At 41.2% G+C, this 72089-nt stretch overlaps 3 protein-coding genes across 3 annotated transcripts; all 3 read right to left on the bottom strand.

The window, feature by feature from the left end:
* Positions 1–45859: 45859 nt before the first annotated feature.
* Positions 45860–46351, bottom strand: LOC110698394. Its single transcript, XM_021875814.1, has one exon. It carries the CDS (start codon positions 46349–46351, stop codon positions 45860–45862), a length of 492 nt encoding a protein of 163 aa, XP_021731506.1.
* A 7186-nt stretch (positions 46352–53537) lies between these two features.
* On the bottom strand, positions 53538–54996 carry LOC110698393. Its single transcript, XM_021875812.1, has 5 exons — positions 54854–54996; positions 54436–54728; positions 54241–54359; positions 53861–54146; positions 53538–53746 (listed from the first exon to the last, which is right to left on the bottom strand). Exons 1-5 carry the CDS (start codon positions 54994–54996, stop codon positions 53538–53540), a joined length of 1050 nt encoding a protein of 349 aa, XP_021731504.1.
* Positions 54997–55008: 12 nt separating this feature from the next.
* On the bottom strand, positions 55009–55755 carry LOC110698392. Its single transcript, XM_021875811.1, has one exon. The coding sequence runs from the start codon at positions 55753–55755 to the stop codon at positions 55009–55011; it is 747 nt and encodes a 248-aa protein (XP_021731503.1).
* Between the last annotated feature and the right edge of the window lie 16334 nt (positions 55756–72089).

Genomic DNA, 72089 nt, shown 5'->3' with positions numbered 1-72089 from the left:
TCAACGTCACTCGTTCAGGTAACCGTCAGTTCTCTTACTCTTAATTTTCTCTTTATTTTATTCTTTTTTGAAATGGCACCACGGAAGCACACGACACGGCCTAGGTTAGTGATCAGCCGGTCACCGGGGCCGGCTGAATCTAGGACTAGGAGTGCCGCCTGCCCTTTTCCAGACCCATATTTGCCCTTTATACAAAGTCCGACTATCTCTTTGTCTATGCAGAACATGATTGTCAGAACAAAAAGAACTGTTAGGATTTCGAACTCAGACGACTCCTCCCACAGGGTGCCAATTAGTGAAACATCTTACCAGGCGCCAGATGTGGAAGTGAACCAAAGCGGCTTGAAAGCCGGCAGTTCTGAGGGAGGAGTCAAAGTGACCCCTTCCAATTTTACAGTTGACAAGTCTACATTTTCTCTTGCTCCTTTTAAAGGAGAGGAGGCGGGCCCCTCTGGGAGAGGGGAGGAGTCGTCCTCTTCGGACTCGTCAGAGGACGAATCCGGGTCTAGCTCTTCTGGCCATGCTTCTCTGGACACAGAAGAGAAAAACAGTCGCCTACAAGAGGCAAGGCTTTCTCATGCAGTTGAGAAGGGGGACAATTGGGCGGAGCCATCCGCCTCTTACCGAGAGCAAAATACCCCCTACTACTGCACTGTCCCACGGGGCCGGATAACGGCCATGCAAGAGAAAATGGGGAGCTTTATTGCGAACCACACAATGGGCCCTGGCTTTTTAGTGTTCGTGCCGGATCCAGAGGGCACAGTCGTCTGGCCGGCTTGTACTAGCTATGATGGCGCCTGCTTTGGCTGCTACGAGGCGGCAATCAAGGCTAGGCTGCGTTCCCACTTCATCCGGCTGTTCAGTGGATCCTGGATGGGTATGAGTTTGGGTTATGGCAGTTAGCCCCGAACTCCTGGGTCAACGTACTCGGCTTTGTGGTCGAGTGCGAACTGCACGGGGTGGAGCCGAACTTCGAGGCTTTCGCCCACATGAACTACCTCAGCCGGACCCCTAAGGCAGGCGGTACCGGCTGGTATCAATTGACGAGTCACAGGGGCTACCTCATGACAAGAGGTAATGCAAACAAATGGAAGGACTGGCGGAGCACCTTTCTTATCATTGAGAGTTCAGACACAGAGCTGAACAAGCGCTTCAACAGGTGGAACAGGAATCCGCCCCTTCTTGCAGGCGGCCGCAGCATGCCGCCTGTTCCCCCCAAGGCTAAGAAAGAGATCCTAGATAAAGGACTCTTCAAAGTAGAGTCGAGGGTGAACTCTACTTCAGGGGTACGAGAGCAAGTACCCCTGCACTGCGTCCCGAGCTTCAAATGGCTCTACGACGAGTACTTTTTGGTCGCCTGTGGCCTCAGCAGTCGGTGCTCAAGAGGTAGCCGACCTGTCGAATACTCTGTTTTTCCATGCATTTTTGTGATGACTTTTTATTAACTTTGCTATTTGTTTTTGCAGCGGACGCCATGAGCAAAATTACTGCCTCCAAGACTGCGGCGGCCATGTTGCGGGCTTCCATCATGCAACAGTCTTCAACCGACTCCCCCAACAAGGGGGCACCCTTGGTGAGCTTCGAACCCTTCACTCTCTTTTTTGGAGTTGGGTTTATGCATATACTGACCGAGTGTTTTTTTTTTTTTAGACGGGAGCTCCAAGAGCTTCTTCTTCCCAATAGCCGGACTCCAAGACCCGGAGGACGACTGTTGCGAGTTCTGCCAGGAAACATGCGGCGGCTGAGAAGCAGCCGACCACTCCTTCTAAAACTCCAGCTGGGCCACCTAGAAGTATGAAATTGTCCTTGTAAATTTTATACTTGCTCCCTTCTTTACTAGGTCTAATCCGTTTGTCTATGCTTGATGCAGCCAGCCCTCAGGAGCCTGACTTGGTCGAGGTGGCCAAGTCTATGATCAAGGTTGTTCCTCCAGCTGAAAGGGAGGCGGTCAGGGGTGTCGGCACCCTTGACCTAGACGGGATTGCAGGGGTCCTTGCTGAGGTATTCTTAGCATATTTTTGAGTATTTGAATTCCAGGACGCCTGTGTTTTTGTTTGGAAACTGACGCTTGTTCCCTTTTTACTTAGGCCTTGCTCCGAGTGAACGGCCTCCGTAAGCCGCTTGACAGGAAGAACAAAGAGGTAAAGGCCGCAAAAGCTATGGCCGCCTCTGACTGTGATAAGGCAATGTTTCAAATTACCCAAAATGAGGTTCTGACAATTGACATTCTTTATTATCAGGCACAGGCTTCTTCTGCCATCCGGGCTCAGTTAGAGGCGGCCCAGAAGAGAAATAGCGAGCTGGAGTCGACCATCAACAATCTCAAGGCTGAGATGAGACCTCTTCGCCAAAAGATGTCCTCATACGAAACCTTGGAGAAATCCTTGGCGAACGTAAAGGAACGCCTGGTGACCCAGGAGAAGAGTCTTACTCAAGAGCTCTCGGAAAAGGCCGAGCAAGAAAAGAAAGAGCTGGTCCGGGAGATGATGGAAGACTCTGCTCAAATCCAGCGCATGACCTGGGGCCGCCTCTTCCCTAATGCCGATTATTCCTCCTGGGAAAAAACGTACCGCTAGTGTTCTGATAGATATAATCAAGAGATCCTGGCGCCTGCTGAGGACGAGGCGTTGGAGGAGGAGGAACCGGTAGTGGCGCTTGTGCCTCTTGGGGGTAATGCATCGAAGAAAGATGCAGCTGAAGCCGAGTCCAGCAAGAAGAGTGCTGACCAGGCAGCAGCTGCTAATATTGAAGATCTGCCCCCTTCTTCAGATTTATGTCTTCTTTCCACGACCTGCGTGCCGTTTGTTTGTATTTACCCGGCCAGGGGGCCGGGGTTCTGAATATTTGGCTGGTCTTTAATGACCGGCTTCTTTTTATGCCAAAATATTTCGTTTTTGTTTTGTTTCAAATTTGTTTAAGTATTGAATATTCTGATATCCAATTGCACACTATACCGACTGTTTTGCATGGCCGATAGTTGCGGACAGGTACGAGAGATAGTTAGTCACACTACCTATGCCCTCGGCGACTGGTTGTTTGTTTCCATGCTAAGCGATCAGTCGGCCACTTTAAAGAATGGATTTTTTCAACCAAGTAGGAAGGTGGTTTCCTACCTGCCTTGTTTGTTTTTTAAGCTGGAGACTCTAGTCGGTCCAGGCCGTCTGTTCCCCGCCACTTTTAATCTAGTGTAACCAGGCGCTGTATGAACACCTTTTTAGTTCATACCAAATTTTTAAGGAGTGACCAAGTAAACATGATTGTTACCTAGTCGCCAAGTAACTGAGTAGTAGAGGTATCAAGCGGTGGGTACCGGTTGTTCCCCTTTATTCGCCAATGTTTGTTGGCTATTAACTCATAAGATACCAACTGTCTTTATCCCAAGTAGTTCAGTCGGTCGGTTGACACGGATGGTTACTGCGAACACTTGTTTGACCTGATTAGTCAGTTAAGTGAGAGGTATCCTTGTCCGGGAAACGGCTACGTGGTTGTCTTGGTTAGACAGTCATATAGGTGTCGTGTAATGATTTTATAGAACAATGTTCCACCCAAAAGAGAGCTGCTCTCTGCGACGAATTTCATCCGGATGGATGCCGTCGGACGCCTGCTATAACGTTGGGACAGGTCGAATTGAATTATTATATTTTGATCAGTTGGCTTGGCGCCTTGTCTGATCATATGAGCCTTTGATAGTTCTTGGTGAACTGTGTTCTGGGAGGGTAACCGATTGTGTGGAACAAGCGGCGTGCCCCTCTTAAGGTAGAATGAAAATTAAACATGGAGAGTAGCCAACTGTTTGTCAGTAGGCATGCCCCTCTTAGGAAAAAATGAAAATTAAACATGGAGAGTAGCCGACCGTTTGTCAGTAGGCATGCCCCTCTTAGTACAGAATTGAATAAAACATCAAACTTTTATTAAGCAGTCCTCGACTATTTACATCATTCAAAAGAAATATTTCTTAAGATTATCTACATTCCAAGTTCGAGGCAACGGTTGGCCGTCTGGTGTTTCCAGACGGTATATACCGTCCCTGACCTCTTCATAGATTCGGTAGGGTCCTTCCCAGTTGGGAGTTAGTTTGCCAGACTCATTAGCCCTACCAACTTCTTCCATTTTTCTAAGTGCAAAGTCCCCCACTTTGAGTGGACGCCTGTGTACTTTTTTGTTGTATGATCTAGTCATTCTCAGGCGGTAAATTTCATGGCGCAAGACAGCATTGCCCCTCCTTTTAGGGAGTGAGTCTAATGCCAGGCGCATGGCTTCCCAGTTTGCCTCTTCGTCATATAGCATTACTCGAAGAGTCGGCTCGTAGTGTTCTATTGGAAGAACAGCTTCCGCACCATAAGCTAGGAGGAATGGAGTTTCTCCAGTCGCCCCTTTTTCAGTCGTCCTAATGGCCCAGAGAACATGTGGTAATTCATCCGCCCATAGGCCGCCTGCTCGTTCAATCTTTTTCTTGAGACCGTCTGAGATGATTTTATTGAAAGCTTCTACCTGGTCGTTTGCTTGTGGACGGCCGACTGATGCAAAGTAGTGTGCAATTCCTTGGTCACCCAACCAGCTTTTGAGAACAGGCGTCTCAAATTGGGGACCATTATCAAAGACCATAGACATGGGAACCCCGAACCGAGTGATGACATTTTTCCAGATGAATGAAATTACATCCTTCGTCTTGATTCCCTTTACAGCCTCCGCCTCCACCCATTTAGTGAAGTAGTCGACTGCAACAAGTATGTACCTCCTTCCTCCTGTAGCAGGCGTATAGGGACCCAAAATATCCATGCCCCACTTAGCAAACGGTAGTGGGCTATGAATGGTAGTGAGATCAGTAGCCGGACGGTGAATTAGTTTGCCAAACCTTTGGCACTTGTCACATTTTTTCACCATCTCCATTGCATATGCTTCTAAAGTAGGCCAAAAGTAGCCCTGCCGCCTTGCCCGTTGAGCAAGCGTCCTATCGCCTATATGGGAAGCACAGTAACCAGAGTGAAGATCGTCTAGTATCTCTCGCCCCTTTTCTGGAGTAACACACTTTAAGAAGGGTTGAAGGTACCCTTTTTTGTGAAGTTCTCCCTTTATCATTTCAAAACTGGCTGCTCGTTTTTTCAGCGCTGCCGCCTGGTGATGATCATCCGGCAGGAAACCATTTGTCATATATGCCCTGATTGGATCCATCCAGGTTGAGCTTCTGTCTAGGATTCCAATAGGGTCTTCCTCGATGCTTCTCTTCTCCATCACTTCCCAAAAAACAGTTCGAGGAGTATCACAAGAGGCGGATGATGCTAATTTTGAAAATGCATCCGCTGGTTGTTTTTTTATCTCGGCACTTGAGTCAGATGAAAATCTTCAAGGGATCCAACTGCCTGTCGTACTGCCTGTAAATACTTGATCATGGCCGGATGGGTTGCTTCGTATTCACCATTATACTGACTCACTATTAATTGTGAATCAGAACAGGCGTCTATTTTTCGTGCCCCTGCAGCCTTGCACATGCGGATTCCGGCTAGTAAAGCTTCATATTCTGCCTCATTGTTTGAGGCCTGAAAACTGAAGCGTAGAGCATACTCGTACCTGTCGCCCTCTGGCGACTGACATATGACGCCTGCCCCACAACCATTTAAAGTAGAGCTTCCATCCACATATACCTTCCAGACTTGGTCTGGATCTCGAGAATCAGGGGGGCGAGTCATCTCAACAATAAAGTCAGCAAAGGCTTGCCCTTTCACTGCTTTTTTAGGCTCGAAAGTAACTTCGAGGCTCTGAATTTCTATGGCCCATTTGATCATCCGGCCTGACGACTCCATGGTGGTCAGTGGCCACTTGATAGGTTGATCTGTATACACGACGACTGCATGTGACAATAAGTAGGGATTCAAGTTTTTAACAGCCATGAAGAGTGCAAGACCAAATTTCTCCACTAAGGGATACCTCAACTCGGCATTTTTCAATACATGACTTACAATGTAGACCGGGAGCTGACAGCCGTCTCTTTCAGCAAGAAGAACAACGCTTAACGCATGATCAGAGACGGCCAGGTACATGTAGAGTACTTCTTTGGGCAAAGGGCTGACCAGCCTTGGCAAGGAATGCAAGTGAACTTTCAATTTCTAGAAGGCCGCCTCAGCATCCGGCCCCCATTCAAACCTTGCCTTCTTCTTAATAGCCTGGAAGAAGTATAAGCATTTGTCGCCTGATCGACTTAGAAATCTTCCTAAGGCCGCCAGACAACCTGTTAACTTCTGAACCTCTCGGACGGTACGAGGCGACTGCATATCGATGACCGCCTGTACCTTCTCAGGGCTCGCCTCTATTCCTCTCTGATTGATAAGGAATCCGAGAAATTTCCCAGACTCAACTCCAAATACACATTTCTTGGGATTGAGCATGACATGGTGCCGCCTGAGTGTGGCGAATGTTTCTCGAAGGTCCGACAGATGATCTGTCTGAAGGTTAGACTTGACAATCATATCTTCAATGTATGCCTCGACGTTTCTCCCAATCTGATCAAAGAACACAGTGTTTATCATTCGCTGGAAGGTGGCCGGGGCATTCTTAAGACCAAACGGCATAACCGTGTAACAGTATAACCCTTGATCAGTGACGAAGGCCGTCTTCTCCTGATCTTTCTTCCATAAAGGAATTTGATGGAAACCAGAGTAGGCGTCCATAAAGCTCATCAAAGCATGGCCGGCTGTTGATTCGACCAGGTTATCAATTTTAGGCAGAGGGTAACTGTCTTTGGGGCACGCCTTGTTTAAGTCTGTGTAGTCTACACACATTCGCCAGGTGTCATTCGACTTTTTAACAAGCACCACATTTTCAACCCAGTCAGGGAAGTAACATTGCCGAATGAACCCCGCATCAAGTAGTTTTTTGACTTCGGCGGCTGCCGCCTGACTTCTTTCTTCGCCATGGTTCCGCTTTTTCTGCCTTACTGGCTTCTTTTTGACTTCGAATGCAAAGATGTCCTTGTATTCTTTCAATAGTTTGTGTAAATCGTCGCCCAGGATCCGCAAAGCAGTCGTCCCAACTTTGATTGTTCGGTCAGGACGTGAGTCGTCTAAGATCAGATCCGTATGCTCACCAGCCGGCTGAGGGCGGAATTTGTCCGACCGCTCCTCTGCCAATGATTGCTATTTTCTGTCTTTTCTTGCGGCCCCCGTCTGGGCTGCCTTTCTCTTCTTGCCGCCTGCTTCTTGAACAGGCGCACTCTCCTTAACATTTTCAAGGTCTGTTTTTTCCACCACTTGATCCAGCGGTCATAACAGTGGGTTTGATATCCGAGAGATAGCACTCTCGGGCCATCCTCTGATCTCCCCTTAGGGACCCGACTGTTCCATTATCCCTCTCAAACTTGAGCAACATAAAAGATGGGATTATAACAGCCTTGGAATTATTCAGGGTTAGTCGTCCCAGAATCATATTGTAGGCCGAGAGTTCTTCTACCACCAAGAACCGGACTACCATGTGTCGTCCTTCCCCTTTTTCACCCAGGCGGATGGGTAAATCCACTCGTCCCACTGGGTGGACGACTCCTCCTCCAAACCCTACTAAAGGGTAGGATGCCGGATGTATGCAATCAGTCTGATATTTTAACTTTGACAGACATTTGCTACTGATAAGATCTGAGGAGCTTCCAGTATCTATAAGGATTTGGCCAACTCTTTGGTTGGCCACTTTACACTCAATAACGATAGGGTCGTCATGCGGCCCCCTTACCCCTCCTAGATCTTCTTCGGTGATGACAATCTCAGGAAATGAATATTTGGAGGGCCGCTCTTGGTGAACGGAATTTACTTCTAACCGCCTGATATTGTCTTTGTTACCCCTAATAGTGGGACCGCCTCCTGCGAAGCCGCCTGCAATGGTGTAGACGACTGCATCATCTGTATCAGAGCTGTCGGCTTGTTGACTCTTTTTGGCCGACTGCTTTTTCGAGGAAGTGTTCCCCGTGGATTTCATGACATAAGAGTCAAGATCGCCTAGCTCAGCCAAGCGGTCCAGATACCGCATAAGACTGATGCATTCATTGGTGTGATGACCAACATCTTCATGATAATCACAGAATTTTTCTTGGTTCCTGTTGCTTGCAAAACCCTTCATGGGGATCGGCTTCTCAATTGAGATCCGTCCCTTGATTTCCTTTAGGATAACTTGGCTGTCCTTGCTAAACGCATACTTTAGGGAGTATGGTTTGAATTCTTTTTTCTTCTTCTGGGCCGGCTGTTTAGAGGAATCAGCCGCCCAGACCTCTTTCCTTTTCTTCTCATCTTTGTTCGACAACTGTTTCTGTCGCCCTTCTTTTTTGTCGAACCTTTTCCCGTCCGACTGTTTTGTACTGCAAAGATCAGTCGCCTGTATATAGGCTTCCGCTTCAATCAAGGCCTCTTGAAGAGTCGACACCCTCTTTCGGACCAAATCAAATTTGAATGTCGATCCGTCTTTGAGGCCTCTGAAAAAGTCAATATAGGATACCTCATCCGGTAACCCTTGAATCTGTATTCTCATCAGGTTAAACCGCCTGATGTAAGAACGAAGCCCCCTCCTTCTCGCCCTGCTGAATCGTTCCTAAATCAAGGGTCGTCTTCTTCGCAGGGATGTTCATGGCAAAGTTTGAGGTGAATAAGTAAGCAAGCGTCCTGAAGTTATTCACGCAACCAGTCGGCAGGTTGCCGAACCATTGTTGTGCGATTCCTTTGAGAGTCGCTGGGAAACACTTGCACCAAGTGGGATCATCCAACCCTTGAAGGTACATCAGGTTGGTGAATGCCATCAAATGGTCTTCTGGGTTAGTAGTGCCGTCATAGGCGCCTACTAATACATTTTTCACTTTGGCCGGCTGAGCGGCTTCAGCAATTTCCTTGGAGAAGGCCGACGGCTGTTCCCCAAGTCTAAGCAACCGTAGCTGCCAGTCCATAGGTTGGACATTCTTTGCTGCATGCCCACCAAACAGAGGTGGCTGCAAAAAATATTGTTGTTGCGGTACAAATGGTAAGTTTACTACCGCCTGGTCACTGTGAAAGCCGGACTGACGGGAGGTACCGCCTGACTGACTCTCATGATGCGACTGAGTATGTCTCATCGAGGTATTGCGCAGACTGTCTTGGAAGTTTGAAGTAGAGGCCGACTCTGACAATCGGTCACTCTTCTTCTGTTCTAGCAATAATCGAGCATCTGTGTATGTTTTCTTCGACCCGTCCGCCTGAATATGACGAACAGGTTTCCTCTTTCCTGGAGTAGGAAAACGGTATTTTGTGAAATCAAGGGCAAGCGGCTCCCACTTCCTAGATTTAGGATGAGGGGTCGCCTCTTGCCCTTTCACTGGCTTCCTCTCCCTGAAGTGGAGGGTTTCTTAGCCGACTGTTCCTTGGCCAGAGCAGGCTTCTTGTTGAGCAACTCTTGAATCTCTCCCTTGAAGTCCCTCATGAAGGTCATGAGTTCGTTCCTTGTGATGGGAGCAGACCCATCAGTCGGCTGCTGCCGAACAGGCGGTGCGCCTGCTGGCTCACTTCCAGTTTGAAGATGTTCCCGTTCGCTCCTTTCGGTATGACGGGTGCGTCGGGCCCTTAGGGACCCGTCTGAAGCTATGTGAGCTTCAACTTCAAGTTCATTCTCAGTATCATGGTCCGACTGAACTTGAGGGTCGTCTAGGGGATGCCTCTCTTCAAGAGTCGGTACAAACATGGATGCCATCTTAGAAGTACTCTCCCCACCGACGGCGCCAAAATGTTTTGGGGTTTTCTGATGTCCTGGGGGAGAGTTACAATTCCGAGACTGGAACCGGACGCCTGTACCTGCAAAACAAACGGATGCTCCGGATGATTGGAGATCCGCCTCCGACGGTCAAGTTAGTACTTGCTTAAGGAGTAATTAATGAGGAAATTAAAGTGATTGGGTCTCTCTAGGTGAGAGTGTTTAATGTGCGTATTCTCCCTTAATGAGGATTAAGGGAGGTATTTATAACCTCGGGAAACGTGCCAATCCTAGGTTTAGGTTAACCTTGGGCTGATTGGGCTTCCCTCGGAAGTTGGGCCTAGGTGGCCGGCTTCTCCATTAGGCATGGAGTATGCCACGTGTCATGACATAATAGGTCCAGGGTGGACGAATAAGCGTGTGCCACGTGGCAAGCCCTGAGAGGTCCAATTGAGGGACACTTGGCAGGACCTGATTGGCCCATGTGGCGCATTCCGATTGGTGGGAGCAAAATCCCCTAATCAATTACGTTCAGAAGTGTTTCTCGATCTCCGAGTTCGACTGTCAATAAGCAGATGATTTCTAAAATCCATCTGAGAACGACCATGCATTTTCACAGTCTCGCTCTTCGAGCGGCCTTGTAAACAACAAAAGATTTTCCCTATTGTTAGTAGGGGGACAATCCCAGTCTTGTATTGTAAGTTCCTCTTACTAAGAGGACATACTCTCTTGAGTGTGCCCGTTATGATCCCCAATTACGGCAGACGTTTGGAAACATCAAAGAGTCTAGTACTCAAACAAGAAAACTTCACAGTACTCATGGTCGGAGGAAACAAGTTCCGATAGTCATAATAAGAAATGTACTTATGATAAAATTTAAATTTTCTTAAAGTACTCTCATAGGTCTTATCCAGTACAGTTCCAAATTGTGCCTGTGCAAATGATTTATGACCGTCACGTCCTCGTAGCACAAGAAACGGTGTTGTAAATCATACTACACACTAATCTATGGCAGTCATCAATCGTCCATCTGTTAGATGACCTCGATTAGGGACAATTTTTGATTTAATATTCAATGTTCACTTAACAGGTGTTTCTTTATCCAAGACATGGTCTTGATACCTGGTTTTGAATATTTCCGTAAATCGAATGGACTCATTATTTAATTCTAAACCACAATTAAATAGTAATGGAGTGAATGATAATTTTGCACAAAAATTAATTACTCCATTAATGAATGGTTTTAATACAGTGTCTTACATTAAATATCCTATTTAATTAAAACACAATGTACAGGGAATTTCAAAGCCAGTCGCCAACATGCTTAATTCCCATTGCCTCAATGTGCTTGTTGTGTTTCACTTGAGGCAGTGGTTTAGTCAAAGGATCGGCTACACTATCATCCGTGCCAATCTTAAAAATTCAAATTTCACCTTTGGATTTCCATTCCCTTATCATGTGATATCGCCTTTGCACGTGTTTGACCTTCTGGTGCTCTCTCGGCTCCCTTGCCTGAGCGATAGCTTCATTGTTATCACAATAAAGGTTTATCGGTCCCTTGATTGAGGGTATAACACCAAGTTCGTTATTGAACTTGCGAATCCAAACAGCTTCCTTGGCAGCTTCTGAAGCGGCCAAGTACTCGGCTTCAGTTGTAGAGTCTGCAGTGGTGCTCTGCTTGGCACTCTTCCAGCTAAACACTCCTCCATTCAGACAGAATATGTACCCCGACTGTGACTTGAAGTCGTCTCAGTCGGTCTGGAAGCTAGCGTCGGTGTAACCTTCAACAACCAGTTCTTTGTGGCCTCTATACACCAGGAATTTATCCTTGTTCCTTTTCAAGTGCTTAAGGATGTTCTTGGTCGCAGTCCAATGCGCCTCTCCTGTGTCGATTGGTATCGACTCGTTGCACTCAGGGCATACGATACATCTGGCCTTGTACATATCATGGCATACATGATCGATCCGATTATCGAAGCATATGGGATCTGATTCATTCTTTCTCGCTCAACAGGTGTCTGTGGAAACTGTTTCTTGGTGAGAGTTACGCCATGGGACATGGGTAAATGCCCTCTTTTGGCATTCTCCATGTGGAATCGATCCAGTACCTTATCAATGTAAGTACTCTGGCTTAATCCAATCATCCTCTTAGATCTATCCCTGTAGATCTTGATGCCCAATATGTACTGTACCTCACCTAAGTCCTTCATTGAAAAACACTTGCCCAACCAGCCCTTTACGGACTCAAACAATTTTGTGTTGTTTCCAATGAGAAGTATGTCATCGACATACAGGACTAGGATTGCAATATCACTCCCACTGACCTTCTTGTATACACAAGATTCATCTGGATTCTTGATAAAACCAAACTTGCTAATGGCTTCATCAAATCGCAGATTCCAACTTCTACTGGCTTGCTTCAGTCCATAAATGGACTTCTTCAGCTTGCAAACCTTTCCAGCGTTGCATGGATCGACAAAACCTTCAGGCTGTGTCATATACACAGTTTCTTCCAAAATACCATTAAGGAAGGCGGTTTTGACATCCATTTGCCATATTTCATAACCGTAATATGCAGCAATCGCTAGGATGATCCGGACGGATTTTAGCATTGCAACTGGTGAAAAAGTTTCATCATAGTCAATCCCATGGACTTGTCTATAACCTTTTCCCACCAGTCTAGCTTTGTATATTGATACATTTTCATCCTTGTATGTCTTCACTTTGAAGATCCATTTGCAACCAATGGGTGTATAACCCTCGGGCAAATTCACCAAGTCCCAAACTTGATTTTCAGACATGGAGTCCATCTTGGATATCATGGCCTATTGCCATTTTGCAGAGTCGGGGCTCGTCATAGCTTGCTTGTATGCCGCCGGCATATCACCATCCATGACTAGGATGTCCTGATCATCGGTTAAGACGATATCGAGGTATCTGTCTGGTTGAGATCTTTGCCGTTGCGACCTACGAAGGGTAATCGGTTGAGCATTTTCATTATCTGTTTGATTCTGACCAATCTTCTTAGATGCTTCCAAAGTATCTAGATTGTCAGGTTGACATTGTTGCTCGTCCTCTCGAACTTCGTCGAGTTCGATTTTCCTCCCACTTGTCATTTTGGAAAGGTGATCCTTCTCCAAAAAGACACCATCACGAGCAACAAAAACTTTGTTCTCGGATTTATTGTAGAAGTAATACCCTTTGGTTTCTTTTGGATATCCCACAAAGAAACACTTATCCGATTTGGGGTGAAGTTTGTCCGAAATTAATCGCTTGACATATGCTTCGCATCCCCAAATCTTGAGAAAAGACAACCTAGGAGGTTTCTTAGTCCATAATTCATATGGAGTCTTTTCAACAGCTTTTGACGGAGCTCTATTCAGTGTTAGTGCTGCAGTTTGTAGCACATGTCCCCAGAAAGAGATAGGGAGTTCACTAAGACCCATCATTGATCGAACCATGTCTAACAAGGTTCGATTCCTCCGTTCGGACACTCCGTTCCATTGAGGAGTTTCGGGAGGTGTCAACTCTGAAAGAATGCCATTTTCTTTCAAGTGATCGTCGAATTCATGGCTCAAATATTCGCCACCTCGATCCGATCGAAGTGCTTTAATTTTCTTGCCAAGTTGATTTTCAACTTCTTTCTGAAATTCTTTTAATTTCTCAAAGGATTCAGATTTATTCGACATTAAGTAGACATAGCCATATCTACTATAATCGTCGGTGAAATTGATGAAATATCAGTAACCTTGTCTTGCGGTCGTGCTCATTGGTCCACATACATCCGTGTGTATTACACCTAATAAGTCACTTGCCCTTTCTCCCAACTTGGAGAATGGCTGTTTTATCATCTTGCCTAATAAGCATCCTTCGTAGTTTTCAAACGACTCTAAGTCGAATGAGTCAAGAATACCTTCTTGAAGAAGTTTCTTGATATGCTTGATGTTAATATGGCCAAGACGACAATGCCACAAGTAGGTTTGATTCGACTCGATGGTCTTAGCTAGTGGTATCAACTTTTGTCTAATCATATGCAAAATAATGCAATTTAATTGAACATAAATTTGTAAGACAAACTTGAAACAACTATTGTCAAAGTCTTACATCCAAAATTCCTAGGTGTCCAACACCGTGGATCATAGTATGGTCAAAGGCATGATGAAAAACTAGAATTAGTTTAATTACATGTCATAGACAAAATAGTGCATGCAAGCACGACCGAAAAACCATCTTCGTCGTCTTCTTGTCCATACCCAACACTTTATAAGCTTCTCACTTGGTCCCTGAAAAGGCAACATTAAGTGAGTCATACTTGGTATCTAATACCTATGATAAGCTTAATTCAAAAGTGTTAAGGAAGATACCTAAGGTAGTCGGAGTGATCCCCTCTTCCTTGAAGAGCATGCATTCTCTCTTGTAGTGGCCTTGCATGCCACAATGGAAGCATCTCATCTTTGCCTTGACCTTCTTGAACTCCTTCTTCTTAGCTATCAAGGGCCTTTTGGTCATTCCATAGGCGGTGGCTTGGCTAAGAAGTTGCACCACCTCCTTGAGGGAGTGTGTCTCCTTTCCCACAACGATATGCACTCAAAGTGCATCATAGCCCGAGTGGATTGAAGCAAGCAAGATATTCCCCGCCATCTCATCCTCTATCGAGATTCCGAGAAGCTGCATGTATTTGAAGAGCCTAGTCATACCAAGCACATGAGGTCGGAGGGGCATGCCGGGTCTCAATTTGGCATTGTAGACCTTGGGGGTCCAAAGCCGTCGCCTTTCCTTAGCAAGACATCCCACGTTTGGTGGCTTTATCCTCATGTTTGAGAGTGACCTAGTCAAGTCAAACACGAGTCCATCAAAGTTGCTATTGTCACTCTTGGTGACTCTTACATTGACAACGTCCTTAAGTGATTTGAGGAACATGTCCGGAAGGTAGGAGGAAAGAGTTTCCTTTAAATCTTCTGGGATGGAATTTTCCATGAGTCGTGAGACCCTTTTACAATTGGAATACCATTCTTCATGAGCCTCGTCGGTCATGATCCCTTTGGCAAAGAATCTTGGAATGGGAGTATCAAGAGTATACTCCGAGGAACAATTCCGGAGGGTTCTCCTGAGTTCCTCCTCCCATTCCTTAAAGTTCACCAAGTTTAAGGGAAATGCCAACTTTTCGAGGAGTTTTGGGCACATTTGGTTGTTGTTTGAGTTACTTGCAGACATTGTTCTACAATTGAAAGAATTAGAAGTGAAAAACCATTCATACATCAATAAGTTGAAATTTAAAACGTTCATGCATATATTCAATCTTATTGAGCATTTTATCCACGCATTTAAAAAATTGTCCCCTATGGGCGAGAATAAAATGATTTCGAGATCCCAAAGATCAAGAAATGGTTAAGCATGCTTTGGCTTGTCTTAATCATTAAATATCTTAAGGTAAGCAATCTAATTGCTAATAGCTCCAAGCTACTCTCGTTTTGATAAAATGTCGCATCTAATGCATCCTTGACATTTTATCTCTTTTGCCACGACATCTAAGGACTCCTTACTGATATCGTTGAGCTTAACCAAGTCAACTTGTATACCTAGTATACCTTACGTTCCTAGGGAAGTAGTGATGCCTCGCTTTGGCGTAATCCATCACGTACACGCATTAGTTCAGTAAGTGCTGTTCTTGGAACGACAAATTTTAGCTCAATATTTTCAAGGGACCTAGGCTTTCTATGTTGGTTGATTTAAGTGAACTTAACTAATCGTCGCAACATAATAGAAATCCTAGACATGCATCTAGCAATCATATAAAATAACAATATATAAGGCATAAAATAGATGCATTTGGCAACTAGCATGACCCCTTAAAATCTTCAATTTCCATGGGTCTTCATCTTGGCTCGTCTTCGTCGAAACGCCGTATTGAGACATCTTGGCCAAAATGAAATAAAAGAAGCTAGCTAGAATGACTAAGATTAATCTAATAGTACAAAAATACTTAACGGTTCGCAGACCGTATTTAGATTTACAAAATACATTACGGAACGCAGTCCATATTTTCAATCCTAGTCGGGCCCCACTAGTTGCCATTTCCAAAGACCTGTTTTGAAAACAATCTTCCATTCACCCATTCACTATTTGTGAATGGCCCATGCAATTTTACGAAATACATAATTAAACACGCAAAACTAGTAACTAACTTAGGTGGTGAATCCAATTAACGCGCCTAATTAAAACTAGTCAAAGTTGTTTAATATATTATTTCTAAACGCAAAATGCTAACGCACTTAATTAAGCTCCCACTAAATTCCGCATCCGCACTTAATTAATCCGATTAATTAAGTCGGCATAACCCATAATTTGTCAAAATTTTGCAAAATCGAAAATCGAGGTTTTTAGCCTCGTTAAAATAATTATATAAAATTATTAAAATGGCAAAAATTCGCAAAATCATAGCTCAAACATTAAGCAAAACGTCCCACAAAGCCCTTTGAGGGTGCGCACCATGGCTGCTAGGCAGCCTATGGCCTGTTCCCATGGTGCATAGGCGAGGTATGCTGTGCCCAGCAAGCGTCGCTGCTAGCCCCAGCTGCCTGCTAGCATGCTGCGCATGCTTGCTAGCACGCTGGTGCCTGCGAGCATTTGGCCTGCTAGGCTGGCGCCTCTTGATGCTAGACAGCATACGCGCACTCCACACAGCCACACAGCCACGCCTATGCTGCTGCGCTCAGCACCTTCCCAGCCACACACAGCCACGCGCATTGGTGCAATGGTCTTGCGTACACCATATGCAGCCTACATGTGGGCTGCTAGGCAGCCCGGCTAGCCTTGGTGACGCTTGCGGTTTTGCATCTATTTGCGTGCATTTCCTCGGATTTTTAATTCCAATTTGTGTGTGACAATAATTAATTCCAAATTACATTCTAGAATTAATTTGAGGGAAAATAAAATAAAATAAAATTAAGTCCTACTTAAATAAAATTTATTTTATTGGTGCACAAGCCTAAATTATCCAAAATTTCAATTTTGGACAATATTAAGTCTAACTTTATGCATAAAATAAAATGAGCTATGTCCAAAAATTAATCTTGCCAATATTCAAATTAATGATGGATTTGACAAATGGGAGTTGGAAAAATAAATTAACCATCCAATGATAAAAATTTTCCAACTTGCATACTTGTGTAAAATACCAAGATTACATCTTTCAATATGAAGATTAATCAAATTTTACTCACAAGTAATTGAACTTGATGGATTTTAATCAACCAAGCATGAAAAAAATCTAAACTTTGTTCAACATGGAATTTAGGGTTAGGGTTCCAATCATTTAAACCTTTAAAGATTAGAACTTTAACATTATTTGGGAACTTAAAATACAAGATCACAACAAGTTTTCACACTTTATTGCAATTTATTTGCAAAATTTGTGAAAAATAAGCACTAATAAAAACTCCATTATTATGCTCAAGGATATTTTAAAACCAGTAGATTAGTGAAACAAATGTGCATTTAATCTAACCTTGTAATGCTTGCATTAAAAGGCTTAAAAAGAATTAAAATTTTCGTTGAAAAACGAAAAACCCCAGAATAGTTGGGTTTCTGGTTCGAATTTAGCTTCTGGACAGGCCTAAAAGGGATGAATTTGTTCCAGAATGTCGATTCCACCCTAAAATCATTATTTTTGAGCCAAAATCTGGGTTCGATAGCCAAATCAAAAATAAAATCGAGTTTTAAAATTAATTAAAACGAGCATCTAATCTAATTAAAAGAACTTGAACCAGAAAATTAAATTCTTTTAAAAAACACCTTAATTAAAAATAATTGCAAAAATTTAAAGGAGCGTGGCTCCGATACCGCTGTAGGGTTTCGTAGTGACCCGACACGCGGAAGGAAACCCACCAAGACCCGCCCCTTAATTAAAACAATTAACAAGCATATTAAACTTAATCAAACAAGATTAAGAACAAGAATTATACCTTTGACGCGTGCTTCGCTCCCAAAGAGCTCTTACTTCAAAATCCTGAAAACACGAGATCTCTGGCGGATCGTACCCTCGACCCAACCCGAGCGTCCTAAGTCTTAAAGGTTAGTCATGACCCGGACAAAATAACTATGAGTTTTACGAATCAAAGGTTTACTCTTACTTAGAGTTGCCTTTTTAATTCCACTCAAGGTTGTTCATTCCCAAATACCCAAGCTTGGTATTTATAGGGAAATGATCCCTTGATTTCCAATCTCCCATCAATGTGGGAGAGTTGGTAAAGCGATAATTATTTAATTCCAAATTTAAATGATTAATCAATTCAATCACAAATCGACACATGGCACAATAATAGAGAAAGCCAAGTGAGGACCAAGGCTTGGGGGGGACCATTGCCTTGATCCCCAAGGCCTTGATTTGGTCCCCACACTGTATGCACAAAACCGGGTCAAGGAGGGCTAGCTGACTGCCAGCTAGCGTGCCAGCTAGGGCTGCTAGCTAGCACCGCCTTACTGCCCAGCACCCAGCCAGCCAGCCAGTGCGTGCTGCTGCTGGGCTGGTGCTGGTGCTTGTGTGCTGGCGCTGGGCGCTGCTAGCACATAGTGCTGACACTGGCCCCCAGCAGCCCACGCACACTCTCTTTGCGCGCCATTGCTAGCACAGCCAGCATGTGTGCTGCTAGCGAGCCACGCATGCTGGCCCTTCCCTCGCATCATCCTACGCACCACGCTCGTAGCACCCCATGCACCATGCACCACGTTACGCTCGCACACGCATCAGCCAGTGCCTAGCACTACTATGCTTGGTGCGAGGCACGCACACACATAGGTGCGCTGTGCTTGATGCATGGCCTACGATGGTGCCCACACATGCAAGGCCAGCGTTGCTTGCTAATTCGCTGTGCTTGGTGCTGCCGTGCGAAGGCACGCACACAAGCACACAGCTGCGTGCTGCTGGGCGATGGTGCACACGCACACGCACACTCGCATGTGCCCAGCACTGTGATGGTGCTGTGCGTGGTGCTATGGTGCTGCGATAGCCTGCCATGCGCACCCACGCACCCAGGCTAGCACGCTGCTAGCTGCGATGGGCTGCCTGGTGCTTGTGGCGCTTGCGATAGCTTGCCATGCGCACCCAGGCACCCAGGCTAGCTTGCTGCTAGCTGCGATGGGCTGCCTGGGGCTTGTGGTGCTTTACGATAGGCTTCCATGTGCACGCCTAGGCTGCGATGGTGCGCCTAGCACACCTAGTGTGCTTAGGCTTGCGCCTAGCCATGCTAGGTGCATGCCAGCTCGAACTAGCCTAGCATCCACATGGTTAAACCATTGTGGTGCTACGGCTACACTCGTAATTGTCGCTTGTGATTTTGCGACGCTCGGTCTTGACGCCCTAGGCTCGATTTCCGACATCTGTATTCGTAAAACTCTGCTGACTCATTAAATCCTTTCGGATTAATTCGTCGTCTCGGATCGGTGATTCGATTGGGTTCGACCCGAAGGGTTCAGTTATTATTAAGTTGTAACATCAATTGTATATTGATATTACTGATCGGAAGAGGCCTCCACCTAGGCATTCCGATCACTTGACCTTACTGAAGAATTAGCTCCGTAATAATTCTGAACCCTCTATCGGAAGAATACACTTGTTAGAAGGACACCATTCCTTTCAAAAAGGGTGTTCTAGAAAAAGCTTGTTGAGTAAGGAACGTAAAAGGAACAAGGCTAGGCTAGTTCTTAAAGGAAACAACCAATATAAAGGTATGTATTGCTTTTAAGGAACTTGTTGCTCGTGTAGCTAGACTTGAAGGTAATTGCATATTATTTGTTAGTTGTTGTTTTTATGGGATTAGAGTTGTAGCACATGGATGTCTTACATGTCTTTCATATAATTTTTTATTATAGAAATCTATGTGGAACATACTCTAGGATAGAATGCTATCCAAGTTCCTTCTTGAAAATTGAGCTTTAAAATTGTCAATTTCTATTTTCAAGATGGACTAAGTTATTAGTCGTAATTATTTACATTCACTAGTAGAAAAAACTAAATAGGCACCCAGCGGTTCATGAAAACCGGTGCCAACTAAAATGAACGCCAATTAAAATTTCAGAGTTGGCACCGGTTAACCGTTGCCATTTGTTTATTTTTTTATAAAAATAAAACAAATAAATAGGTTAGAGTTGGCATCGATTAACCATTTCCAACTGATTATTTTTTTTTAAAAAAAAATAAAAATTAAAAGGATTAGAGTTGGCATCGGTTAACCGTTGCCAACTAATTATTTTAAAAAAAAATAAATAAATAATTAAAAGGGTTAGAGTTGGCAACGGTTAACCGTTGCCAATTTTGAAAAAAAAAAACCCAGGTTTTTCTTCAAGCCTCCTGTATACTCCCTCGTTGTTCTTCTTCTTCAATTCATAAAAAAACAACGCGTGTTATTCCCTCCTCCCTTCTTCATTCAACTCCCCTCTTTGTTCCTCCATTGAAGTGCTGCGAGCTTTCTCACCTCCGTTGAAGATCGTACTCGCGTCGTACTCCGACCAAACTCCCTCCATTGAAACAGTTTCAACCTAAGGTAAGTAGCAATTAGGTTTTACTTATCCATTGATGAATTCCTTCGAGTTTTTGGTGGATTTGCTTTACAATTTAGTAATTTTAAGTTCCTGTAATCTAGGGTTTGTCAATATAGACGCGCATTGCCCCCCTCCACGTACAACAACCTTGTTGCTCGCTCTCACTGTTGGTCTATGGCGCCCTTTCAGGTAGTTGTTCGAAACCCATTATTCATGACATACAATTTAATTTTTTTGTATTGCTGATAGTTTATACATAGGCTTGTGTACAGATTTGTTTAGTGCTAGTAATATTGGTGATTGGGGTGAACTTGTCTCCTGCCTAGGCGGTTGTGATGATTACGATGAGCAAAATCGGTTCATCATTGCTGTTTTAAACTTTGGGTGATAAATCATGGAAGAGTGGTAGAGTCTAATTCAGTAGGGAGATGTGGGTGTCGGTAAATCTTGAGTGCCCCTTTGATTGTTTTATAAAGCTAGTAGATAATGGCATTGCTATCAATATCATGGGATCGATGGGCAAGCTAGGTCTAGTTCATTGTAGGAGAGCGGGGAAGGGCCGATGGGGCCAGGGTAGGGCGGGGGATAAGATGGACTGGTGTATGGTTGTGGTGTAGTGTGTTCTTGAAAGTGGTTAGTTCAATGGTAAATGTGAGACTTGTGTTAATACGAGTAATATTGTTGCTTTTAATAGTTTGTCTAATTCTAATGTATCGGGTCATTATTTAATAGTTTTTTTCGTTTGTGGCAACTTGACACTCCATGCATGCTTTAGTGATGCAAGTATGTACTAATGTCCCTATTTGTATTTATTATCCATTTCTCATACATACTTACTAACTTTTAATTTGTTTTTTGTTTGGTTTTTTCTTTTTGCGTTTTTATAGGTTCATATGTGAATTGAAGTTGAAGCTAGTTAAGTTTGAAGACTACACATTAATTTAGCTCTAGTGGGAAGTTAGAAAGAATACATCCATTGTCTTGGTATGAATTATAAACTTCTCTAAACTATAAATATTTCTTTCTCTCTATTATTGTTTTAATAAACGTTTTTTCATGCCAGCTATTAGATTTGTGTATTATATAATGACAAACTAAATACAACAATCAATATATGAAATGTTTGCATCATCATATGCCTAGATACCCGTTCAAGGCTTTCTCATTAGGAGAAAGTCTTGAGTAGTCCCCGGTTGGGATTGTTCTTGAACGTTTACTCTCACTTAGGTGGTAAATGTATGTCCTTTTTTTCGATTTTAAGGAACATCTTAGCTTACCATTTCCTCGATCACCATGTTCTATGGGTACATATGTGGGTAAGTATTACCTACCTCGTGTACTTGGAGAACTGGGGGAAAATGCTGCCAGATTTTCCTTAAAATTGGAAAGTTGACATACATTCACTAGTGAGAGTAAACGTTCAAGGATGGGTTAGGTTGGAGTGATAAGGACCCTTTGGAAGCATATATTCATTTTTTTTTATATATGAAAGTTATATGCATGGTGTGTGTTTGAATTTGATTTATATATATAGTAGATGTAGCAATTATACATTATTCGTAATATGTTGCCATGTTTAGAGACAATTTACTTAATTGAGAAGGATTGTGGCTGGATGTATGGTAGACGTGATACATTGGAATTCTTTGATGGGGTTCAAGAGTTTTGCGAGAGGGCTTTATCTTATCAGCACAGAATGGGTTTCGAGTGCCTCTATTGTCCTTGTGTTGATTGTAATAATGTGAAGGTGGTCAATAGTGTTGATATCATTAGAGATCATGTAGTTTGTCGTGGGTTTAGGCTTAAATACCATGTGTGGATTTGGCACGGTGAAGAAGGAGAGTACAGTGGGGATGTTATTGGGAATGATGTGCATGATGATAGAAGCAATGACATTCGTGTGGACGAGGAGTACAAGAATAATGATGAACATATTGTTGATACTGGTGCTGAGGATGGATTTGAGGATGATCATGTGGATGAAGGGGTGGATGAGATGATGTGTGGTTTTGAAGGTGACATTTTTGAGTCATTATCGGAGGCTTCTAAAAATCCTTTGTATCCTGGGTGCAAAAATTACTCCAAACTATCAGTCGTGCTAACACTTTTTAACATTAAGTCGAAGCATGGGTGGACGGACATTAGTTTTACTTCATTGTTGAGCGCGTTAAGTGAGATGTTGCCCGAAGGGAATGAAATTCCTAAGTCTTACTATTACGCTAAGAAGCTCATGTGTCCATTTGGTTTGGAGTATAAGAAGATACATGCATGTCCTAATGATTGTATTCTTTATCGAAATGAATATAAACAATTGGAGGAGTGTCCATGATGCAAGAAGTCGCGCTACAAGCGCAAGAGTTGCAATGCTGGTATGAAAGGACCTCCTTCTAAGGTGTTGTGGTATCTTCCCATTATTCCAAGGTTTAAGCGTCTGTTCTCTTTACCAAAAGACGCTAAAAACTTAAGGTGGCATGTAGAGGGAAGAAAGAAAAACAGAATGCTGAAGCACCCAGCCGACTCCCCGCAATGGAAGAACAATGATATGAAGTTTGGGGAATTTGGTGATGAAGTCAGAAATTTAAGGCTTGGTTTGTGCACAGACGGGATGAATCCATTTGGCACTCTTAGTACCCAGCACAACACATGGCCGGTACTTTTAGTGATATACAATTTGCCTCCTTGGTTGTGCATGAAACGGAAATATGTAATGCTTTCACTTTTGATATCGGGGCCAAGGCAACCTGGAAACGACATAGATGTTTATCTTGCGCCACTTGTTGATGATTTGAGAAAGATGTGGGACGAAGGGGTTTCCGTGTTTGATTCTCATAAGAATGATGTTCACATTGCGTGCAACTTATATGGACCGTTAATGATCTTTCTGCATATGGCAACTTGTCTGGGTATAAGAATAAAGGGAAAAAGGCATGTCCCATTTGTATTGATGATATGCCAAGCAGACGCCTTGATCATTCTCACAAAGAGGTGTATTTGCGGACCAGAAGGTTGCTCAGGCGCGATCACCCGTACCGTCGACAGAAAAAGGCTTTCGATGGGACAGTGGAAAAGGGGACTGCTCCTAGGCCACTGACTGGTATTAAGGCTCGAGTTAAGGGTGTACGAACAGTATTTGGGAAATCTGAAAAAGCGGCGGAATCAGTTGCTCTCTTTAAAAAAGAATCAATCTTTTGGTTGCTCCCATACTGGAAAGAACATGACGTAGGCCCTGTCTTAATGTAATGCATATAGAAAAGAATGTGTGTGATGCACTTGTGGGAACGCTAATGAATATTCAAAACAAGACAAAGGACGGAAAGGGTGCACGTTTAGATTTGGAAAAGATGGGGGTGCGTCCAGAATTGTGGTTTCAAAAAAGGGTTAGTAAAAGAAAGGAGTAGGAAAAGGAAAATGAAATGGGTTCGAAAAAGGGAAAGGGGAAGAGCAAGGGAAAGGGAAAGGCCACGAATGCGTCGAAGAAGAAAAATGAGGGAAAAGCCAAGGAAGGGAAGGCCTATTTACCTCCGGCTTGCTACACATTGTCAAGGGTAGAAAAACGGATGTTTTGTACGTGTCTGTATGGCATTAGGGTTCCATCAGGGTACGCATTTAACATGAAAAGATTTGTATCCTTAAATGGAGAATTGAAGCTGACAAGTATGAAATCCCATGATTTTCATGTTCAAATGCAAGTTTTTCTACCAATTGCAATACGTGGTATTTTACCAAAGCACGTGAGGGAAGCTATTACAAGCCTCTGTTCGTTTTTCAATACAATATGTAGCAAAGTGCTTGATCCTTGTACACTTTATGCTTTACAGGCGGATGTGGTTGTGACTTTGTGCAAATTTGAAACGTACTTCCCACCCTCGTTTTTTGACATAATGGTGCATTTGATCCTTCATTTGGTGCGTGAGATTAAGTTGTGCGGTCCAGTGTTCATGAGGTGGTGTTATCCTTTTGAAAGACACATGGGTACATTGCAAGATAAAGTAAGGAATCAGGCTCACCCGGAAGGAAGTATGATTCAAGGGACCGTGGCCGAGGAGATTGGTAATTTTATGGCCGACTATATAGCAAAAATGGGTACATTGCAAAATAAGCATCCTTGAAGCCAAAATGGCCTTACTTGAGCCATTTTGGTTGAAATTGCGTACCAAAACCACTTACTTGCTCTTTTGTTGTAATATCAGGCAATATTCACCTAAAACTAAGTGATAATGACATGTTTTTCATTAATTATGAGTTCAATAGACAAGAAATATAGAAAATAGGCATCCTTAAAGCCAAAATGGCCTTACTTGAGCCATTTTGGTTGAAATTGCATTCCAAAACCTCTTACTTGCTCTTTTCTTGTAATTTCAAGCATTAATAACATATAACTAAGTGATAATGACATGTTTTAACTAATTATGAGTTCAATAGACAAGAAATATAGAAAATAGGCATCCTTGAAGCCAAAATGGCCTTACTTGAGCCATTTTTGTTGAAATTGCGTACCAAAACCACTTACTTGCTCTTTTCTTGTAATATCAGGCATTATTCACCTATAACTAAGTGATAATGACATGTTTTAACTAATTATGAGTTCAATAGACAAGAAATATAGAAAATAGGCATCCTAGAAGCCAAAATGGCCTTACTTGAGCCATTTTGGTTGAAATTGCATACCAAAACCACTTACTTTCTCTTTTCTTGTAATATCAGGAATTATTCACCTATAACAAAGTCATAATGACATTTTTTAACTAACTATGAGTTCAATAGACAAGAAATATAGAAAATAGGCATCCTTGAAGCCAAAATGGCCTTACTTGAGCCATTTTGGTTGAAATTGCATTCCAAAACCACTTACTTGCTCTTTTCTTGTAATCTTAGGCATTAGTCACCTATCACTAAGTGATAATAACATGTATTAACTAATTATTAGTTCACTAGACAAGAAATATAGGAAATAGGCATCTTAGTAGTCAAAATGGACTTTTTTGGGCTACTTTGATCGAAAATGCGACCTAAAACCCTCAAATTGCTATTTTCTTGTAATTTCAATCCTTAGTCACATATAACTAAGTAATAATGTCATGTTATTATGAGTAAGTATGAGTTCACTTACGTTTTGTGTATTATTCCAAGTTTTGTTCGGGGCATTCCTACTAACTAACCCCAATTATTAATTCACTCCTACTAACTCACGTTTTGTGTATTCTAAGTTTTGCAAGGGGAAAACGGGACATCCATACACGAGCGAGGAACTCAATGTAATTCGAGACATGTTGGCGACCTACATCACATTTAATTTGTAAATATCGTTTACTTCATCAATTCTGGCCTTACTAGTGTACTATACATTATTATTAGTAATTAATATTGTTTGTAGGTAACATGACACTTTTTTCTAATTAATATCCTATCTTGCGATTGTTATTATTATTATTATTTATATATGATAATAATACTAATTATTGTTACTATTATCATAATAATTATTATTGCTATTACATAAATAATTTAAAACGACAAAATTTTCGCAAAATTGCATAGCTCAATAATTAAGCAAAATAGCCCACCAAAGCATGGTGCATTGCGCACCATGGCTGCTAAGTAGTATTGGGCTGGCTGGCTGGGGCTTGCTGCCTAGCTGCCCAGCAGCAGCACAAGCTTTCCAGCAGCCTACGCCACACATCACCAGCAGCATCAAGGGCTGTGCTGGCGCTTGGTGCTAGCATGCTGCGTCCAGAACAGCACACTACGCTGGCCAACATCACTCATGCCTGCTCGCATGCTGGCGCCTACCAGCAAGTGTGGGCTGGCTGGTGCTTGCTACCACGCTGCCCAGCAGCGCTCCAAGCAGCAAGCAGCCAATGCCACTGCCCAAGCCCAGCACTTTAGCACCCCTCGCCACACAGCCACACAACCACTAGGCGAAAAACCCCAATCCCCACTGGTTTTGAACCGGTCTTGATTTGGGGGGATTTAAATCCCCAAAGATTTCCCACCGGTTCAAAACCGGTGGCAAAAATAACTTTTCGCACCGGTTTTGGAGTGAACCGGTGGCAAAAATATGTGATTTAGCTTATAGCTGGAGGACTTTTCCCACCGGTTTTCACATTGAACCGGTGCCAAAAGTCAGCGCGCCAGTTTTCAAAATTGTTTTGGGCACCGGTTCATTGAAAAAACCGGTGGGAAAAACCTGTTTTTTTTAAAAAAAAAAATTATAAGTAAAAATAATGAAAAACCTGCACATCCTGTATTAATTCTGCCATTAATATATGTTATAATAACAATAATAATTATAATAATTATTACTCGTATTATTATTATTTTTATTATTATAATATTATTATTAAAAATACTAATAATATAATAATTTTTACATTGGAATAATAACAACAATACATAAATATTAATTAATAACCGTAAATGCGATACAATGAAATTTCATATAGCTTTTACAACTCATTAATTAAAAGGTGTTATATTTACAAACTATACTAATAATTAATGTATAAGTTAATAAGTTCAAATAAAATTATATGTGATGAAAGACGCTAACATGTCTCGAACTTCATTCAGCTCTTTGCTCGTCAATGGACCACCTTTCTTTACCTTGCAAAACATGGTTAAACAAAAATGATGTTAGCTAGAATTAATTACTTAGGTTATGTATGTAAAAATAAATTTACAATTTAAGTTAGGCAAAAATTTAATACATAGGCCTATATGACTACTACTTCACCTATTTTCTACATTTATTGCCAAATCAACTCATTCTTACTCGTAACATGTCAATATTACTTATTTATAGGCGGCTAAGGCTTGAAACCACATTAAAAGAACAATTCAATGGTTTTAAGACGCATTTTCGACCAAAATGGCCCGAATAAGGCCTATATCAATACTTGTATCCCTATTTTCTACACTTCTTATCAAATCAACTAATTCTTTCTTTTAACATGTCATTATTACCTAGTTAGAGGCAGATAAGGCTTGAAATCACTTTAAAAGAGCAATTGAATGGTTTTAGGACGCAATTTCATTCAAAATGGCCGAAATAAGGCCTATATCACTACTTGTATGCCCAATTTCTACATTTTTAATCAAATTAGCTCATTCTTCCTCATAACATGTAATTATTACCTAGTTAGAGGCAGATAAGGCTTGAAACCACATTAAAAGAGCAAGTCTAGTGTTTTAAGAGGCATTTTCAACCTAAATAGCCCGAATAAGGCCTATATCACTACTTGTATGCCTATTTTCTACACTTCCTATCAAATGAACTCATTATTTCTTTTAAAATGTCAATATTACCTAGTGAGAGGCATCTAAGGCTTGAAATCACATTAAAAGAGCATTTGAATGGTTTTTGGACGCAATTTCATTCTAAATGGCCGAAATAAGGCCTATATCACTACTTGTATGCCCAATTTCAACATTTTTAATCAAATTAGCTCATTCTTACTCATAACATGTCATTATTACCTATTTAGAGGCAGCTAAATCTTGAAATCACATTAAAAGATCAAGTCAAGTGTTTTAAGATGCATTTTCAACCCAAATGGCCCGAATAAGACCTATATCACTACTTGTATGCCTATTTTCTACACTTCTTATCAAATCAACTCATTCTTTCTTTTAACATGTCATTATTACCTAGTGAGAGGCAGCTAATGCCTGAAATCACATTAAAAGAGCATTTGAATGGTTTTTGGACGCAATTTCATTCAAAATGGCCGAAATAAGGCCTATATCACTACTTGTATGCCCAATTTCTACATTTTTAATCAAATTAGCTCATTCTTCCTCATAAAATGTCATTATTACATAGTTAGAGGCATCTAAAGCTTGAAATCACATTAAAAGAACAAGCCAAGTGTTTTAAGACGCATTTTCAACCTTAATGGCCCGAATAAGGCCTATATCACTACTTGTATGCCTATTTTCTACACTTCTTATCAAATCAACTCATTCTTTCTTTTAAAATGTCATTATTACCTAGTTAGAGGCATCTAAGGATTAAAACCACATTAAAAGAACAATTCAATGGTTTTAAGACGCATTTTCAACCAAAATGACCCGAATAAGGCCTATATCAATACTTTTATCCCTATTTTCTACACTTCTTATCAAATCAACTCATTATTTCTTCTAACATGTCATTATTACCTGGTGAGAGGCAGATAAGGCTTGAAATCACTTTAAAAGAGCAATTGAATGGTTTTAGGACGCAATTTCATTCAAAATGGTCGAAACAAGGCCTATATCACTACTTGTTTGCCCAATTTCTACATTTTTAATCAAATTAGCTCATTCTTTCTTTTAACATGTCATTATTACCTAGTGAGAGGCAGCTAAGGCTTGAAATCACATTTAAAGAGCAAGTCAAGGGTTTTAAAACGCATTTTCAACCTAAATGGCCCGATTAAGGCCTCTATCAATACTTGTATGCCTATTTTCTACACTTCTTATCAAATCAACTCATTCTTTCTCTTAACATGTCATTATTACCTAGTTACAGGCGGCTAAGGCTTGAAATCATATTAAAAGAACAATTCAAGGGTTTTAAGACGCAATTCAAGGGTTTTCTCTTATCAAAACACACCACAAAAGCAAATTAACTAAGTCAATGGCATACCTCATCAAGTTGTTGTAAGTCTGTACAATGACTCAGTATGTCCAACAAGAATCTCATCACGTATAGTCCGCAATCAACTCCGTTATCTTATTGTGCGCACTAGCATAGGAATACAACAAATGAATCAAACATGCATCACAAATTAGCAACATCTTACGCATTGTTTATTATAAAAATCACAAAATCATGTAGCATTACCATCGGTGATTTCCTTGTAGGACCTTGAGAAGCTAGGCAATTTATCTTCTTCATAGCACTATAGAAAAGTAAGTTCAAACTTTATTAGTATGACTAATATAATAAATCAGTTAAGTAAGGATAATCAACACTAGATAGCTATATTTACTTTCGCAGTATAGACTTCACGAGGAGCTTTTTCGGATGAGGCAATCGAGCTGAATCAAAAGAAAGATGGTGTTACTAGGAACACAAATCACCAGCAGGGTCCAATGTGAACTACAGAAATGGACAATACACAAACAAGTCAATAATTAGCCATGTACAACATATAATTATGGGAAACAAATGAATTTGACATGGTCAAACGTACTCCTCAAAACATGGGGCGAATATGAACTTGTCACCCGCACGCAATGATTCCTTGATACCCCGTTCAACATAGTACAACACATCAGGGTAGTTACCTAAGATTCTAGTAGTGGAGATTTGCTTGGGGCATAACCACCCTACTTGACACGGAGAATCAATCTCAAGTAAGTGCTCCTATAGTGCTCTGCATGCATGGTAACAAAATATTAATGGGAAATTAAATGACAAGAAATCACCACTAATCTGAATAACATAATAGTGTCTGGCATTAAATTACCTCATGAATGTTTGAACGAGGGAGATGTTAAGCATTGAACCACTTAGAAATTCTTTCACATCTTCTTTGCTAAGCCATGCAACTGCATCCTCATCAAAGTGGAACATTGCCTTAGGTAGTGGAACTTGAATGGGAATGTCACTAGGCAACATACTAACACGGTTGTGTAGAAATGTTAAATCTTTAGACAGCGTTTGAAGGACCGTGTCAGCAACAAGTGGAATAGCTTGCAAAGCTGAACCTCTCGAAGAGTTCTTCTTCGACCCTTTTTCACTCTCCGACCTTTGTTCACTCCTCTTCTTTGGCACCGGTTGATCAACGCTTATTGGTTGTTCCACCCTCCTCTTTGAAGTTTGTCTTTTTTGCGAAATCTAATACAACAAATCACGCAATTGGTTAGAAAAGACAAATCCATCTAACTCTTGTAAAGACAACAGGGCATAAAGTAAAGAACGAACCCAAAATCTTAATTACCTGGTTCATCAACCTTACCCAAGCACATGGTCTTTGCACAAAGCTACCTTTTGCCGCCCAAAGTGTTGTAAACTCATCCTCCTCCTTGGGCACCGGTATTAGGATGTCCTCGAACCCGGTAATAACAGAATTGATCCCAACCGAGTAATGTTGTGGCCTAAGCGGTAGCAAATGGACCATACCTTGTTCGGCCGGTTGTGCACTACCATATACAACCACATGCAAAGCTCCAGATTCGTCCGGGTGTAGAAGTGCACAACGGGTCTCTTCCTATACCAATTTGAAAGATCAGTTATTAGAACCAAACATATCACAAGGGGTCGTTTCCTACACAATTGATAATGTGCCCATATTCACTAAGATTGATAATGTGCCCATATTCACTAAGATAGAACTAAACAAAATCACCTGTAAATCTGGAAAATGATGAGGTGCTGGATTATCAAGCTCCCTCGAATCTGCATGTGTAGGCGTAAAACCCTGCAACAAGAAATTAATGATTGCCACCTTAGATCCTACATAACTTAATATGCCAAAACTAAAAGTTTTGAAAGTACCTCATTTGCATCATCGTCTCCATGTATATCATCTTCCCCTTGTCCTTTTGGGTGACTACATGAGTCGACGGGTGTATTCGAGGGGAAAGGCAAGCTCGGTAGGTTCATTTGCTTCGCCCAAGCGTTAAATTCACTTACGAGCTCGTTGCGGACTTGTTCCTTAATCAATGCCACCGTGGAAACCAAGTCATGAGGTGAGTTCACACTTTCTCGGGATCTTCCTGATTTGGTATACTATGGACCCATCACCTTTTCCCACCCTAGCAATGACCCTCCTGCACCTACTACCCGTCCTGGATGGTAGGGCTTTCCCAAAGCCAAGGTGAAAGGGTCTTTTTCTACACTTGGGACAAGCTTGCCTTGAACCAGTTCTTTGGTGTGTTCAATCTGTAGCAAAAAAAAAAAAACAGAAATAATAGCCGACCACCAACACATACAAGATAGCTAAACGCAATAAAATAGAAACAAATAGCATAGAGTTCTCAAGTTCGTAGTTGCTTCGAGCTTATCAGCCATTTCTTTGGTTTTCGGAGCCTTGATGGCCCATTTTTCGGTCTCTTGGTCACGCGCATGCAGTGAACAGAAGAAATCACCACCACGACTAACCAGCGTAGTGATCGTGGAAGAAGAGGGTCCTTTGGACGACCCTTATAGAGAAGTGGGGTATACTCCTTCGTTGACCCATGTTTCCCTCCATTCACCAAATGTCTTACACCCCATACGTTGGGTGTATTGCTTCATCTTTGCATTTTTGGAATTTTGCTCTCTTAGTTCCTACGTAATTAGAATTGTTAGTATTATTACTTCAAAAAGAGATAATATATTATACAATTGTAATCAAATTTACTTAAACTTACAATTGCTTCCTTTGTACTTTGTTGAATAACAAAAGCTTCCCAATCATCCTTCGATATGTTTAGCCATTTTTGCCATGGGAGTAGCTCTTCATTGATGACTTCATCATCATTGCCTTTCTTCTTCTTTGGTTTTTTCACAACAGTCTTTGTGATCCAACCACGAACTAATTCACTCTTGAAGCCTCTGAATATTTCCGCTAGCAAAGATTCAAACACCCTTTGCTTGGCGGCATCATTAGAAATATTAACAGACTCTGCAAACACAAATAAAGTCGATTATTAGTTTCCCCTTTTACATAACATTAAAGTAAAGGTATTTATAATTGTATAAATATGCAAATAAAACACTTGCCCTTGTATCATTCCTAAATGTGTCAATCAAGCCTGGAGGTACTTCCCGCATACGAAGTGTAATCGGGATTTTACGCGCACAAATTCCAACGTGAATAGCATATGGACGACGGAATTTGCCTACAGGTTGGCTCGCCTTGTCGTACTCCAGGACCATGGGACAGACGGGTTTCTTGAAACTTGTCGTCGAACCCCTCACCTTTTTCTTAGCCGGTGCCCTCACCCCTCCTCCACTTTGTCCTTGGCTGTGATTGTGGGAAGTAGCGTTCTCACCAACCGTCTCAGAAACTGCATTTTCAATAGGAGGCGCTTGTTCAGCCTCCATTTCAAATTCATCCAGCCTACGCTCCAACTCATCTTGAGCCTAATCTTCTGCCTCACCCAAATCAGGCTCCTTGTTCACATCATGAAACTCATCACCATCCTCAGAGAAATCATCATCATCATCCTCTACATCCTCGACACAAATACGGTCCTGATCGTCCGCCATGAGATGTAATCACCTGCCATAACAATCATAACACGTTAGTAGTTGTATTATAAATACATTTGTAAGGTACAGTTATAAAATCAAATATAAATTGCCTAATTATAATACTTATGACAGTTAATTAATTCATTTTCGGCTAACCTGTCATTTGATAATACTTTCAACACCTAAAATTGCAAAATTGCTGAAAAATAGTACCTCATTCTAATATTCCTTCGTTGTGGTCTAATCGCACATAATTGGTTTGGTCGTCTACGTCATTTGGTACAACAGGTCTAGGAACAGTGAAAGGTGTCGAGTCATCAAACGTATCATATTCTTCCTCATCCTCGACATCTCCAATGCCTAGGATTCTTCTTTTGCCGGCTAGCACAATAGACAATTTCATATCTGTTGGGTCAGTTACGTAAAACACTTGCTTAGCTTGAGATGCAAGGATGAATGGTTCCGCACTGTCATTTAAGTGGCTAAGATCTACAAGAGTAAAGTCATCATATTTAACGTTACGCCTGATATTATCAACCCATTTACACCGGAAAAGAGCAATCGTGAAGCTACAATAATCAAGCTCCCATATTTCTTGAATTCGACCATAGTATGATAACTCTGCATCAACGGGTGATTTATCCTTAGCACTTGCAAACTCCCTTGACGATGCCACAAGTGTTAAACCACTGTTTTGGGTCGAGGAAGATTTCAAATCCTGACGCTCAGTCCAAAAAGTGTACCCATTTATGTCATATCCCTCAAATGAGCGAACATCATCCCTAGGTCCATAAGCAGGACACCTTACTGTATCAGTGACACTCTCATCCATTCTACCCATCACGATCACGAAACCAACTCACAAACCTCTTATTATGCAACTGCATCAATGCCCTTTCACCTTTCGATGGAAATTCATCACGCAAACTAGCCATGTGCTCATCTAAGTATGGGTGAACATCTGCAACATGGTGCAACACATATAGGTGTGCTTGTAAAAACTTATCTCGGTCAGGTGACATTCATGTCGAGAAGTAGGAAGACCAATAGGTTCAACAATAGCTATATAGTCGGCCACAAAATTACCAATCTCCTCACCCACGATCCCTTGAATCATACTTCCTTCCGGGTGAGCCCGATTTCTTACCTTTTTTTGCAATGTACCCATGTGTCTTTCAAAAGGATAGCATCACCTCATGAACACTGGACTGCACAACTCAATTTCACGCACCAAATGAAGAATAAGATGCACCATTATGTCAAAGAATGAGGGTGGGAAGTACATCTCAAATTTCCACAAAGTCACAACCGCCTGCAAAGCATCAAGTGCACAAGGATCAAGCACTTTGCTGCATATTGTATTGAAAAAAGAACAGAGGCTTGTAATAGCTTCCCTCACGTGCTTCCGTAAAATACCACATATTGCAATTTGTAGGAATACTTGCATAAGAACATGACAATCATGGGATTTCATACTTGTCAGCTTCAATTCTCCATTTAAGGATACAAATATTTTCATGTTAGATCCATACCCTGATTGAACCCTTAATGTCGTACAGACATGCACAAAACATCCGTTTTTCTACCCTTGACAATGTGTAGCAAGCCGGAGGTAAATAAGCCTTGGCATCCTTTGCTTTTCCATCATAATTCTTCTTCAACGCATCTGTGGACTTTCCTTTTCCCTTGCTCTTCCCCTTTCCTTGTTTCGAACTCGTTTCATCTCTCTTTTCATGTTCCTTTCCCTTTCTAACCTTTTCCTGAGCCCACAATTCTAGACGAACCCCCATCTTTTCCAAATCTAACCGTGCACCCATTCCATCCTTTGTTTTGCTTTGAATATTCATCAGCGTTCCCACAAGAGCACCACACACATTCTTCTCTAAATGCATTACATCAAGTCAGTGCCTAATATCATGTTCTTTCCAGTAAAAAAGCTTCCAAAAGATTGATTCTTTTTTAAAGAGAGCAGTTGAGTCCGCAGCTTTTTCTGTTTTCCCAAATACTATTCGTATAACCTTAACTCGATCATAAACCTCCTCACCAGCCAATGGCCTAGGCGCAGTCCCCTCTTCCGCTTTCCCATCGAAAGCCTTTTTCTGCCTACGGTACGGGTGATCGCGCCTTAGCAACCTTCGAGTCCGCAGATACACCTCTTTGTGACAATTGTCAAGGTGTATGCTTGGAGTTGCCAATTGCCTACGGTACGACATGCTTTTTTTCCTTTGTTCTTGTACCCAGACAAGTTGCCATATGAAGGAAAATCATTAACGGTCCACATAAGAGCTGCACGCAAGGTGAACATCTCATTCTTATGAGCATCAAACACGAAAACCCCTTCGTCCCACGTCTTTCTCAAATCGTCAACAAGTGGCGCAAGATAAACATCTATGTCGTTTTCAGGTTGCCTTGGCCCAATTATTAGTAGTGAAAGCATTACATACTTACGTTTCATGCACAACAAAGGAGGCAAATTGTAGATCACTAAAAGTACCGGCCATGTGCTGTGCTGGGTACTAAGAGTGCCAAATGGATTCATCCCGTCCGTGCACAACCCAAGCCTTAAATTTATGACTTCATCACCAAATTCACCAAACTTCATATCAATGTTCTTCCATTGCGGGGAGTCGGCTAGATGCTTCAGCATTCTGTTTTTCTTTCTTCCCTCTGCATGCCACCTCAAGTTTTCTGTGTCTTTTGGTGTTGAGAAAAGACGCTTAAACCTTGGAATGATGGGAAGATACCACAACACCTTCGCAAGAGGTCCCTTCGTACCAGCATTGCAACTCCTTACGTGACTTCTTGCATCGTGGACACTCCTCCAATTGTTCTAATTCATTTCGATAAAGAATACAATCATTAGGACATGCATGTATCTTCTTATACTCCAAACCAAATGGACACATGAGCTTCTTTGCATAATAGTATGACTTAGGAATTTCATTCCCGTTAGGCAACATCTCACTTAACACGGTCAACAAAGACGTAAAACTGTTGTCCGTCCACCCATGCTTCGACTTAATGTTAAACAGTGTTAGCACAGCTGATAATTTGGAGTATTTTTTGCACCCATGATACAAAGGCTTTTTAGAAGCCTCCGATAACGACTCAAACACGTCACCTTCAACACCACGCATCATTTCATTCACCCCTTCATCCTCCACCTCATCCACCTGATCATCATCAAATCCATCCTCATCACCATTATCAGCAATAAATTCATCATTCTTGTATTCCTCGTCCACACAAATATCATTGCTTCTATCATCATGCACATCATTCCCAATAACATCCCCATTGTACACTCCGTCTTCACTGTGCCAAATCCACACATGGTATTTAAGCCTAAACCCACGACAAACTACATGATCTCTAATGATATCAACACTATTAACCACCTTCATATTATTACAATCAACACAAGGACAATAGAGGAAATCGAAACCCATTCTGCGCTGATAAGATGAAGCCCTCTCACAAAACTCTTGAACCCCATCAAAGAATTTCAATGATCACGTCTACCATACATCCAGCCACGATCCTTCTCTATTAAGTAAATTGCCTCTAAACATGGCAACATAGTACGAATAATGTATAATTGCTACATCTATTAGATATGTAAATGAAATTCAAACACACACCATGCATATAACATTCATATAAATACAATAATGCATATATGCTTCCAAAGGGTCCTTATCACTCCAACCTAACCCATCCTTGAACGTTTACTCTCACTAGTGAATGTATGTCGACTTTCCAATTTTAAGGAAAATTCGGCAGGAATTCCCCCCATTTCTCCAAGTACACCATGTAGGTAATAACTTACCCACATATGTACCTAGAGAACATGGTGATCGAGGAAATGCTAAGCCAAGATGTTCCTTAAAATCGAAAGAAGAAGACATACATTCACCACCTAAGTGAGAGTAAACGTTCAAGAACAGTCCCAACTAGGGACTATTCAAGACTTTCATCTAATGAGAAAGCCTTGAACGGGTATCTAGGCATATGATGATGTAAGCATTTATATAGTGTTGTATTAATTTGTCATTAAACAATACACAAGTTGTAATAGCATGAGAAAACTTTCATCATGAATCAAGAAAAAGAAACATAGACTAAGTTTATAATTCATACCACAATTGAGCTAAATTTGTAGTCTTCAAGCTAAACTTGTGCTTCAATTCACATATGAATCTATAAAAAAATTAAAAAGAAAAAACAAAAGTTAGTAAGTAATTAATACCTACATACATTTCTAAAGAATAACGCATCATTAATCAAACTAACAGATGCACAGGGAAGCCTCAATAGCCGTTACAGTTATTTACCTTGGCGACCTGAAAGAGAGACAATTTCCACAAGATACAAGCTTCAACAATGAATGGGGTCTTCGTGCCAGAATCTTTAAGCTTGATAACTGCAGACATTAATGAAATGGTAATCTATTAGTATAGTCAGAAACAATTCTAAGAACATCCTAGTTTAGGAAACTGAACAAGGAGTGTAACACACCAATGATATAATGTTCCATTAATTATGGATACTTTTTTCACAAACAGAGGTATCACTCTGAACAATTGTAAACAATCGAACTACATTTAACTAAGTCCATCTAATTTTAATAAGAAGTGAGTGCATGAATTTAGTAGCTAATAATACATATACTTGTATATCAATTGTAAATCAAAATTCAAAGAGAAAGATATCCTAATTGGAGAAAACTATCTCAACAAGTGTTCTTATGCATTCAAGTTTTAACTAATCGAAACCTTGATTTATACAATTCCTATCCTTACCAACCAAGACCTTGATTAATCTAGAACACAACTCCTTACTAAGCTAGCCGATGCAAGCACGTACTTGATGTTTCTATATTTTGATATCTACACATCAAACCATGGCTTCTATTGAATCTTCAAAGAACCAAAATAGAATAATAAAGCAAAAACAAACGCAAAGAAAAGGCATTGCCCTTCTTGAGATAGAAAGGAAAGAAGAGAGAATATGCTAAATAAAAGTATAGAATGAGCGCACCGTAAGCAGCCTACATCTGGGCTGCTAGGCAGCCTGTCTAGCCTTGGTGACGCTTGCGTTTTTGCATCGATTTGCGTGCATTTTACTCGGAATTTTAATTCCGATTTGTGTGTGACAAAAATTAATTCTAAATTACATTTTAGAATCAATTTGAGGAAAAATAAAATAAAATAAAATAATTCTAACTTAAATAAATTTAATTTTAATGGTGCTCAAGCCTAAATCATCCAAAAAATTATTTTTGAACAAATTTAGGTCTTTCTTTATGCTTAAAATTAAATGAGCTATGTCCATAATTAATTTAGCCAATATGCAAATTAATAATGGATTTGACAAATGGGAGTTGGAAAAATAAATTAACCATCTAATGATAAAAATTTTCCAACTTTCATACTTTTGTAAAATTACAAGATTACATCTTCCAATATGAAGATTAATCAAAATTTTACTCACATGTATTTGAACTTCATGGATTTTAATCAACCAAAATGCAAAAATCCAAGATTTGTTTAATATGGAATTTAGGGTTAGAGTTCCAATCATTTAAACCTTTAAATATTAGAACTTTAACATACTTGGGAACTTAAATTACACATTCACATCAAACATTCACACATTAATGCAACTAATTTGCAAAATTTGTGAAAAACAAGTTTATGTGAAAAGACATATCAACTCAAGCACTAATTAAAACTCCATAATTATGCTTAATGATATTTAAGATAGCAGTAGATTAGGGATGCAATAATGCATTTAATCTAACCTTGTAATGCTTGCATTAATCAAGGCTTAAAAAGATTTAAAATTTTCGTTGAAAAACGAAAAAACCCCCAAAAACTTGGGTTTCTGGTTCGAATTTGGCTTCTGCACAGCCCTCAGAATGTTGATTCCACCCAAAAATCAATTTTTTTGAGCCAAAATCTGGGTTCAATAGCCAAATCGTTAAAAAATACGAGTTTTAAATTAATTAAAACGAGCTTCTAATCTAATTAGAAAAGCAAAACCAGAAATTAAATCTTACTTTAAAACACCTTAATTAATTAATAATTGCAAAAATTAAAAGGAGCGTGGCTCCAATACCGCTGTTGGGTTTCGTAGTGACCCATACTACGCGGAAAGAAACCCGCCAAGACCCGCCCCCATAATAAATGCAATTAACAAGCAAAACATAATTAAACAGAAGAAAGGATAAAATATTATACCTTTGACGCGTGCTTCGCTCAACAATGAGCTCTTACTTTAACCCCGAAAATACGAGGTCTCCAACGGGATCGTACCCTCGAACCCGACCCGAGCGTCCTAAGTCTCGAAGGTTAGTCGAGACCCGGACAAATAAAACTATGATTTTTACGAATCAAGGTTTACTCAAATCAAGAGTTGCCTTTTAATTCCACTCAAGGTTGTGTATTCCCAAATACCCAAGCCTTTGGTATTTATAGGGAAATGCACCCTTGATTTCCAATCTCCAACCAATGTGGGACAGTTGGTAAAAATCAATAATTTATTTAATTCCAAATTAGATAAATAATTAAGATCAATCACAACGCGACAAGTGGCATAATTATATGCTTATGAGTGATGCCCAAGGTGAGGAAGGGGGGACCATAGCCTTCCTCCCACACCCACACACAAATCGCCTCAAGGAGGGCTGTGTTGGCTGCCAGCTAGCGCTGCCAACTAGCACCAGCCAGCAGCCTTGCATCCCTAGCCAGGCAGTGCGTGCTGGTGCTAGGCGATGCTTGGCGCTGGTGCGTGCTAGTGCTAGGCTGTGCTAGCATGCTGGCGCTGGCCCAGCACTCCCACGCATTGCCTCGCACACACTCGCATCCCTCGCACAGGCTCTACGCATAGCCATGCTTGCCAGCCTCTCACGTACGCAAGGCCTAGCTTGCGTGCTGCTAGCGAGCCACGCATGTTAGGCTTGATGCTGGGCGATAGTGCACATGCACACGCACTGAGCAAGGCTTGTGCAGCTTGCTACCTTGTTGTGCTTAGTGCTGCCATGCGAAGGCACGCACGCAAGCAAACAGCTTTGCGAATGCTCGGTGCTGCATTGCGAGGTTGATGGGCGATGGTGCACACGCACACGCACACACACATGTGCCTAGCACTGCGATGGTGATGTGCGTGGTACTAGGGCTGCGATGGCGCCTAGGCATGATGCTACGCCTAGCACACCATGGTGCGCCTAGCACACACATGGTGCGCCTGGGCTTGGGATGAGCTAGCCTAGCCTAGCGACGGCTTTGCTCGTACTTGTCGCTTGCGATTTTACGACGCTCAGTCTTGACTCCCTAAGCTCGATATCCGACGTTTGTATACGTAAAACTCTGTCGAATCATTAAATCCTTCGGATTAATTTGTCGTCTCGGATCGGTTGTTCGATTGGGTTCGACCCGAAGGGTTCAGTTAAGATTAATATGTAATATTAATTGTACCGTAATATTACTGATCGGAAGCAGCCTCCACCTAGGCATTCCAATCACTTGACCTTACTGAAGAATTAGTTCTGTAATAATTCCGAACCCTCTATCAGAGTAATACACTTGTTGGGAGGACGCCATTCCTTTCAGCAGAAGCTCAAAAGAGTTGCCGCCTGAAGAGAGGATCCTGGATGAGATAACAAGGGATCTCCTAGAGGCACTCCAAGTCCCCTAGCGATGGAATTCTAGGGTCTTATAACGGAGGTGGTGAGGAAGCCGCCTCAGCTTCTAGAGCTGAGGACCTAGAAACCTCAGGAAGAAATGAGAACCTCGCTTCCAGTTCAGGCTCTGAGTCCAGCTCTGATGGAGGCTAAAGTAGCAGCTGCAGCAGCTATCTCACAACGTCTGTGGATAGCGAGGAGGAGGAGAGACCTTCATGGAACACCAAAGGCAACCCTCTCATGATCTCCGTCTTTGCAAAAGATAGGGCTAGTATGCAGAGAAACTTAGCCGATTTCATACTCAAGCGGCATTTAGGAGAAGGGTATAAATTAATCGTCCCGCCTGAGATGGGGACCATTGCCTGGGAAGACGACCAGCGCAATGTAGACGGCTTCTTTGGCTGTTACGAGGCGGCTTTTTTAGCGGGGCTCCGCTTCCCCCTTCATAACACCATAAAGGCCATACTTAGGGGTTATGGCCTAGGCGTCTGGCAACTTACACCCAATTCTTGGGTAAACATTTTGGGGTATATTGCTGCCTGCGAAATGCAGAACCTGAACCCCGGCTGGGAGGCTTTCGCTCTCATGCACTATCTGAGTCGAAGTCTAGGCGGTTGGAGGGCCTGGTACACATTAACAACATATCCCAAGTACCAAATGACGCTTGACAAGCTGTCAAAGTGGTCTGATTAAAAAAACCGCTTCTACTTGGTCAAATCCCCGACCAATGAAGAGAATCAAGAGCTCCGGAGATACAACCGGAAGCCCGAGCTGCTTAGGCAAAAATGTAAAATGCCCACGATACCGGATGGGGACACAATACGCCCGGGCCATGCTGAAAGCCGTCCCTAGGGACGAGAAGGAAGCGATCCCTAGGATCAACGCCTTCAATGTTGACCGTGTGATGGTCAATCTGGCTGAGGTATTCTTCTACATCCGCCTCCCTCTTTTTTTTAACACTAGTCTCATACTCATCCGGGATTTTCTAACATCGGCTGTGTCTTCGCAGTTGTTGTTGCGTGTTGAGGGGCTGAAGAAGGCCTATGCACACAAGCAAGAGGAGGTAAGAAGAGCCAAACGGGACGCCAATGACGCCCATAATGTAGCTTAGTATTCAATGATTCTGCATGACTTAGATACTAAATCTATAATTATGCAACAGGCGGACCAGGTTAAGTTCCTTCAAAAGGCCCTCAATGAGTCCAAGGTTAAGATGGACAATCTTCAGGCGTCGCTGGATAATGCCGAGAAGGAGGTGCATGAGAACAAGGAAGCCCTCAAGCGCCTGGATAAGGCGGAAAAAGATAGCGAACGCCTGAAGAAGGAGAATGACCGTCTGAAGAAGGAGACTGCCAATTCTCAGAAAAACTTCGAGACAACCCTTTAGGCGAAATAGAGTCGGCTCATTGAGGAGAATGAGCAAGACAGTGAGAACCGCATGAGGAAGGCGTTCTACCTTATTCATCCAGATGCGGACTATACTACGTGGGAGCTCGCCTATCGATACGCAAATCTTGCCATTATTGCGCAAGAGCAGGGTCAGCTGGGACCTGAGCCCTATGAGGACTGGGCAAGGAAGGAGATAGAGAGAATGCAGGCTGAGGCGGCTGAAGAGGAGGAGGAGACCGAGGAAAATGCTGAAGTTCCCGTCTCCGTGGCCGCTGCCACTCAGACCCAGCTGGAGCAGACTCAAACGCCTGTTACCTAGAATCCGGCTGAACGCGTCACAGTTCAGATAGAGTAGCAATTACCTCCCGGCCTGCATGCCGCGTATTTCTTTGTATTTTCACCGAATGGGGATCCGGTTAACAGTATAACGATTTTAATTTTTGAGTATTAGTTGAATTATATTTTGCCGACTGTGTCGGCTTTGCAAGTTTTTCTATTTTTTCGAAAAAAATTTCAAGTATAATGACGCCTGACTTCCCATATATACCGGGTGGGGTTACTGAGTTTGCCCCTAGATGGCTGGCTGTTATCTTCAAAAGGTTAACAGGCAGGCGTACATACACGCACCCAGTTAGGTCGAAAAGCGGAGCTAAATTGCTTGAAGCGAACTGATCGTATTACTAACCGGCCGGGGTGTGCTCGTAAAGCACCCCGTTTTTCCATGCTTGTATGCAGCCGGTTATTTGGCCGGCTGTATGTCAGTCATCTGCTGAACACCAAGGTTTGGACCTTGCTAGGTTCAGTGGCATAACCGTTTGAGGTGCCTTTGTATAAAAGATGGTTATGGCATGACCAAGATTTCGCATGCCGTCTGTACTGTTTGGTAGTATATGCGGCTGTATTTTCCTACTGGGGTACCTGCTGAATTTCTTTGAAATAAAGCCTGGGGGTACCGCTTTGCGGAAATGACCGGTTGTACTGTTTGCAGTGGAGACCGGTCGTATCTTGGTTACAAAGGATCATTGAAACAGCCATTTAGAGTCGTTTGGTTTATGATCACTAGAACAATGTACCACCCGGAAGAGAAATGTTCTCTTCGACGGATTCACCTTAAACGGGCATCGCCGGGTGTCTGCTCTTTTGGAACAGACGGTTTTTAATTTTTAGCTGGCCAGTTGACCTTTTATTTTATTGCTGCCTCCTGCGTATTGAACAAGACATGGCGAATGTATGCAGAAAAGGAAAATTTGGAAATAAAGCATTCTCATTAATACACTCTATTTACAAAAGTTTTAAATTTTCAGAAGTAGCACTTTTTCAAGTTGTCTACCTTCCAAGTTCTGGCTAGCTTCCTACCGTCTGGGGTCTCCAGGCGGTAGGTGCCGCTTCTAACTTCTTTAAAAATCTGGTAGGGGCCTTCCCAATTAGGAATTAGCTTCCCTTGCTCATTCGCCCTACCAGTTGCCTCCATTTTTCGTAGCACAAAGTCCCCCACTTTGAGGGGCCGTTTGTGTACTCTTTTGTTGTAAGCCCTCGTCATTCTCAGACGGTAGATCTCATGACGCAAGGCGGCGTTGCCCTTGCGTTCAGGGAGCGAATCCATTGCTAGACGCATGGCCTCCCAATTAGCCTCCTCATCATAGAGCATGACTCAGAGTGTTTGCTCTTAAAGTTCAATGGGTAGGACGACTTCGGTGCCGTATGTCATGAGAAACAGGATTTCACCGGTTGCCCCCTTTTCAATTGTTCTGATGGCCCAAAGGACATGAGGTAACTCATCCGCCCTAAGACCGCCAGCTCTCTCAACTTTCTTTTTTATGCCGTTTGAGATGAGTTTGTTGAAGGCTTCAACTTGACTGTTTGCCTGAGGCCGACCAACAGATGCAAAATGATGTGAGATCCCTTGATCTCCCAACTAGCTCTTGAGGACAGGCGTTTCGAACTAGGGGCCATTATCAAAGACCATGGACATGGGAACCCCAAACCGGGCGACTATATTTCCCCAATTGAAGAAAATCACATCCTTAGTCTTTATGCCTTTGACCGCCTCTTCTTCAACCCATTTGGTGAAGTAATCCACAGCAACCAAGATGTAGCGACGACTGCCTGAAGCAGGCTTGTATGGTCCCAGAATGATCATGCCCCATTTTGCAAAGGGAACAAGACTGTGAATGGCTGTTAAGTCCGTGGCTAACGATCAATTGAGAATCAGAGCAGACATCAACTTTTCTGGCCCCTGCCGCCTTGCACATGCGTATACCAGCCAGCAGGGCCTCATACTCCGCCTCATTGTTTGAGGCTTGATACTTAAACCGTAGTGCATATTCATATTTATCCCCTTCCAGAGAATGACAGATTACGCTTGCACCACAGCCGATCATAGTGGAGCTTCCGTCTATAAATAACTTCCAAACCTGATCCAGATTTGTCGGCTGCACCGGTCTTGTCATTTCGACAATGAAGTCGCCAAACGCCTGACCTTTCACCGCTCGCCTGGGTTCGAAAGTTATTTCCAGGCTCTGTATTTCAACAGCCCATTTGATCATTCTACCGGATGACTCTATTGTAGTCATTGGCCGTTGAGTGGCTGATTAGTATACATAATCACCGGATGTGCCAAAAAGTAGGGCTTTGACTTCTTTGTAAAGAGCCAGCTCAAATTTTTCAATCATTGGGTATCGGAGTTAAACGTTTCTGAGAACATGGCTGATGAAATACACCGGGAGCTGATTGCCGTCTCTCTCAGTGAGAAGAACAACACTAAGGGAGTGATCTGAGACGGCTAAGTACATGTAGAGAACCTCCTGGGGCAAAGAGTGCAGATGTTGCTTTAGCCTCTGAAATGCCGCCTCAGCCTCTTCACCCCACTCGAATCTTGACCTCTTCCTGATTGCTTGGAAGAAGTAGAGGCATTTGTCGCCTGACCGGCTGAGGAACCTCCCCAATGCCGCCAGGCAACCAGTAAGTTTCTGGACTTCCTTTATAGTGCGGGGTGACTGCATGTCAATAACCGCCTGTACTTTTTCCAGATTAGCCTGTATGCCTCTTTGATTAATTAGAAATCCGAGAAACTTCCCAGACTCAACACCGTAGACACACTTCTTGGGGTTAAGCATGACCTTTTGCCGCTTGAGGGTGGTGAAGGTTTCTCGGAGGTCAGCCAGGTAATTCGTTTGTAGCTTGGATTTGACTATCATGTCATCAATATATGCCTCTACCTTCCTTCCGATTTGATTGATGAAAACTATGTTAATCATTCGTTGGAAAGTTGCAGGCGCATTTTTCAACCCAAACGGCATCACCGTGTAACAATATAACCCCTGATCAGTGACGAAAGCCGTCTTCTCCTGATCCTTCTTCCATAGGGGAATCTGATGGAAGCCTGAGTAGGCGTCCCTGAAGCTCATCAGAGCATGACCGGCTGTAGAGTCGACTAAGTTGTCGATCTTTGGAAGCGGATAACTATCCTTCGGACATGCCCTGTTAAGATCTGTGTAGTCTACACACATCCGCCAGGTGCCATTCAACTTTTTCATAAGGACAACTTTTGCTACCCAATCCGGGTAGCCGCATTGCCGAGCAGCTTTTTGACCTCAGCGGCTGCCGCCTGAGATCTTTCCACTTCGTGATTCCTCTTCTTTTGCCTAACCGGCTTCTTTTTTGGATCAACGACGAGTTTGTGGACAGCAAGATCTGGGCTGACGCCTGGCATCTCTTCCACTTCAAAGGCAAAGATGTCTTTGAACTCTCTAAGCAATTAGAGCAAGTCTGCCCCTAATTTCTCAAAAGCAACCGTCCTAACCTTAACGGTTCTGTCGGGCCGGCTGTCGTCTAGGATGACATCAATGCTCTCACCAGCCGGCTGGGGTCAAAGATCATCTGACCGTTCGCCGGTCAGTAATTGCTATTCTTTTTCTTTTTTGACAGGTGCCAATTGGTCCGCCTTTCTTTTTTACCGGCTACCCTTAGAGCTGACATTGCATGCTCATAGTTATCCAATTCTATGGGCTCTTCGCCATGACCGGCTGAAGCCATAGTTGGTTTGACGTCTGAGAGATAACACTCTCTAGCCGTCTTTTGGTCCCCATTTAGGGCACCGACTATCCTATCATCCTTCTGAAATTTGATCAGCATGAGAGACGTGATGATGACAGCCTTTGACTCGTTGAGGGTGGGGCGACCAGAAATCATATTATAGGCGGTCAGCTCCTCAACAACAAGGAACTTGACGACCATGTGTCGCCCTTGCCCCTTCTCACCCAGCCGGATGGGTAGGTCAATCCTTTCCACCGGATGCACTACTCCTCCCCCAAAACCGACTAAGGGGTGAGAAGCCTCTTGCATGTTGCTTGGCTTGTACTTGAGCTTTTTCAAGCACTGGTAGCTTATCAGGTCAGACGAACTCGTTGGTTGGCAACCTTGCATTCGATGACGATGGGGTCATCGTGAGGTCGTCTGACCTGGCCTCGGTTCTTTTTAGAAATAAGGACCTCAGGAAAGGTATCTTTCGACGTCTGGCCCTCATCTACTGAATTGACCAGTTTCCTGATATTGTCCTTGGCACCCCGAATGGTAGGACCCCCACCAGCAAAACCGCTTGCTATAGTAAAGACTGTTTCCTCGTCTGTTTCAGAGTTAGCAGCAATTGATTTGGATGGGTGTCCCTTGTTTGTCTTGGGGGCACCCTTAGACTTAGGAAAGTAGGACTTCAGAGCCCCCTCCTCAGCTAGACGGTCCAACAGCCGCCTGAGGCTACAACAACCATTGGTGTCATGGCCAACATCTTCATGGAATTGGCAATATTTGCTCTTGTCTCGGCTGCTGACAGGGCTTTTCATTGCTGCCGATTTTTCAATAGACAACCGGTCTTTGATCTCCATGAAGATGGAGGAGCAGTCCTTGGTGAACTCGTACTTTGGAACGTACGGTTCTGATTTTCGTCTGCTTTTCTAGGCCGGCAGACCAGATCGATCTGCCGCCCAGACTTCTTTTATTTTCTTTTCTTCTTTATTTGCCGGCTGGGATGGCCGGCTCTTTCTCCGTTCGAACTTTTTGGGGTCAAACGAGTGCCTCACAGCACAAAGATTTGTCGCCTGTATATAGGCTTCAGCTTCCATTAGTGCCTCTTGAAGGGTGGCAACCCTTTTTCTTACCAGGTCGAACTTGAAGGTTGACCCGTCTTTCAGACCCTTAAAGAAGTCTATGTAGGCAACATCGTCAGACAACCCTTGTATCTGAATTCTCATCGGATTGAACCGCCTGACGTAGGACCTAAGTCCTTCCTTCTCTCCCTACTGTATGTCTCCAAAATCGAGGCTTGTTTTCTTGGCAGGGATGTTCATTGAGAAGTTTGACGTAAACAGGTACGCCAAAGTTCTGAAGTTGTTGATGCATTTGGCTGGCAGGTTGCCAAACCATCGTCGGGCAATGCCCTTCAATGTAGCCGGGAAACAGGGGCACCAGGCGGCATCATCCAACCCCTGTAAGTACATGATGTTGGTGTACGCCATTAGGTGATCCTCTGGGTTAGCGGTACCGTCATAGGCCCCGACCAACACGTTTTTCACCTTGGCCGGCTGTGCCGCCTCGGTGATTTTCCTAGAGAATATCGTTGGCTGTCCCCCAAGGTTAAGCAGTCGGAGCTGCCAGTCCATAGGCTGGACCGGTTGTGCCGCCTGACCCCCAAAGAGGGCCGGCTGCATGTATGGAGATCCATACGGCATGTACGGTCCCATACTGTATCGGCTGGATAATTTTGGGACCAGAGCGTGTGGACGGACCGCACGACTGAGTTCCTTCGCTTGATTCCGAATGCTTTATGGAAGCATTTCGGAAGCTGTCTGGGTAGGTCGACGTTGAGCCGACGTGGACAGCTGCAGACTTCTCTTACCCTGGATAAGTAACCGGGCATCAGAGTAAGTCTTCTTGGATCCATCCGGCTGTACTTGTCGGATGGGCTTCCGTTGCCCTGTCTTAGGGAAACGCAGCTTTGAGACGTCAATCGTGGACCCATCCGCCACCTTTGGTTTCGGGTGAGGGGTAGGCACACAGTCCTTGAGTTGCTTCTTCCTAGAGGAAGGTTTCTTTGCCTTCTGATCATTGTGAGGGCCATTGGACTTGTTTAGAAGGGTCTTGATCTCGCCCTTGAACCTTGTCATGAATTTCATGAGTTGTCTCTCGTGACGGGAGCGGTACCTTCTGCCGCTTGGGTTGTCCTAGTCGGTCTGCCGTTTGGGCTGCCTGGAGGAGCCTAACTTTTACCCTGCTCCTTTATTTCTTTGGAGCGGACGTGTTTTGTTCTGAAGGACCCATTTGGGGCCACATAGGTGTCGATTTCGTAATCGTCACAGCTTTCTTAGTCCGTATGGACCTCAAGCTCGACCGTAGGCCGTTTTCCTTCATTCGTTGGTATAGTTTCAGAAGCCATCTAGAAAATACTCTCCCCACAGACGGCGCCAAATGTTTCGTGGTTTTTTGAAGTGTCCTGCGGGAGAGTTATAATTCCTAGTATGTGCCACCGACGCCTGTACCTTCAAAACCACGAAGACTCCTGTTGATGGGAGCTCCGCTTCCGACGATCAAGTCAGTAACGTATAAGAGGTAAGTGTACGGAAATAGTAATTACTCCTCGCTAATACAGGAGGATTCTGCAATTTATATTGCTCGGGATTGGTGTTTGTATTTATGGCTATTTCTGAATCATTTATGAATGCCCATAAATGAGGTCTGACCCACTATTTATAGTGGGGAGACCAGTACCCCATCTAGGGTTCAAAGGACACGTGTCAACAGGGGATTGGCGCCCTGTTGACCTATGGTTGGCTGCCACGTGTCGCAAGGCAATTGGGCCACATGTCTAGGGTAATTTTTACCCTAAACACCATACAATCAAAGACTCTTATCCACCCTAATTCCTTTTCTTTTCATGTATTCATACTTCTTATTCTCACTTTCCATGTGCTCTAAGTTTATTCATCATCTTTTTATGGTGCGATGAAACGTGAAGAATGGTGATTACATGTTGAAGGGGAAGTTAAAGAAAAAGTAAGAAGTAAGCATTCTCAAAATGTTTAAGACAGGAAAGGAACTCAGGGGGAATAAGGTAGGAACTAAGAAATTAAGATGGTTCAATTCATATCTAGTTGTGGAACTCAAGTGTATGGTAAGTATTATCTTCATTGATTACAAATGTCTTATTCTAGGAATGCATAATCTGTGTAATGACACCCTTTGAAGAAGAAGAAAAAAATAAATAAAAAAATGAAAAAAAGAAAAAAAATTTAAAAAAAAAAGAAAAAAAAGAAAAAAGGGTGATCAAATATTTAATTTCCTAAATATTATATATGAAGAATATTTCCTGTTTTGATGTCGTGTACTCGTACACCTGGTAAGCTTGTGAAAGAACAACAATAAACGTTGAAGGAACTTGACTATGATGCTAAAATCTATTTAAGTTCTAGTGAGCAAAATGTTCCTCAAAGAAATTGGTGGTTGTAGTAAGGGAACTTGGTAAGCAATTAGCAAGATGAAAATGTGTTGTGTTTAGCAGGAGGTCCAAGAGTATGAAATGAAGAACAAATGTAGTGAACCTCATCTTAAAAGGTCTAGATGAAGAGCACAATTTCTACTTCATGTTCCCTCTACTCATTTTTTTCCATATGCTTCGTTATATATCCTTTGAGCTTGCGCTTTCATTTGCCTATTCATGCAATCCATTTCTAACTTGTAGCTCTGATCTTTATTTGATTTTTAACTTCTTATTTGTCTAGTTCAATTAAGGGTTTTGAAGTTGGGCCTTTAGATTGTGAGTTGGAAATTAGAGTGGAAATGGTATCCATGTTTGAAAAGTGAGTACGTTGAGGCTTGTAGGAACAACAAGTGTTTCAGACTACTTATTATATGGTGGTAGGTGTGATATATAACTTTATGTGTGTGTATTTTACAGAAAACAAACGTGTGAAACAATACCCTTTTTGATAATGACAAAAGGGGGAAGAATATGTATGATGCTTATGGTATGCAGTAGGTAAGTCTAAAGTTCTTTTACATCATGATCTTTGATAGTATATATATTGATTATGATGTGTATTGCTAGTTCCTGACTAAGTGAAGTTCCTTTGTATGTTCCTACCTTGTCCTAATGTTATTTCCGTGAAAAACTAAGGGGGAATAAATGTGCAACGATTTGTCCTTTAATGTGTGATAAGCATCATTATTTTGTCATCATCAAAAAGTGGGAAATTGTTGAGTAATTAGGATTTGATGATTGTAAACTAATGATGATTATCTATCTAACGTGTTTGTTAAGTTGTGCATAGAAAGAACAAGTTATGCTTGGAACAAGATATAAGGAACCCGAGCACTGACAAGTATATATATATAAGGAACTTGAGCAATATATAATAAGAAATAGAAGGAACAAGAACAATGATGAGTTATGGTTGATAAGCATGATGATGGCGAAGGAACCATGAAGGTAACTATGTAAATAGGTGTTTGCATATGTTAGCTTCATGAGGTAAGTATCCTATGCATACATGAGTCGTATATGTGTAGGAGTATTTACATAGGCTTTAAGTTTAATTAGTTCTCTCACTTGAAGTTTGTTTATGACAAACAAACTTCAATCTAATGTTCTCTTAAGTGTTTATGTGAAGACAAGAACTTACTTAGGTCAAGTCAATGGGTAGGAACATAGAAGACTTCAAGAGAAACAAGAGAGAATGAATGAACCTAAAGCGGGTTCTCTCACGAGAACCAAACAACGAAGGAACCTGAAGGTATTCTCCAACGAGATCTAGAAGGAACCTTCGACAGGCTTTCCCACGAGAGTCGGAGCATGTTCCCTAATAGGTACATGGGGTGTTTCCTAACAGTTACACACAAGGAGCTTCCTAACAAAAGCGTGATAGCAAGCTAAAGAGTGAAGCTTAGACGGCGAAGATGACAACAAGTTCTAGATGAACTTGTTCTGCGAGTTCTAGCAAGGAATGAAGAAGATTGACAGTAAGTTCTAGTTAGGAACTTGGCCTGCAGTTCCAAAGTGAAACGTTGCCCCAAGATTCAGAATACATCAAACTACAGATTCCAGAACAAGAGTTTCAGAGAAGCAACATGAAGACCAAGAAACAGAAGTATATCGCTCTAGGATTCATGAAAGTATGTTGGACATAAAAGTCAGTCTGGAACAAGTCTAAAGAACCAAGGTGAACTCCAGACAGTTAATGAAATTAGAGTTACTCACTTGTAAGGAACTCAGAGATTGTCAGAGTTCCCGAACCTAATAAGAACTTAAGTCTGCGCGTCTTTAAAAGTCGGTTTTAATGATATACATATTTACCTAATACATGCATATCTTTTGGGGATTTAGTCTTACTGAATAGAGATATTTATTTTCTAATAAATCCCTTTTGGAAAAAGATAAGTTTGTTTGGAAAGTATTTTAACTAAAAGATAAGTTTTAAATAAAATCTGATTTTATGGTAAGTATATTTTTTTATCATTAACAGAATGTATTCTTAACAAAAAGATATATATTGTGAAAACTTATTTTTAGAAATTAACTTTTAAACATATCTTTTGATAAAACTTATCTTTTACAAAAAGAATTATTTGGGTGTACTAAATACGCTCATATGTAATCATTCAAAGTTAAGGATGACAAAGTGCAGTGGTCGTGCTTAATGGTTTCATCCTTCACCACGAAGCTAAGTCAGAAGTCTTGGTCAACGTTCCGATCAGAGTTTGGTTTCAGTTCGTCCATTCAGTTCCAAATAGATCTTGAGCGTCCAGCATATTAGTTTTATCTCTTAATTCATATATATGTGTATTTAGAGTTATTCTTTGAGATCGTGTAATAGAAAAATGATTTTGAGTGTTATGTGTATTGGGGTGTTAGAGTTCGTGAGGATTCTCGTTATCATAATTGTATGAGTGCAAAGTGTGAGCTTCTAGTGTGAAGTCGAGCGAGCTTCTGGTGAGAAGCCGAGTGAGTGGCACTCTGGGAGTGCAGTGTGGAATCTATGTCCGGGACTTAGGTTGGGTAGGGTAGGGTCCTATCGAGTAGCAAGTTCAGTCATAAACTTGTGAGAAAGGTCTGTTTGTAATAGGTTGTAACTAGGATTGTTTGGCCTATTATAGTGGATTGGTTTGGTTTTAAATCTCTTAGAGGGTTGAGGTTTTACTTCCAATTAGGCCCTGGATGGTTTCCTCGACAAATTCGCTTTTCATGTCTAAGTTCCTAACAGCAATCAGTTTTATATTCCTCAAAAATTAGGCACTAGGAACATACTACAATTCACCCCACTCTTGTAGTATATCATCCAAATAACAATTAGGGCAACAACTTCACCATGACTAAGTCGCCTCCCTCGAACTCCAACGGGTGTCTATGTTTGTCTGCCCACTTCTTCATCTTCTTGGTGGCTTTGTGTAAGTATGCCTTCGTGATGTCTAGTTACTCATGCCACCCCTTTGCAAGCTTGTCAAAGGCATACGTGTGCAACTTGAATAACTTTGAATAATAAGGTGAGGCCAAGACGGGCTCTTTAGTGACTACACGCTTCAAATCATCTAGTCCTCTTGCATTGACATTTGTCGCTTCAAGACACTACACCTTCTTCTAAATATTAGTTAATGGTGCGACCCTTGCTAAATAACTCTTACTGAACCTCCGATAATAGTTTGCGAGCCCAAGGAAAGAACGTAGCTCCAAGACATTCTTAGGCTCACCCCACTCTTTGATGGAACTCACCTTGTCATGTTCTTTCATGATTTTTTCGGCTTTGATTCGGTGCCCCAAGAAAGACACCTCCTCTTGTCTGAACAAGCATTCCTCCTTTTTCACATACAACTAGTTCTCCTTTAAATCCTAGAACACCTTTTTCAAATGTTTCACATGATCCTACAAGTTGTTTGTATACACTACGTGACGACGATATCGTTGAGATAGACGACTACAAAATCATCGAGAAAAGGGCTTGAAAATCTTGTTCATCGAAGTACAAAAGGTTGTCGGGGCATTGGTGAGGCCAAAAGGCATCTCTAAGAATTCATATGATGACGCATGTTGTCTTAGGCTCATCGCCCTTGGCAATGCGCACCTGCCAAAACCTCGAGCGAAGATCAAGTTTGGAGAAATACCTGACTTTTTCGAGTCGATCAAACAATGTGTAATCATGTTTCTTTGATTATATTAGTTAATTTATAGAAAAAATTAATTAGAAATCAATATTACCAACAAAAACGTACTACCATAGTGCTTAAAAGTGACCACTAAAAGGCTTGATTGGTGTTGATAGTGAACAAAAGTGGGTAAACTCGACTAGCCAGTATTACTAGTATACCTTGGGTAGTGATTTTTGAGGTCTCCCTCGCAAATGCATTATTTGCAGGTCCTTTCTTTCTTTCAGCTTTCTTTACTATTGTTAAGTATTTAATAAGAGCCATTAGTAATTAATAATCAACTTTCATACCTTAATTAGATTATTAATTGAATTATAATTACTAAGTTGTATGATATTATATTGTAGAGTTGTCAAAATAGTATGTCTTTCATATAAGTCTCGATAATCCTAAGCCTCTTTTCTATGGCATTGAATAATTAATATATAAGTCTAGATGTTTGTTTTCCATGTTTAAGTTTGTGATATAGGAATACCAACAATAGTCTAAACCAACGTTATCAGGATCGGGATTCTACTTTGGATCGAAAAGGCCTATCAGGATCGAATCATAGGATCGGATTGTGGGATCGTACGATCCTATCAATTTTCAATTTTAAGACATAGTACATGTATAAAATTGTTGTGGGATCATATTTTTTGTAAAAAAAAGACTAATAATGCAAATATTTGGTGATTTACTCATTAAAAAGGCGATACTTCATTAAAAAGCTAATTATAGCTAATATATCGACATTTTTCTCAATAAATTTATGCATAAGAATCTTGAGAACAAGGCAATAGTTATGACTTATGAGTTCAATGACAAAATAATGCACATAATGACATAAAATAGTTTTAATTACAAAACACTTAGATCTTAGTTTTAATTAAAATATATTCATCAATCACCATATCCAAAACTCAAATTGCCATAATCAACATCATCACTTCTAACATCAGTTCCTCCTGTACTAGCTGGCTCATTTTCAAAGTTGTTGACATCATCGAAATCATCATCATCATTAAAATCATTTGAGCCTATATAAGTTGCTGCAATCTCATGATTTTCATCATCATTGTCGCTCAAATTTGTTACTTCATCGATTTCATCTACACAATATGTGGCAAAAATAATTTAAAAGGTGAAAGAGGGGAAGATAAGATTTTATAAGTACTGAAAATTGAATGAAAAGGAAACTAAAAAGATTATGCTCAGTTGCTCACCATCATGGTCTTCATGAATTCCATCTCCATTTCTTGTAGCTTTTCTAGCAAATCTCCTAGCTGCTCTATCAAGATTAGTGAACAATGCAGCATTTGTTGGAAGAACAGGTTCTTCTACCTCTGCTATCCACTCATCATCAGACGGCAACTCTTCCAAAACTATTGGTTGTGTGATTGGCTTGCTTGCTCGTTTCTCATGCCTTCGCTTTAATTTCAAATTATACATCACAAAAACCAAATCGTTCATTTTTTGTTGATGCAATCGATTTCCTTTCTTTGTATGAACCTGTTTAAATTACATATAAATAAAAAATTTAGAAGACATCAAATTACCCAAAATTGTATGATATAAAGTACCAAAAAATTCAACAGTATTTTACCATTTCAAATGCACTCCAATTTCGTTCACAGCCCGAGGAACTACAAGTGAGGCTTAAAATTCTTATGGAAAAGTTTTTAAGCTCTGGACATTCATCCCCATATGAATCCCACCAGTCAGCTTCATGAATTAAGGCACATTCAGAAATCAGAATAGTATGTTAGGAATGTAATAAAAATAATATGTAATTTTATACCTAAAAATACAAACCTGGAGTTTTTTTTTGTTCTTCTCATCACAGCAGTAGGCAACCCAAAAAGCCCTCTGGCATTTTTAAAGGCATCCATTTGTAAATCAATCATCATTCTTTCGTCCGGATCAGAAACCATTCTTTGCAGACAATTATATAAGCCTATTTTAATGTCAGCATTGGCTTGAAAATCAGGCTTATATTGAAATTGTGGATTTAAAAAATAAGCTGCTGCATGGAGGGGCTTATGAAGTTGATTCTCCCAACGCTCATCAACAATATCTAAGATTGGTTTGTAGCTACATTATAAAAAAAAATAAAAAAATTATACGCAAGTATATATTTAAAATTAGTCACTAACAAAGTAACAAGTAACATGTAACAACATAAAACAAAATGAATTATAAGAAACTTAACAGCTTACTTTCTTTCAACATTGTTAAAATTTTCCTTGATTTGGTTTTTAGCTTGGGCCATCAATTCATAGATAAATCCCATAGCTGGGTTCTCATCGGAATCCACCATTCGTAGAAATTTTACAAGTGGCAATACAGCTTTCAAACACATTATAACACTCTGTCAAAATCCCCTGGTATCCAAGACAATTCTCTGAACTTTTTTCCCTTCAGCAGATTTAGAAAACTTACTTGATATCCATTTATTAGATGAAAGCAAAGCAAGTAATGATCCTTTATGCTCATTTAAGCACTTCAATGTCAGGTAAGATGTAGCAAATCGCGTGACATTATGGACCTTAAGCTCTCCATCTTTGGTAAACTCTTTCATCCAAGTGAGGAGTATGGTTCTAGAGTATATGTAAGTTGTTATCTTCCTATCCTTACCGATGGTAACACTATGGACCTTAATCTTCTTATCAAAATTCTCAAGCATTATATCATTACAGTTAGCAGCACATGGCGTCCAAAATAATTTAGTCCTTTTCTCCATCAATTTTTCTCCAGCAGCTTTGTAGTTTGCAGCATTATCTGTGACAACTTGCACAACATTCTCTTCACCAACCTTTTCTACAACCGCATCTAACATTTCAAGAACTTTGTCAGCTGTTTTAGAGATCTCAAATGTATCAATTGAAACTAAGAACACAGACCCCTTAGGGCTATTCACTGAGAAATTACAAATAGAGCGTCTTATTCTATCACTCCATCCATCTGACATAATGGTGCAACCTGTTTTTTTCCATTCTTCTTTGAACTCCTCAAGCATGGTCACTACATTTTTCACTTCTTTACTCAAAAATCTCACCCATATTTCATGATAGCTTGGTGGTTTAAGTCCAATCCCATACTTTGCAATTTTTTCAACCATGATAGGAAATTCAGGATTGTTAACGGCATTGAATGGAATTGCACTAGTGTAAAAAAAACGAGCTATTTATTGACAAACTTCTTCTCTTTCTTCCTTTTTATATTTCTGATTAAGTGTTGTTTGAACTCCAGGTTTTTTTCTACTCACAAAAGCATCCATTCCCCCCCTCTTGTTCAAATTAATACTTTGTTGATATTCATAAGTATCATCATCCTCACCTATATCATTAAATTTTTTCTTTTTTCTACTAGATTGTTCTGCATTAGCTTGTAACAGGTTTCTAAATTTATGTTTCACATCATCCGAAACTTGCAAACATCTCTCAACATTACAACCAGTCCCAACAAGGTGATGTTTAAGCCTATAAACACCACCAGCACGCACAACACCACAATATTTGCATCTTACTTTCTTACTTTCACTATCTACCTCAGTACCATGTTCCCAGCCTGGGTCAGTTCTATTACCAGGAGAATTTTTTCTTTTCTTTTTAATAGAGCTTGCAGTGGCTGACATAACTCGAAGGATCAATTAAACAGAGGCGCATAAATAATACCAACCTACAAAAATAAAGGGAAAATTCGATACAATAAAGAATTGAGTAGCAGTACGCAGTAGAAATTAAAAAACCCCAAAATTGGCTAAATTAAATAGCAGTAGAAACTAGAAAATCCCTAAATCAAATGGTAGTACAAAAAAGAATTCAATACAAAATCTAAAGTCTAAACAAAATATTGACATAGAATAGCAATAGAAAATCGAACAAATAACATGCAAATTTACCAAAAACAATCCCTAAATTACCAAGCAAAAAAAAGAAAAATTGAAAATTTCATAATTTAGGATATACTTTAGGAACATACGACATACCGATTTGCAGATAGTTATTTGCAAGCTTTTAGCAAAAAGATAAGTTTATGCTTGTGCTTAAATATGATAATGGTGAAATAGGAGATTTGGAGTAGGAGATGAATGTCGTGCAAAGTGAAAATAGCAAAAATGGTGAAAATGGGGTTGAATAATGTTAAATGTCGTGAAAGTGAGGTTGAAAGTGGATGGGAAAAGGTGGGTAGGAAAAGGGTTTTTAGTTTTTTACATTAATGGGCCAGCCCATAGTTTGTTTGGCTGACCAAACACACATTGTTAGGCTTTTGGGTAGGATCGTTGGAATCGACATAGAATCGCGATCCCACCGATCCTATACGATTCTAACGATCCTTAGTCGATTCTTTGAAAATCCAATCTTAAGCACGATCCAAGTCGTTGGATGATATAAGGATCTTTGGATCGTACGATCCGGATCGCGATTTTAACAACATTGGTCTAAACAAACCGTTAGATGATACATTTTCTTAAAAATGATTTAATCTTTTATAGACAAGTAATGGGGTAATGATTGGCGTGCATGCATAAGTTTAGTTGGAGAGACAACACATAAAAAATTATTAATATAATGTAAATTTAGGTTGAAATAATGATATAAATTGGGGTCAAACCAAAAAGAAAATGTTACCTAATTGGAAAAGCACGACTTATTGTCCAAAAAACGAAAAAGTCCTAGGAAGGATCTGAGAATTATCACACTAATAAATGGATTATGTAAAGTATGTTGGGTTTTGTAGTGTCCGACACTACGTGAAATGAAACCCTCCCAAAATCCACACACAAATTAAAGTACTAAACATGCATATTAATTAACAATCACATAATTAACAAAAAGAAATAAAGAACAAAAGACGATCATACCCTTGATGCGTGCTTCGCTTTTTCTTAGAGCTCATACTTGAAACTGTAGAACTTGCAAATGCACAAGCCTCCAACGGCTCTCACCCTCGAGACCCCACCCGAACGGCCCCTACCCTTAAGCGTAGTCGGGGCTAGACCAAAAGTTCTTAGAGTATTAGAACGAAAGTGTTCTCACTTGTGGAGATCCTTTCAAGTTCACAACTCAAGTGTCCTTTCCCAATGCCAAATGATTGGTATTTATAGGGAAACGAGCCCTTGAATTCCAATCTCCCATCAATGTGGGAGAGTTGGTAAAAAGGAATTTACTTCAATTTAATTTAATTCAAAAATCAAATTAAAATGTAAATGAATCAACAAACAACAAGTGTCAAGTGGAGAGCAAGGGGTTCGGTGAGGACCATAAGGGGGGACCATTCACCTCTTGCTCCCTAAGAAAGCTCTCAATAAACCAAGCCAATAACCATGTGCTAGCTGGCAGTTTGCCTTGGCGACCAAGGCAACCTTGCACGTGCCTAGCGCCATGGCTGGCCCTGCTAGCCAGCCCCCATACACGCACCCAATGCGGGTTGCTGCTGCAACTACTACTGCGTTGCTTGAGCTAGGCAGCGTTTAGATGTTGCGATGCTTGTGCTAGGCTACGCCCAGCTAGCTGCTGCTTGCTTGCGAGCTACCGTGTGCGAGGCATTAGCATGCTAGCACGCCAGCGATGCTTGCCATGCCGCACCAGCCAGCTATGTGTGGGCTGCTCTTGAGTTTTGGTGGGGACCGATGCTTGGTGGCCTTTCTTGGGAAGCAAGGGGATTTTTTGTCCCCCCTTTAGTGGTCCTCACCTACCCTTGCTCACTCTTTGCCACTTGGAGCTTGTTGATTACATTGCATTTTAATTGGTTTTTGATTAAAATAAATTGGTGGAAAAATGCAATTCTCCCACATTGAGGGGAGAAGCGAGATCAAGTCTCTTTTCCCTATAAATACCCTAGTTTTGGGTTTGGGAAAAACCACTTGAGTTGAACTCAATAAGGCATCTCCCTATAGGTGAGAAAACCTTTAAGTTCGTAATAATCTTGTCTTTTCTTGGTCTAGCCCCGACTAACGTTCGGGGTAGAGGCCGTTCGGGTCGGGTGTCGAGGGTGGACTCTGTCAGAGGCTCTCGTGCTTGCAAAGCTAAGGCTTTGAAGTCCAAGCTCTATAGGAGCAAAGCACGTGTTGAGGGTAAGAATGTCATTTCCCTTTCTCTTTCTTTTGTTGTTTAATTATGTGATTAAATGTTTAGTTACTTTAATTAGTGAGCGGGTCTTGGGTGGGTTTCTCTTCCGCGTAGCATTGGATGCTACGAAACCCAACATCGGTATCGGAGCCGCACTCATTTTAATTATTGTAACTAATAATTAATTGAGGTGATTTAAAATGGATTTAAATTCTGGTTTTGCTTTCTAATTAGATTAGAATCTCGTTTTAATTAGTTTTAATCTTGTATGTTACTAATTTTAGCAAACGAACCCAGATTTTGACTTAAAAATATTGATTTTTGGGTGGAATTGATGTTCTAAATCGTTTTTGATTCTCTTTGAGGGCTGTCCAGAAGCCAAAATCCACCCAGAAACATGTTTTTCGAGGGGCTTTTCGTTTTTGACGAAAAATTTTAAATCTTTAAACCTTGATTAATTATGGCATGTTAAAGATAGATTAAATGTATGGTTGCATCACTAATCTAATGTTATTATAAGCCTTATTAAGCATGTTTATGAAGTCATAATTGGTGCTTAATTTGGTGAGTTAATTTTTCATATAAACTTGAAATTTTCATATTTTTACAAATAAATTGCTTCAAGTGTGAATGTTTATGGTGAACTTGTAATTGTGAAGTCCCTAATATGTTAAAGATCCAATCTTTAATTGTTTAATTGGTTAAAACTTTGATTGCTTAAATTCCATGTTAAACTAATTTTTGGATTTAATCATTTTTTAGGTTAATTAAAATCCTAAAAGTTCAAAACTTGTGATTGAAATTTAATTAATCTTCATATTGGAAGATGTAATTTTTCAATTATACACAAGTTAGTGTTGGAAATTTTTCATTAGATGAATGGGTTTATTTTTTCAACCTCTTTAATTTTGTCAAATCTCATTATTAATTTATGTATGGTTAAATTAATTATGAGTATAGCCCTTCAATTTTGTAGCATCAAGATAGACCTAAATTGATATGGTTCTTGAATAATTTAGGCTTGTGCACTTTTGAAATTGAATTTAATTAAGTTGGACTTGTTTTATTTTCATTTTGCTCTAAATTGGTTCTAAAAGAAATTTAGAATTAATTTTTATCACACATAAATCAGGAATTAAAATCCCAAGGCAAGTGCACGCAAGTCGAGGCAAAATTGCCCAAGACACACCCTTAGGCTAGCCGGGCTGCTCAAGCAGTCCACATGTGTCTGCCAAGGTGCGTGATGGGCTACCTTGCCTCGTGGATGCGCTAGTGTGCGCAAGTGTAGTGCATGGCGCTACGATGTGTGTGTAACGCTACGTTTTGTGCTATGGGCTAAGCGAGGATATGATGCGTGTGCTGTGTGATGGTGGCCGCAAGTGCTGCTGGGCAGCAAGGCAGCGAGCCCCAGCAAGCCCAGCACACGCTGCCAGCACCAGCATGCACGCAAGCATGCGTAGCTTACTGCTATGCGTGTGGTGCCAGCAAGCGTGGCGTGCTCTGCTAAGCAGGCATGCCAGCACGCAGCGCCATAGCACCTAGAGGCAGCAAGGCAGCCATGGTGCGCAGCCCAGCACCCTAGGCTAGCAAGCCACGACCTTAGTGCCTAGCAAGCCTAGACCCGTGGCTTTGATGCTAGGCACTTGGGGCATGTTGAGGGCTATTGTTTTGCCTAATTGGGGTCGTTTTAATTACCTTATTTAATTATTTTAACGAGGCTAGGCCTCAAATCCTCTGGCTTTTGCAAAATAATTTGGCAAAATATGGGTTAACCGGCTTAATTAATTGGATTAATTAAGTTGGATGCGGAATTTAATGGGAGCTTCATTAATTGCTTGAGCTAAATTATTGCGTTTGATCACATAATGTTAAAAAACTTTGACTAGTTTTAATTAGGCGTGTTAATTGGATTAACCACCTAAGTTAGTTACTAATTTACGTGTGTTATGCATTGTTACTTGTTTTTCGTTGTAAAATGCATGGGCCATTCACATATAGTGAATGGATGAATGGAATGAATATTCTTTCACAGGTTTTGTGAAAATGGCAACTAATGGGGCCCGATTGGATAGTAAATACGGACTGCGATCCGTTATGTATTTTTTGTAAATCTAAATACGGTCTGCGTACCATTGCGTATTTTTGTACCTTAATATTTAGATTATTCCTAGTCGTAGTAGCTAGTAGTTGCATAGTTGGCGGAGATGTCTCGACGATGACGTTTCTAAGAAGACAAGCCAAGAAGTTGTCAAATACATCTCTTACTTATGTCTTTTATATAATTGCGTTTACATATGAATGAATGGTATGATAGATGCATGTTTAGGATTTCAAATGTTGTGATTATTAATTAAGTTCACTTAAATCAACCAACATAGAAACCCTAGGTCCCTATAATATTGAGCCAAATTTGTCATTCCAAGAACGACACTTACCGAACTAATGCGCGTGGTGATGGGCTACGCCAAAGCGAGGCATCACCGTTTACCTAGGATCGTAAGGTATACTAGGTATACAAGTCGTCTTCGTTAAGCTCAACGATATCAGTAAGGAGTCCTTAGATGTCGTGGAAATGGAGATAAAATGTCAAGGAAGCATTAGATGCGACGTTTTATCGATCCAAGAGTAGCTTGGAGCTATTAGCAATTGGATTTCTTACCCTAAAATATTAAGTGTTAAGACAAGCCAAAGCATGCTTAATCACTTTTTGATTTTTGGGATCTTGGAATCGTTTATTCTCGCCTAAGAGGGACAAATTTTAATGCGTGGATAAGACGCATAATAAGATTGAAAGTTTGCATGTATGCTTTGAATTTCAAACTTATTATGTTATGAACTTGATATATGGTTATACTTTGCACTTATATTTGTAGAATTCTAAATCAAATTATATTGTTTCCAATGATTTGTAAAGGAAATCTTTTGAGAATGGTTCTCAAAAAATGGAATGGCATTTCTAATATACAACCTCTCATAATTGACTTTAATGACTTAAGTCTGAAAGGACGGTTGGATATCAAGTATTTAAAATACTAGGTAGTTTTGATGAACATGAAATATTGATTTGAAAAACTCAAAATTGTCAATAGTTGACAACCAACATATCTTTTCGCTTCATACACTAATGAGTAGTACTCGTTGATGTAGTAATTCAAGTACGAATTGAAAGAAAAGATGAAACCTTGTTTCACGGCGCATTAAATGCTTAATTATGCCTAAAAAAGTGTAAAAGTCAAGGTACATAAAGAAATGGTTCTTAAAGTTATGAGATGGTGTATGATAAGAAATATAGGAAACAAGCAACAAAGGAAAGGAATAAGATTCCTTTTCTACCCGTGAGTTCATGTTATTATGGTCAACTTAGCAATTCGTTATCTTCATAAGTATTGGATACTGCTTGAGTGTTCCACTTTGAAAGTGACCTCAAACCATTGAAGACAAGCTAAGTTATTGGCCTGCAAGTTTATAAAGAAGCAAGTAGTGCTACATCAGTTGTAAGGTCATTTGTTTTGTTTAAAGCCCTTCTGAGCCATGGCTGGAACGAATAATTGTTATTGTGTTCCATAATCAGCAAACGATCCGTTTACACACGGAAAGGCTCACATTCAATTCAATAAAGGAGCAATAGTCGCGGGTTTATTTGAATGGCATGGTTGTCTAAGCCATGAGTCAAGAATGCTAGATTATAAACAAACATTTCCCTAACATGAAAACTCACAAGGTTCAAGTCATGGACATGATTTGTGTTCCAAACATCTTTAGCAATGTCACATCGACAAGAATATACTCAAGGCTCTATAAGATAGACTCTTGATAGTTGATCGATTCGGAATCGTTCTAAAACAAGCAAGTCTTACTTCTTGAAATCGACAAAGAAAGGAGCTATTGTGCTTAGGATAGACAATTGACTCCAAAAGCTAAGAGGATTCCATTACATCAACGTCTCACAAGAATTTGAAAGCATGTGGCTACATTCATCAAATGTGAACAAATTGGACCTTGAGTAGCTCAAATGTTCAGTGAAGTATGGAATCGACTTGGCAAGATATCAAAACGTCTAGATTAGATCAAGCAATGTTTGCTTGAGCCAAGAGTGATCATATCAAAGTTATGAAATTGAAATTTCATAATGAGCTCCACAAAGTATATAGTATGTCTTGACGGAGACCTTGATGTCATTTGGAAATGACTCGAAGGGTCACATCCCTTCCTATAAACTTCTTAAGGATTTGCACAAAATGACTAGTGTTACACTAAACAAAAAAATTGTCGAAGCTATGAAAGGACACCATATTCAGTTATGGATAGAAATAGTTTCTAGCGTCTTTTAAAGTATATGTCTAGGGCTCTTAGCTCAGTGGGAGTTCATTGGCTTAGTGGGAGTTCTTTGGCTCAGTGGGAGCTAAGTGGCTCAATAAGGGCTAAGGTAGCTCGAGAAGGATCTAATTATTTGTTTCACAACGAACTTTTACCCAAAGACAATATACATGTCTCTTTGTAAGTATTCAAGTGAGACTACGAGCATTACTTCCACAACCTAATTGAGAACAGAGTATTTGTTGCTCTAAGTGGTGTTTTTCTAGAAAGTAACTCATTTCCAAAACGACAAGTGGGAGGAAAATGAACTCGATGACCATTGAGATTAGCAACAAACTTAAACTGAGAATCTCCAAAGACTTTAGAAGGGCTTCATGAGAATGATCAAGAATACTCTAAGGACTTTACAAGTGCCTTAAATGAGAATTCAATACTCACAAAACTTTAGAAGTGGTGGAGTAAGATCAATATAATCAAAGGGCTTTAAAAGTACCTTGAAACTCAGTGTTTGATGTAATTACCCCGTATAGGTATAGAATTCACCAAAGGCTTGGATTGAATCCTATAAATTTCTATTAAGTTAGAAATAAACCTAAGACTTACAAGCATACTATTTACCATTGGATGGTAAGGGAATAGTGTCTTATAAATTAGCTGCGACAAATCCAAATTCCGAATAATTGTTAGAGGCCATAAAATCCAAAATAGACTCCTTGTTTGTAAATCATGTTTGGAACTTGATTCATTTGCATGAAGGGTGAAACACCCATCAATCGCAAATAAGTATTCAAGGAGAAAACTGACAAATGTGGAAATGCATAAGCATACATAGCTAGATTGGTTGAAAAGGATACAATTAATTCACGGCATTGATTTTAATAAAAACCTATTCACCAATCGGAACGCTTAAGTCTTTTCATGATTGTTCTAGCAAAATTGCATATGTGAATTATGGAAAAATAGATAATGAAACCGCCTTCCTAAAATTGGATTTTGGAAGAGACTATGGAAATAGTCTAAGGGTTTTGAGAATCTAAATAATGCTAGATTTGAAACCAAGCTCAAGAAATCCATTATGGGATTAAGTGAAGCATTGCATGTAGGAATTGGAACATGTATTCTCATAAAGTTAATAAAAGGTTTGGCTTATGGACAATCATAGAAATTCTTATGAAAAAGAAGTTAAGTGGGAGCAAGAGTTAATCTTGTATGGTCCAACAAGAAGCTTACGAACTCTATAGTGAAATGACTATCAAATGTTAAATGCTTAGATTTGAAAGGATTTTGACAATGGACATAAGTGGGAATTAAGATCTATTGGATAGACTTAATAAAATATTTAAACTAGTAGAGGAATTTACCGTGTTAAACATGAAGGACTTTGAAAGGCTTTTAATCAATATATATTAAACTAAGTAGATGTTTGAAAGAAGTATAAGCTAGGCTAATACTAAATCAAAAAAGAAAGACTCTAGGAGAGACTTTTAACCGTATCATATAGCAAACAATTTAGCAAGACTCGGTAAAACTAGATGAGCTAATAGGTCACATGAATGGAATAAATTGGGAATAATTCTTCAATTGAAACCATCATGTGTTCTATGATATGGAGTCGCCACTCAACTTACATGCTTAAAGCATGAGAAGTATCAGATTCCAATCAATTTAAATCTAAGTGATGAATTGTTAGATTATGATCAAGAAAAATCCAAATTACTTTGATAAGTAAAAGGGTATAAGTTCTTGACTCATGGAAACAAATGTAATTTGAGAATTGATGTTGCAAGAAAATCCTTAGCAAGGATTAGATCCTTAATAAGGAAGCCGTTTATAAGCACGAGCCGGAATGCGCCGTGGCTTGAGAATGGTAACATGGACGCGCATCCATGTAGAATGTGTGGAAATTTAAGGTAAATTTCCATAATCAGAAGTGCACTCCTAAATCATTGTGAGCCGTTTGGAATGAAATCCGAGCAAAGCACCATCAGAATGTCTACTGAAATATATGTTGAGAAAATTGTTGCTTGGAAGGCTATAATAAGAAAGTGTTCAATGGAAAGTTCGTTGTCGAACGTTGATGATTGTAGGTTGTCAAGTTGATGGATCTCAAATCACGAAAATGAGTGGGAGCCATCACTTGGACAATAAATCCTAAATCACATATGATCCATAACACTCTCAAAATTTTATCATCTTATTATGAAGTTGTTCCATAATGAAGATAGTGAGATTTGCAAAGTAGTAATAACTAAACCTATGCAATAAGTGAACGACAACATTCACCAGCATTGCATGAAAGAAATCAAGCATATTAAATATGGGTGTGATTTCTATAAATGTTTTGTGAAGAGTATTACTCCTAACGCATTTGGGGAAAACCATTTATCATAAGATGAAACGTGTTTCGGGGTTTTTTAATGTCTTTCGGGAGAGTTACAATTCCATGACTGACCTCTCGACGCCTGTACCTGCAAAACAACGGAGACTCCGGTGGGTGGGAGCTCCGCCTCTAACGATCAAGTTAAAATGTGTATGAGGAGTATAGTGCGGAAAGTAAAGGGTCTCTCTCGGATTCCAAGAGAGAATCTGGAATGTGTAATTGCTCAGTTCGAGGTGTCAGGTGTCTGACTTTCTCTTACGGAGAGTTATTGTGTATTGAATATTTTTGAATAGATGTTCTTAGGAGGGAAAACTCTCCCTTTTATAGGGTGTTGGAAAACGTGCCCAATACTAGGTTTCAGTAAACCTAGGGCTGATTGGGCTTTGTCTGGAACTTTGGGCCGTAAGAGGCCACTTGCTCATTTGACAATTCTGTTTGCCACGTGTCGTGACCTGATTGGTCCACCTTGAACCTCTCATGAGGTGACACATGGAGGACTCTAATAGGTTCACGTGAATGACATGTGGCAGGATATCATTGGTCCACATGGCGGGGAAAAATCCCCTAATCATTTGCCCCTCATAGGGGTGACGTGGCATGCCACGTGGCGCCTGTGACAGGTTTCACGCCATGATTAGAGAACGATTTTTACCGTTTTTTTACCCTTGAAATTCCCCCCTATAAATAGGGGATGTCCAAATCATTTGGACATTCTAGAATTTTTAAGACAGAACTTTGGACGACTGTCGTTTGCTTTTCAGACCGCCTGTTCCTAGTCCGCCTGCTTCTTCAGCTGTTAAATTTTCAAGGGTTCTAAGACTTCTCTACTTCTAAGGTAACCGCCTATTTCCTTTTTCACTTTCTCTTTGTTTTTTCTGCTTTCAAAAATGGTAGCCCAAAAGCACCCGGCACGGCCAAGGTTAGTGATCAGCCAGTCACTAGGGACGGCTGAATCTAGAACTAGGAGTGCCGCCTGCCCCATGCTAGACCATCCTTGAACTGCCTAAAGTCCGACTGTCTATGTGTCTGTACAGGACACCACGGCCAAAACAAAGAGAACGGCCAGGATAACAAATTCAGACGGCTCCTCAGTCTATGCGCCCATAAGCGAGATCTCGGACATGCCGCCTAGCATCCCTAGCACCCCAAGTGATTCCATTTTGGCGGAATTAGGACAAGAGGTTCAGAATGAACCTCTCATCATTGATCTGTTCGGGCAGACGACTGTTTTGCCCGAGACTTCGAGCGATGACTCTGAGCCCAGCACCTCCATTCGGCACTGTGACGACTCAGAGGAAAAGCACTCTCGGCTACATACAGCGAGAGAGAGTCATGAAGTGGAGAAAGGGGAGAGATGGGTAGAGTCGGCTTCCACCCAAAGGGAAATGTACACTCCCTATTTCTGCCATGTTACCAAAGGCAGGCTTAAGGCCATGTCTGAAAAAATAGGGAGCTTTAGGGCTAACCATGTGATGGGTCATGGTTACATTTTAACTGTGCCGGATGCCAAGGATACTGCAGTCTGGCCAGAATCGTCCAGCTATAAGGACGAGTGTTTTGGCAGGTATGAGGCGGCCATTAAAGCGGGTTTAAGATTTCCTCTACATGCGGCTATAGAGAGGATTTTAAATGGGTACCTGATGAGTGACATTTATGTCACTCCTAGGGTAGTCTTTTCTAGTAGTTTTAGTAGTAATTTGGTTCATTCTATTGTGCTTTTGTTATGTTTTTCCTAATTTGAGTAGTCTACCTATGTGTTGCGTAATGTGTTTCTATATGGTTTAGGTAGTCTTTACTCCCCATCCCCTTCGTTGTATTACGCGTTGCCTTCCTACTTTGTATTTGCAGATTATTGCCGGTGATTCGGATAGGGAAGGAACTAGAGCAAGGATTGAAGACATTGCACCAGCGTTCTGGCGCCGACGCACAACCTTAGGCGCGGGCGCGTGCTGAGCTATCCCAATCCCATTATACCCATTTTTAGAGCGGGCGCACTACTTTTAGGCGCAGCCGCTTCTTTCTGCGACAATCCGAAATCTGAAATCAGATTAAAACAGTAAAGAGGAGAGAGAAGAGAAGCAATTTTTTTTTTTAAAATTTCAGCATACTTTAGAAGAGAAAAAGAAGGCTTGTAATAGAAGTTTTTAGGATAAAAACTCTATGATCTAGTTTTTAGCTAATGGTTATTGAAAATCCTCAATGGATCTTAGTGTAATTTTCTATTTCCCAAAACTTTAGTTATTTTTAGGTAATTTTTGAAGAAGCTTTTTGGAACTTAAATGGGTTATGTCTCCTACTTAGTATTCAATTAATTTATTGGTATTCTTCTACTTATTCTCTTGTTTTTATGTTAGAAGTTCCTATCTTTGTTGGTTTAGTAGATAAAGTTATCATCTTTCTCATTAATTCCTTAGTTACTATGTTAATTAGTATAATTGTAGTTAGGGTTATGGATTGTGAGTAGTTCTCTTGTTGCTAGGGGTTTGGTGAAGGCATGCTTTGAGTTTAATATATGTTAGGCTAGGTAATTTGGAATATTTGCGATTAAACCTTACTTGTGCTCATACTTATTGGCTACTCCATGTTTATGACCATATGCATGTTGTGGTTGAGTGACTTGAACTAAATCATGACGATAGTGTGATTTAGGAATAGTCAATAGGTGATTGATTATTGCATGACCTTAGTTTGTATGCCTTATGACGATAGTGTAAGTGTATGCTAGCTAGGATAGCTCTTAATCCCGATAGGTGATTAGAGAGTATTTTTGATATTGCCTTGTATGAGTTGCTTGGGTTACATGTAAACCTATTTTCCGATGCCTAACTTCGTTGAATTCATAGCATGTTTGATCCTTCCCCCTAGTACTTGTTTTAATTGTTATTCTATCCCCTTTAGTCATTACTTTACCCACCATACTTCTTGATCGAACTAGATTAACATTAGGAGATGAATAGCGGTTCTTAATCGTTTCCCTGTGTTTGACCCTTGACTTGCCTCTATACTCGTTTAGTTGCATGTTTAGGACTACAAATATCATTTGATAGAGGTATCTTAGTAACGACCTAAAATACCGCTTGTCAAATTGACGCCGTTGCCAGGGAGACGGTTTCCATTGTGTATTTATTTTCTTGTTGAGACTAGTTATTTTTCGTTCTTTTGTTTTTCCGTATCTTGTCAGTGCTCACTTTATACTTAGCATTGTGTATGCACAAGAGGTTTAATTGCTCTAAGCCTTTGGTGTCCATAGACCTCGAGCTAGAGCGTACTCTAGCCCAATTGAGGAGACAAGCAAGGGAGAGAGGTGAAGACCCACTTCAAGAGGAAGTGAGAAGTTCCCCTACCCCATCTTCACCCACTTCAAGTGAGGAGGGTGAACCATCCACATGCTCAATTCCCAACCCATTTGCCAATAACCATAATCAACAAAGCATGGGTGATCAAGGAAACATGGGTGATCAAAGGTCACTAAAGCAACTTGGAGCACCCGAACCATATGTAGGGTTTCGTAGTGACCCACACTACGTGGAAAGAAACCCGCCAAGATCCGCCCCCATAATAAATGCAATTAACAAGCAAAACAAAATTAAACACAAGAAAGGATAAAAGAGTATACCTTTGACGCGTGCTTCGCTCAACAATGAGCTCTTAATTGAACCCTGAAAATACGAGGTCTCCAACGGGATCGTACCCTCAAACCCGACCCGAGCGTCCTAAGTCTTGAAGGTTAGTCGAGAACCGGACAAATTAAACTATGAGTTTTACGAATCAAGGTTTACTCAAATCAAGAGTTGCCTTTTAATTCCACTCAAAGTTGTATCTTCCCAAATACCCAAGCCTTTGGTATTTATAAGGAAATGCACCCTTTATTTCCAATCTCCCACCAATGTGGAAGAGTTGTTAAAATCAATAATTTGTTTAATTCCCAATTAAATAAATAATTAAGTTAATCACATTGCGACAAGTGGCACAATCACATGTTAATGAGTGATGGCCAAGGATAGGTGAGGGGGGGAACCATTTGCCTTGCCCCCCAAGGCCCCTTGATTGGTCCCCACAAGCAAACACAAAACCGAAACATGGGCGACTAGGCTGGCAGCCAGCTAGCGTGCCAGCCAGCCAGCATTCCCTTGCTGCCTAGCATCCCCATCGCACGCGCACACGCACCAGCCCCACGCATCATCGCTGCTACTGCTTGCTAGCCAGCACGCACTGGCACTCATACACGCACACGCATAGGCCATTGCCTGACATGCTGATGTGCGAGGCTGCTGCTCTGAGGATGCGAGGCACACACGCACACACACGCAAGCCCCTGACATTACGATGGTGTTGTGCGTGGTGCCAGGCGTGCGATGGTGCCTGGGCTGCGTGCTCCGATTGTTCGATAGGCCTAGGCACAAGTACACGCACGCATGCAAGCCCTTGGCATTGCGATGGTGCTTTGCGTGGTGCTAGGCCTCCGATGGTGCCTGGGCACTCGCACACGCCCAGCGTGCTGTGATGCGAGGCAATCACCCATGCTAGTACTTGGTGCTAGCGATGGTGTTGCCATGCTAGGCACGCACGCACGCCAGCACCTAGTGCCAGCGATGGTGTGCCTAGTGTAAGATGTTAGGGCTGCGATGGCGCCTAGGCATCATGACTCGCTTAGCACACACATGGTGCGCCTGGGCTTGCGATGAGCTAGCCTAGCCTAGCTACGGCTATGCTCGTACTTGTCGCTTGTGATTTTGCGACGCTCGGTCTCGACGCCCTAGGCTCGATATCCGACGCCTGTATTCGTAAAACTCCGTCGACTCATTAAATCTTTCGGATTACTACGTTGTCTCGGATCAGTTGTTCGATTGGGTTTGACCCGAAGGGTTCAGTTAAGATTAAGCTGTAATATTAATTGTACCTTAATATTACTGATCGGAAGCGGCCTCCACCTAGGCATTCCGATCACTTGACCTTACTGAAGAATTAGCTCTGTAATAATTCTGAACCCACTATCAGAATAATACACTTGTTGGAAGGACACCATTCCTTTCAATCTCCCACTTGTCCTTTCGGACAAGTGTGCATATAGTGTATAGCCCATTTCCTATGTCGCTTAATGTCTCTTCGTGAACTATAAGGTAAGATTCATCGTCATACTTATTACGTTCAAAAGTGTTTCTCGATCTCCAAGTTCGACTGTCAATAAACAGATGATTTCTAAAATCCATCTGAGCATGGCCATGCATTTTCACAGTCTCGCTCATCGAGCGGCCTTGTAAACAACAAAGACACATTCCCTATTGTTAATAGGGGGACATTCCCAGTCTCGCATTGTAAGTTGCTCTTACTAAGAGGACCTAATCTCCCGAGTGTTCCTGTTATGATCCCTAATTACGGCAGACGTTAGGCAACATCAAAGAGGTCAGTTCTAAAACAAGAAAACTTCACAATACTCATAGTCGAGGAAACGAGTTCCGATAGCTATAATTAGAAATATACTTATGACAACTTTAAATCTCTTAAACTACTCTCATAGGTCGATCCAGTGCAGTTCCAAACTTGCACCTATGCAAATGATTTATGACCATCATGTCCTTGAAGCACAAGAAATGGTGCTGTAAATCATACTACACACTAATCTCTGGTGGTCATCAATCGTCCATCAGTTTGATGACCTCGATTAGGGATAATTTTCGATTTAAATATTCAATGTTCACTTAACAGGTGTTTCTTTATCGAAGACATGGTCTTGATACCCCGTTTTGAATATTTCCATAAATCAAATGGACTCATTATTTAATTCTAAACCACAATTAAATAGCAATAAAGTGAATGATAATTTTGCACAAAAATTAATTACTCCATTAATGAATGGTTTCAATACAGTGTCTTACATTAAAACAACCAGTTTAATTAAAACACATGTACAGGGAATTTCAAAGCCAGTCTCCCACGTGGTTGATTCCCGTTACCTCAACGTGCTTGTTGTGTTTCACTTGAGGCAAAGGTTTAGTCAAAGGATCGGCTACATTATCATCCGTGCCGATCTTGCAAATTCTGATTTCACCCTCGGATTCCCATTCCCTTATCATGTGAAATCGCCTTTGGATATGTTTGACCTTCTGGTGCTCTCTTGGCTCTCTAACCTGAGCGATAGCTCCATTGTTGTCACAGTAGAGATCTATCGGACCCTTGATGGAGGGTACAACACCAAGTTTGCTGACGAACTTCCGAATCCAAACAGCCTCCTTAGCAGCTTCTAAAGCAGCCAAGTATTCGGCTTCAGTTGTAGAGTCTGCAGTTGTGCTCTGCTTGGCACTCTTCCAGCTAAATGCTCCTTAATTTAGGTAAAATATGTACCCTGGCTGTGACTTGAAGTCGTCTCTGTCAGTCTGGAAGCTAGCGTCGGTGTAACCTTCAACAACCAGATCTTTATGGCCACCATAAACCAGGAATTTATCCTTGTTCCTTTTCAGGTACTTCAGGATATTCTTGGCCGCAGTCCAATGCGCCTCTCATGGGTTTGATTGGTATCGGCTCGTAGCATACATGATCAAGGCATACGAGACATCTGGACTGGTACATATCATGGCATACATGATCGCCCCAATTAGCGAAGCATATGGAATCTGATCCATTCTCTCTCGCTCAACAGGTGTCTATGGACACTGTTTCTTGCTGAGAGTTATGCCATGGGAAATG

This window comes from Chenopodium quinoa, unplaced genomic scaffold (assembly GCF_001683475.1).
Source record: "Chenopodium quinoa cultivar QQ74 unplaced genomic scaffold, ASM168347v1, whole genome shotgun sequence".
Taxonomy (NCBI): domain Eukaryota; kingdom Viridiplantae; phylum Streptophyta; class Magnoliopsida; order Caryophyllales; family Amaranthaceae; genus Chenopodium; species Chenopodium quinoa.
Note: the sequence above shows the minus strand (reverse complement) of the source record. Positions and strands in the feature narration are given on the sequence as shown.

Bases quoted from the DNA above. Each gene is read 5' to 3' on its own strand.
- LOC110698394 (XM_021875814.1), bottom strand. From the start codon at position 46,351: ATGGAGATCAAAGACCGGTTGTCTATTGAAAAATCGGCAGCAATGAAA.
- LOC110698393 (XM_021875812.1), bottom strand. From the start codon at position 54,996: ATGTGTTTGAAAGCTGTATTGCCACTTGTAAAATTTCTACGAATGGTG. The intron at 54,147-54,240 runs GTAAAATACTGT...TAATTTAAACAG, and splicing joins ATTGGAGTGCATTTGAAATG to GTTCATACAAAGAAAGGAAA. The intron at 53,747-53,860 runs GTGAGCAACTGA...CATATTGTGTAG, and splicing joins AATTCATGAAGACCATGATG to ATGAAATCGATGAAGTAACA.
- LOC110698392 (XM_021875811.1), bottom strand. From the start codon at position 55,755: ATGGTTGAAAAAATTGCAAAGTATGGGATTGGACTTAAACCACCAAGC.